Genomic DNA, 72,089 nt, shown 5'->3' with positions numbered 1-72,089 from the left:
AAGAAGAAAAATTCTGTCCACCCAGAATTCTATATCCAGTGAAAATATCCTTCAGGAATGAAAGTGAAGTAAAGGGCGCCTGGGTGGCTCAGTCGTTAAGCATCTGCCTTCGGCTCAGGTCATGATCCCAGGAATCGAGTCCTGGGATCCTGGGATCGAGTCCCACATTGGGGTCCCTGCTCCGTGGGAAGCCTGCTTCTCCCTCTCCCACTCTCCCTGCTGGTGTTCCCTCTCTCGCTGTGTCTCTCTCTGCCAAATAAACAAAATCTTTAAAAAAAAAAAAAAGGAAGTGAAATAAAAACATTGTAAGGTAAAGGAAAACCAAGAAAATTTATTACTAGTAGACCTGCCCTTAAAAAAAGAAAAATTTCTGAAGGGAAAATTTTTAGATGGGAGGGAAATGATGCTGGGGAACACCTGAAGGATCAGGAATTGAGGAAAAACACAGAAGCAGCAAATATCTGCATAAATATAAAAGACTACTTTGATCTCCTTAAATTCTTTAAAATATGCATGACCACTGAACATACAAAGTGTAACACTGTCTGATGGGAATTTTAATGTAGGCAGATGCAATACATATGACAACTACAGCATTAAGAGAGAAAGGTAGAGACCTATATGATGGTACGATTTTAAAATTCCACTCAAAGTGGTAAAATATTAATTCTATGTAGAGTTTGAAAACTTAAGAACATGCATTGTAATACATAGTGCAAACCACTTTATAAAAGTTCAGAGATAGAGTAAAAAAACTCAAAAATTAAAATGAAATATTAAATACTAAAATACATTCAAATAATCCAAATGAAAGAAGAAAAGGAGAAACACCAAAACAACAACAACAACAACGGAAACAAACAGAAAATAAATAATGAAATGGTAGGCCCAAGTACAAGTTTATCAAAAATTCCATTAAATGTAAATGGTCTAAACATACAAATTAAAAAAGATTATCAGAATGGAATAAAAAAAACAAGAACCAATTATATGCTGCCAATAAGAAACCCTCTTTAAATATGATGGTATGATAAGATAAAAGTAAATGGATGCAAAGTGATATACCATGAAAACACTAATAATAAAATTGGAGTGGATACACAAATATCAGAAAAAGTATCATAGCAATGATAAAAGGTCATTACATCAAGAAAATATGAGTCTTAACTATGTGTACATCTAACAAGAGAGCTTTGAATACATGAAGCAAAAATTGATAAAACTGAAGGAAGAAATGGACATACACAATTATAATTTGAGACTTCAACAATTACTCTCTCAGTAATCAATAGAACAGGTAGAGCAGAAAATCGGTAAGAGTTTAGAAGAATTGAACACCACTATTTACCAAAGGGATCTAAATGACATTTATAGAATACTCCATCCAACAATATCAGAACACAAATTCATTTTTTTAAGTGCACTTGGAACATTTGCCAAAATAGATCATGTCCTATGTCATAAGACAGCCTTAACCAACTTAAAAGAATTTCAATAATTCAAAGCATATTCTCTGACAATAACGGAGTTAAACTGGAAATCAATAACAAAAAGGTAACTGGGAAATCAACAAACACTTATAAGTTAACACTTATAAATAATCCATGTGGCAAGAAAATGTCTCAAGGGAAATTAGAAAAATATTTTTAAAAGAAATTGAAAATACAATATGTCCAAATTTGGAGATTAGAGGGAATTTTTTAGCACATAATGCTTTTATTAGAAAAGAAAAAAATGTTCATATCAAAAATTTAACTTTCTACCTTAGTAAACTGACAAAGTAGAGGAAAATACATGAAAAGCAAGCAGAAGGAAATAAAAAGGATAAATCAGTGAAACTGAAAACAGAAAAACAATAGAGAAAATCAATGAACAGAGAGATTATTCTTTTAAAAGGTCAATAATTCATTAATATGGCTAATAATTAATTAACCTCTAACCGAACTCTCTCTCTCTCTCTCTCTCTCTCTCTCTCTCTCACACACACACACACACACACACACACACACACACAGAACAAATAACCTATAGCAGTACTTAAAGAGGGGCTATCACTATACTCTCCACAGACATTTTAAGGAAATTCTGTGAACAGCTCTATGCACATAAATTTGATAGTTTAGACAAAATGAACCAACTCTTTCAAAGCTACAAACCATCAAAACCCACCCAAGGAGAAACAGACAACCTGAATAGTTCTAAGTCATTTGAAGAAATTGAATTTGCAGTTAAAATTTTTTTTGGAAAAGCAATCTTCAGATACAAAAGTTTTCATTGGTAAATTCTACTAAACATTTACAGAAGAAATAACAACAAATGTTACATAATCTCTTACCAAAAGAATAATATAATAGGAGGAAAAACTTTTCAATTCATAAGGCCAGTATTACCTTGATAGTAAAACCAAACAATATTAAGGAAAAGCAAACTACAGACTACAATGCCTCACAAAAATAGATACAAATAATCTCAAGAAAATATTGACAAATAGAATCCAAAAGTATATTTTTTAAATTACCTCATGCATAAGAGGGGATTATCCCAGAAGTACAATACTGGTTCAATATTTGAAAATCAATCAATATAATTTACCATACTAACATATTAAAGAAGAAAGACTATATGATCATGTCAATTGATGCAGAAAATGTTTAAAAATTTCTAACAGCCATTTATGATTTTAAAAAAATTTCCACAAACTAGCAATAGGGGGAACTTCCTTAATTTGATAAAGGGCATCTATAAAAAACCTACAGCTAACTTCATATTTAGTGATAAAAGATTGAATGCATCCTCCTAAGAACAAGAACAAGGCAAAGATACCTGCTCTTACCACTCCTATTCAACATTGTATTGGAAGTAGTAGCCAGTGCAATTAGGCAAAAAAAAAAGAAAAAAGAAAAGAAATGAAAGCATACAGATTTTATAAGAAGACCTAAAACTGTCCTTATTCACAGGCAGCATGTTTGTCTACAGACAAAATTCTAATTAATATGCAAAAAGGATTGTAGAATTAATAAATCAGTTTTTCAGGGTTTCAGGATAAAAGATTAACATGTAAAAATCAATTGTATTATTTTATATAGTGGCAATGAACAATTAATAACAAAAATTTTTTTAAAACATATATTGTAGTTCCAAAAATGAAATATGTACTATAAATATACAAAACATATTCATATCTCTATGCTGACTATAAAATATTGATGAAAGAAATAAAACATATCCACATATAGATATACAAAGATATCCCATCCTCATGAATTGCAAGACTCAATTATATAGCTTATATATCAGTTTTCCTAGAATTGACCTACAGATTCAATGCCATTACAATAAAAATCCCAGCAAGTCTTTATTTTTGTATATATAGACAAGATAAATCTAAAATTTAGATGGAAAGGAAAAGAAGTTAGAATACCCAAAAGAATTTTGAAAAAGAAGAAAGTTGAGGGATTTGCACTACTCAGTTTTGAGACTTCCTATATAGATACAGCAGTAAAGACAGTATGTTACTGGTGAAGGGATAGATACATAGATCAATGGAATAGATTCGGGAGTCCAGAAATAAACCCACATAAATTTGACCAATTGATTTGCTAAATTATTTCTCAATTTTAAAATCTGTCATTTTATTTATTTATTTATTTTTGGTTCTTTTTAAAAGATTTTATTTATTTATTAGAAAGAGAGCCAGTGAGTAGGGGGAGGAGTAGAGGGAGAGAAACAGGCAGACTCCATACTGAGTGCAGAGCCCAATGCAGGACTCAGTCTCACAATGCTGAGATCATGACCTGAGCCGAAATCAAGAGTTGGACGCTTAACCGATTGAGCGACCCAGGCACCCCCAAATCCACCATTTTAAAGTGTCATTTGTTTTTAGTGTATTAACAAGTTTGTGCAAACATCATCACTATTTTGTTCCAGAACACATTCATCATCCCTAAAAAAAACCTGTACTCATTAGCAGTGACTCCCCATTCCTTCATCCACCAGTCCCTGGAAACCACAAATTTCCTTTCTGTCTCTCTGGATTTTCCTATTCTGGACATTTCATGTAAATGGAAACATAATACGTAACACATAAACTAGACTCTTTTGAGACTGGTTTCTTTCACTTAGCTAAATTTTTTCAAGGAAGAAAGATTCAACCATGTAGTCACATATATCAGTACTTAATTCCTTTTTATAGTTGAATAATAATCCATGATATAGATATACCACATTTTGTGTATCCATTCATCAGCTGGTGGACATTTGGGTGGTTTCTACCTTGGTTATTTGAATAATGCTGCTATAAACATTAGTGTACAAGTTTTTGTGTGGACACATGTTTTCATTTTTCTTGGGACTATATTTATAAGTGTAATTGCGGGATTATATGGTAGCTCTATGTTTACCCGTTTGAGGAACTGCCAGAGAGTTTTCTAAAGAAGCTGCACAATTTAACACTCCCACTGGCAGTGTATGAATGCTCTGATAGCTCAGCATCCTTGCCAGTACTTGTTCTTATTTGTCTGGGATATTTGATTATAGCCACCCTAGTGGGCATGAAGTGACACCTCATTGTGGTTTTGATTTGCATATCCCTGATGACTAATGATGTCGAGTATTTTTTTCTTTTTTTACTGATCATTTGTGTATATTTGGGACAATGCTCAAATCCTTTGCACATAGTTTAATTAATTGGGTTTCTTTTTGTTGTTGAGTTGTAAGAGTATTTGATATACGTATTCTGAATAGTCAATGCTTATTTTTCTCCAATTCTGTGGCCTGCCTTTTCACTTTGTGATAGTATCTTATGAAACACAAAAGTTTTTAATTTTGATAAGGTCCAAATCATCTAATTTTTCTTTTGTCACTTGTGCTTTAGGTATTTTCATATCTAAGAGACCATTGTCTAATCCAAGGTGATAGAGACTTACATCTATGGTTTCTTCCAAGAGTTTTGTAATTTTAGCCCTGACATTTAGATATTTTTAGTTAATTTTTGTAAATGGTATGAGATAGGGGTACAAATTCATTCTTATGCATAAGAATATCCAGCTGTCTCAGCACATTGAAAAAATTATTATTTCCCCACTAAGTTGTCTGGAATCCTTGTTGAAAATGAGTTGCTCATAAATGTGTAGGTTTATTTCTAGACCACCAATTTTATTACGTTAATCTATGTATCTATCACTATTCCAGGCCTACATAGTGTTAGTCACTAGCTTTATATAGTAAGTTTTGAAATTGGAAACTGGAATTCCCTCAACTTTTTCTTCTTTATGAAAATTGTTTTATCTATTTTGGGTTTCTTGTATTTCCCTATGAATTTTAGGACCAGTGCATCAAATTTTGCAGCTGGGATTTTGATAAGGACTGTGATGAATCTGCAGATCAATCTGGAGAGTATTGTCATCTTAATAATGTCAAGTCTTCCAATCAATGAATATGTGGTATCTTTCCACTTATTTAGGCCTTCTTTAATTTCTTTCAATGATGTTTTATAGTTCTGAGTGAAGAAATATTGCATTATCATTAAACTTATTCCTAAGTATTTTTTTATATAATCATAAGTTGAATTGTTTTATTAACTTTCTTTTTGGTAGTGTACAGGAATACAATTGATTTGGTATATTGATCTTGTATCCTACAAATTTGCTGAGCTCATTATTAGTTGTAATAGTTTTTTAGTGAATTTCTCACGATTTTCTATATATAAGATCATATGCAAATAGAGATAGATTAACTTTTTTCTTTTCAGTCTGGATGTCTTTTGTTTTCTTTCTTTTGCTTAAGTTCCCTGGCTAGAACCCAGATTATAATATTGGAATACAAGGGGTCAGAGTATACATCCTTGTTTTGTTCCTCATCTTAGGAGGTAAGCATCCAGTCTTTCATCATTAAGTGTGATGTTAGCTGTATTTTGTTTGTTTTTAAAGACTTATTTATTTATTTTAGGGGGGGGACGGGCAGAGGGAGAGAATCTTCAAGAAGACTCCCTGCTGAGCACAGAGCAGGATGCAGGGGCTCTGTCTCACAATTCATGAGATCATGACCTGAGTTGAAACCAACAGTTGGATGCTCAACCGACTGAGCCACCCAGGTGCCCCAGCTGTGTGTTTTTAATAGATGTTCTTTATCACTGGAGGAAGTTCCTTATAGTCCTAGTTTGTTGAGTGGTTTCTTTTTTTAATCATGAAAAGGTGTTGGATTTCATCAAATGCTATTTCTCTATCTATTGAGATCATGTGGGTTTTGTCTTTTATTCTATTAATATAGTATACAATATAATATTTACATATACACTAATTGATTTTATATGTTGGACCAACCTCCCATCCCTGGGATAAATCCAATTTTGTCATGGTACAATTTTTTTTACATGTTACTACTTTTGGTTTATTAGTATTTTGCTAAGAATTTTTGCATCTATATTCATAAGGGCTACTGGTCTATACTTTTCTTGTGAGGTCTTTAGTTTTGGAATCAGAGTAATCCTGACCTCATAGGATGAGTAGGTAAGTGTTTTTACCTCTTCTGTTTTTTGGACAAGTTTGTAAAAGATTGCTATTAATTTTCTTTAAATGTGTGATAGAGTTCACCAGTGAAACCATCTAGTCTGGGCTTTTCTTTGTGGGAGGTTTTTGATTACCAGTTCAATCTCTCCACTTGTTATAGGTGAGTCTATACAGATTTCCTATTTCTTATTGCACTAATTTCAGTAGTTGGTGCCTTTCTGGTAACTTGTCTATTTCATCTAAGTTATTTAATTTATTGGCATGCAATTGTTCATAGTATTTCCTTATAATCCTTTCTATTTCCATATGATAGTAAAGTCTCTTTTCATTCCTGACTTAGTCATTTGAATCCTCTTTTTTTTTTTTGTCAGCTTATCTAAAAGTATGTTGATTTTTTTGGTCTTTTCAAAGAATCAACTTGTGACTTTCTGTATTGCTTTTCTATTATCAATTTCATTTATTTCATCTCTAGTCCTCATTATCTCTTCTTTTCCTACTTTCTTAAGATGGAAGTTTAGGTTTTCTAACTCGTGATCTTTCTTCTTCTTAAATATAGGTATTTATAGCTATAAATTTCCCTCTAAATTCTGGTTTCATTGCATCCATGAGTTTGGGTATCATTTGCTTTCATTTGATTGATCTCAAGGTATTTTCTGATTTTTTTTATGTCTTTTTTGACACTTTGGTTATTTAGGAGTGTTTTCTTTTGTTTCCATATATTTGTGATGTTATCAAATTTTCTTCCAAATATTTTTTGACAAGTGTACAAGGGCAATTCAATGAACAAAGGATAGTTGTTTCAATAAATGGTGATGTAACAACTGGACATTCATATACACAAAAATAAATCTGAACCTAATCCTTACATGTTATAAAAATTTACTCAACATTGATCATAAATCTAAATGTAAACTGTATTACTATAAGCTTTTTAGGTGTAAACAAAGGAGAACATCTCCATGACCAGTCGTTTAGGCAGAAAGTTCTCAGACTTGACACTCAAACATAATACATTAAAAAAAAATCCAGAAATTGGAGTTCACCAAAATTTAAAATTTTTACTCTACAGAAGACACTTAAAAAAATGGTCCTTTCTAAACTATCTTCAGTCCTTTCTGCATCAGGAATTTCAATCATTGAATCTATTCAATTTAGAACTTATTATAAGCTCACAAGTTGTTCTCCAACCTGTCATCTTTTTCAACTACCCTACTCAGTAGCTGAGCCAAACAGTGGCTTGCAATGACTTCCCCAAGCCACCCTAGATAAATACACAACCTAAATAAAAATAAGTTCTCATGATTCTCAATCAGCTTCAAGACAATTTCCCCAATGTCCACTTCCAACAGATTGCCACCCCCAGGCTCTGCCTGTACAGAAAGTCTTGAGTTGCCCCAGTTTCTTTGGAGGTCTTAGAGGACATGCCATGGAGTATTACAGGGCATTGTTAAGAGAATGAAAAAGGAAGCTACCTAATGATAGAAGATATTGCAACTGACATATCTGATATATATCCAGAATATATAAAGAACCCTCAGAACTCAACATTAAGAAACCAACAGCTCAGTTTTTAAAAATGGGCAATACCAAGTATTGGTGAAGATGCAGAGCAATAGGAACTCTTATTCATTGCTAGTGGGAATGTGAAGTGGGTCAACCACTGTGAAGAACAGTCCATTATATTTATATAAATTTAAGTCTTTGCATTTACCATATGATCCAGCAATCCCACTTGCAGGTATTTTCTAGAGAAGAAAAACTTATGTTTACACCTGTACACAAATGTCTATAGCATGCTTTTTCGTAGTCAGCCAAAACTGGAAAAAACCAAATGTCCTTCAGTGCATGAATGGGTAGGTATTTGTACAATAGAATACTTCTCAACAATAAAAAGGTAGAATTGCTGATACGTGCAACAGAGTACTGGGATGGAGCCCTGCATCGGGCTCCCTGCTCAGCAGAAAGCCTGCTTCTCCCTCTCCCTCTGCCTGCCGCTCTCCCCGCTTGTGCTCTCTCTCTCTCAAATAAATAAAATCTTAAAAAAAAGAAAACTAAGAAGAATCAACACAAAGACAATCACATCAAAGATCATTTTATTCAAATCACTAAAACTCTGTGATGAAGAGAAAATCTTAAAATCAGCCAGCATATATATGAAGAACAAAGATAATAATGACCACCAGAAACAAGGCAGGACAGAAGACAATCAAAGGGATGTCTTTAAAGTGCTGGAGAGAGGGAGATTTCCACTTTTTGGCCTTCAAAATATTTCTTCAGAAGAAAATTGGCTGTTTACAACAATATCAATGTATAATGGGATTTGTTACTTATGTGAAAGTCACATATCTGATGACAATAGAGTGGAAAGACAACAGGATAACAAAGAATAAAGGAGGGAATAAAAGTATACAGTTGTAAGGTTTATATTTATGTGAGTAAGTATAATATTATTTGTTAAGTTAATTTTATAAAACTAAAGCAACTAGTAAAAGGATAAAGATAACAGAGGAGATAAAGTGGAATATTTAAAAATATACAATTCCAAAAAAGGCAAGAAAAGAAAAAAAGAAAAAATGGACAAAAAAAGATAAATAGCAAGATAGCAAATTTTAAGCCAACCATATCAATAATTTTTTTTAAAGATTTTATTTATTTATTTATTTATTTGAGAGAGAGAATGAGAGAGAGAGAGAGCATGAGAAGGGGGAGGGTCAAAGGGAGAAGTAGGCTCCCCGCTGAGCAGGGAGCCCGATGTGGGACTCGATCCCGGGACTCCAGGATCATGACCTGAGCTGAAGGCAGTTGCTTAACCAACTGAGCCACCCAGGCGCCCATCAATAATTTTTTAAAAGTAAGGAACTAAATTAAAAGGCAGACAACGTTGTATTGAATTTTAAAAACACCCAAATAATATGTTATCTATAAAAAGTACTCTTTAAATATAAACCCCAGAAAGATAAACAGTAAAAGGATGGAAAATTATGTATCGGGTAAACACATATAATTATAGATAATATGAATCGATTCATTAATAACACCTAAAGTAGTCTTCAGATAGAGGAATCTTACTAGAAATAAGGAGAGCATTTCATGTTATATGTGCTGCCAAAGCAAGCACAGGAGTATTTCATATATTTTTTTAAAGATTTTATTTATTTATTTGACAGAGAGACACACAGGGAGAGAGAGAACCCCACGAGCAGGCATGGGAGAGGGAGAAGCAGGCTTCCCACCGAGCAGGGAGCCTGATGTGGGGCTCGATCCCAGGACCCTGGGACCATGACCTGAGCGGAAGGCAGACTCTTAACAACTGAGCCACCCAGGTGCCCCAGGAGCATTTCATCAAAAAGATAGTTAACTGCTGGGAACTCAATTGTGTCTCCCTAAAATTCAGATGTTGAACTCCTAGGCCCCAGTGCGACTGCAGCTGGACATAGGATCTTTAAAAGGCAATTAAGTTTAAATGAGGCCCTAATAATAAAGGTGGGACCCTAATATAATAGGACCCTATAAGAAGAGAAAGGGACACCACAGCTCTCTCTCTCCCTCTCTTCATGTGCACAGAGGCAAGACTATGGGAGAACACAGTAAGAAGTCAGCCATCAACAAGTCAAGGAGAGAGGTTCCTCCAGAAACCAAACACTGTTGGACCTTGATCTTGGACTTTCCAGGCTCCAGAATAAATTTCTATTGCTTAAGCCACCCAGTCTCTGGTATTTGTTAGGGCAGCCAGAGCGGACTGAGACACTCTCTTAAATGCATATGTACATAATAAGAAAGCTTCAAAATCCACAAGGCAAAAACAACTGAAAAGAGAAGTAGACAAATCCATTTTTAGAGTCGGACATCAATACCTACAAAATCAGTAAGGATGTGGAAAACTTGAACGACACTATCAACTGACTTGACCTAATTGACATTTAATCCCACAACCGCTAGTGGCACATTAGTTTCACTCACACGGGGGGCATTCACCAAAATGGAGCATATGCTAGATCATAAAACAAACCTCAATACATTTAAAAGGGTTGGAAATACTACAAGGACTATCCTCTGGCCACAGTGGAATTAAAGATGTCTGGATATTTCCCAAATATTTGGAAGTTAAACAGAATCCTCCTAGAAATTCCATGGGTCAAAGAAAAAACAACGAGGAGAGTTAGAAAGTCTTTGGAATGGCATGACAGTGAAAACACAACCCTATCAAAAACCTCAGGATACATTTAGTGTTTAGAGGGAAACTTGGAGCTTTAAGTTACTTGTATGGGAAGGAGAAAGGTGGGTAATAGCTGTGTTTGAGGGACACTTTGGGAGAGGCTCTTGAAGGCAGTATGTGAGGGGGTCAGTGGGGCATAACAAGGGATCAGGCAGCGGGTCCTGAGCAAACAAAGGGAGCCAGAGAAATAAGTCAGTGCCTTGTGGGAGAGCGGGGGGTGGGAGGCCTGAGCTCCTCCACCTCCAGAGAATTCCCTCGACTGCACTTTCTGCCTGCGAAAGGAATAAGGCTTTCCTGTGCTTACTGCCACCCAAAGGCGCAGAGAAGCCTGAACAGCAGTTTGGCTGGTGCTGGGAGAGGGAGGTTGCATCTGACAGGGGCCTGGCAGCTGAGGTCTGGAGGTGCAGAGGCTCTGACACCCAGCCCCAGCGTCTGTCTGAATCTCCCCCGCCTCCCTCCTGGAGCTGACTACCTCAGCTTTCCCCTTCTTGGCTCTCTGAGTGGGGGCAGGCGGGGCTGCTCTGTTCCGATCTCGCAGGGAAATCTGAATTATTGATGCCCCAGTCTAATGTTTCACCCAATTGTCATAAAGCAAGAAACACAAGCCCAGTGTGTAGCAAACGAGGCTCTGGACAAAGGGCTGTTTTCATCGCCCCCTTTTCCCCGGCCTCCAGCACATGATCTGTGACAATCGTCCTGTGTTCTCCCACCCCTCCCCAGGGGAGCTGAGGGAGGGATTATCGGGGAGGTAGCTCCCCCAGGACGTGGAGGAGGGCTGCCTCCCTGCCCCCGCCTTGGCATGTGTCGTCTGGAGCGAGTGCCCAGCTGTTGCTGGATACCCACTTGGCACCCCCTTCTCTCTGCTGAGAGCTGCTGAGAGCTCTCACCCAAACAAACAGTGCCGATGGGTCCCCAGGGGCCTTCAGGCTCCATGTGCTGCGGTGGGTGAGAATATGCAGAGAGGAGTGGGGGACATCCCAGGGACTCCCTGAGTTCCAGGCACAAGGTAGACAGCCCAACCCTGTGTAGATTTCCAGGGCTCAGGGGCTAGGACTCATTTGTCACACCCCGAGGGGGAAAAAAGCACAGCAAATGAGCTGCAAACATGTAGCTCCATGAACAGGGAACAGGTGACAATCAGATCTCTTCTGAGCTGGCACCCAAAGCCACGACAGCATGTCTAGGCCACAGCGGGGACTGCATGGGGGTGTTGGTGCCAATCCGGTCACTGTCGGGACTGCAGGAACAGAGCTGGTGTGGTGGGTGAGATGCGGCTGTGTTCCCCGGAAGGGTTCCCAAATCACTCATATGTGATATCTTGGAAAAATCACGGAGATCCTTGGTTAGCTCAAGTCAACCCGCCACCCTCCCCAAGTGAATAAGACCAGGCCCTGAAGTCATTTGTAGGTTTGGGGCATTTTTTCCTGATGAAGGTAATTTAGTGGCAGTTAATAAGGTGAGCTGAGCTGGCCAAGGTGGGGAACTTGCGGGCCACCATGCTCGGGGGTATGGTAGTGAGAAAAAGCCTGCAGACTGTGGGGGTAGATCTGAGGGCAGGCTGCATGATTTGCAGGCCCCACCCTAAAGAAAAGTGCAAGGCCCTTTGTTCAGAAAGCGCTTTCCTTTCTTCCACAGTCTCTCTCTTAACCTGACATAGTTTCTGAGATTTTCTATTTAATATTGCATTCCTTTGGGCTCAGGGATACTTCCGGAGGTGGGGGGGAGTACAGACCCTCACACAAGCTCAGGGCTCTGTTCTACAAATTGGTGCATGTGCCTGACCTTCCCTGCACCCCACCTGGGACTCCTGGGCAGAACACCGCCCCCCCCCACACACACATGCTCCACTGGCCCATTGACTTTACTTATAAATTCAAGGATAAAACTATTAAGAATTTTAGGTGGTGAATGCAGAGCTTTGAACGCCAAGCATGGTCCCCTTTCTGAGCACCAGGCCTTGTGCGTGGGTGGCTGCACATTGAGCTGTGGTTGTGTCTGCGAGGGCCTTTCTCCTGTCTTTCTATAAGTACGGGGCGCCCTGCCTGGGGGGCTATTGCAGAACTGGAGGGTCTGGGTTAAGCCTTCACCCCAGGTGGCCTGAAGCAGCCACACCAGTGCAAAGAATCAGATACAGAGGCAGAGAGAAAGCAGTGTTGAACTGGAAACCAGCATGGAGGTTGGAGAATGAGGCACTCTGCCCAGACCAGATCCCGTCTTCAGAGCCCACTCCCTCTTACGGGAACGGGACCACTAACAGTTCACAGCCAATTCTCCCCCTGGACATTGTCTTTACCTAAGAGGAGGCCCCCAGGAGCCAATGACTGCCTGATACCGCTGGTACCGTGGTCCACCGCCCTCCTCCATTTGGGACAGGCTGCAGGGCTCCTGCGGGATCTGCTGAGGTCTTGGGCACAGTGGCACCCTGGGTCCTTCCCCCCTCTGCCCCAGCCTGCTCGCCTCACTTCCTTCCACTTGCCTGGTATGTCTCCCAGGAAGAAGACCCTAAATGGGATCACTCACCAATAGCTGGGACCAAGAATCACAAGTGGTACGTGGAGTGTGCCGCAGCCTAGGGATGGTAGCCTTTCCACAGGGGTGGGGAGCTGAGGCGTTTCAAGGAATGCGACTGCCGGCTGAGTATAAGGGGTAGGAAAACAGAGGCAGTCATCTCTTTGACATCACCCATAGAAACGTTTTCCTAGGTAGGTCTTCTTTGGCAAGGGAAACAAAAGCAAAATTAAACTATTGGGACTACACCAGAATAAAAAGTTTTGCACAGTGAAGGAAACGATCAATGGAACAAAAAGACAACCTACTGAATGGGAGAAGATATTTGCAAATGTTATATCTGTTAAAGAGTTAATAATCCAAAATATATAAAGCACTTATATAATTCAACACCAAAAAAAACCCCCATCCAACTGGTGCAATTAACAAATGGGCAGAAGACACGAATAGACATTTTTCCAAGGAAAACATACATATGGCCGACAGATTCATGAAAAGATGCTCAACATCACTCATCATCAGAGAAATACAAATCAGAACCACAGTGAGAGTTCACCTCACACCTGCCAGAATGGCTAAAATCAGCAACTCAAGAAGCAACAGGTGTTGGCAGGGATGTGGAGAAAAAGGAAGCCTCTTGCAATGTTGGTGGGAATGCAGACTGGTACAGCCACTGTGGGAAACAGGATGGAAGTTCCACAAAAAATTAAAAATAGAATTACCATATGATCCAGTAATTCCACTGCTGGGTAATTACCCAAAGAAAATGAAAACACTAATTCAAAAAGATATATGCACCTTTATGTTTATAGCAGCATTATTTACGCTAGCCAAGATATGGCTATTGTGTGTGTCGATAGACGAATGGATAAAGAAGATGCGGTATATATATATATATATATATATATATATATATATATATACAACGGAATATTAGTCAGCCATAAAAAGAATGAAATCTTGCCGTTTGCAATAACATGGATAGATCTAGAGAGTATAATGCTAAGTAAAGTAAGTCAGTCAGAGAAAGACAAATATCATATGATTTCACTTATATGTATGATTTAAGAAACAAAATGAAGAAAGAAGAAAAAAGAAAAACCGAAAAACAGACTCTTAACTACAGGGAACAAACTGTTGGTCACCAGAGGGGAGGGGGGTGGGGGGGTGGGGGATGGGTGAAGTAAGCAACCGGGACTAAGGAGGGCACTTGCCATGGTGAGCACTGAGTAATGTATGGAAGTGTTGAATCACTATATTGTAGACCTTAAACTAATATAACTGTATTTGAATTATACTTGAGTTAAAAAAAAACTTAACTCCAGTAAGCTAATAACTCTACATTATGAAAAATTGCCATTTCTTACTAGTCTTGGAAGAGTGACCTACCTGTTGTCAATACATTATCATTTCATGGACAAAAGAGATCTGTAGACATAAATTATTTCCCAAGTAATAATTCTTTTTTAATTTTTTTTATTTTTTAAAGAGTTTATTTATTTGTCAGAAAGAGAGAGAGAGAGGGAGCACGCACAAGCAGGGGGAGTGGCAGGCAGAGGGAGAAGTAGGCTCCCCGCTGAGCAAGGAGCCCAAAGTGGGACTCGATCCCAGGACTCTGAGATCGTGACCTGAGCCGAAGGCAGACGCTTAGCCAACTGAGCCACCCAGGCGTCCTCTTTTTAATTTTTATTATTATTATTTTTTAAAGATTTTATTTATTTATTTAATTGACAGAGAGAGAGAGAGAGAGAGAGACAGTGAGAGAGGGAACACAAGCAGGGGGAGTGGGAGAGGGAGAAGTGGGCTTCCTGCTGAGCCGGGAGCCCAATGTGGGGCTCGATCCCAGGACCCCGGGATCATGACCTGAGCCGAAGTCAGTCGCTTAACCAACTGAGCCACCCAGGCGTCCCTAATTTTTATTATTTTTATTTTTTTTCCAAGTAATAATTATTCTAACACATAGAAAAACTATGAGGAAGTAATGAAAATGTGATCTTATAGAAAATGATAAATATTTTTCCACGGGAGGAACAAATTGTGCTATGACAGTAAGCATGAGTAAGAATGCATACACTGAAGATTACTTGCGTATTTAAGCGCTTAGTAATTGCCAACAATTTTTGCCCCTAATGTATTATGTAATGTATATAATTATATAGACATATATATCTCTCTCCAGGTCTATGTCTTCAAGAAGTTGAAAATCTAATTTAGATTTGTATTTTACACAAAAAAAATATTAAAAAAAAGAGAGAGAGAGAGGTAAGAGAGGAACATGGGGCTGGGAGGGGCAAGCTGCTCTGACCACCACTGGTTGTAGAAGAGACAATGACAGACCGATTCTACCCAAAATGTAAAAGCCAGAGGGCCTCCCTGGAGCATTCTGGGAGACCCTAATTCCTGGCAAAGGGATAGAGGAGGAGATGGACAGAATATGAGGCTCAGAAGTTTCTCGTAGGAGTGGTGGAGCTCTCAACCTTGACCTTGATGGTGTCCTTTGCAGGACCAGGGCCGTGGGACCCGGAGACCTAGGGCGGGGAGGTCTGGGTAGGTTCAGATGAGAGTCTGCAACTTCAGATACCTGTGAACACGTGGGCCTGCAGAAGTGACCACACAACGCCCCCCCCCCACCCCGTCCCCACTCCCATCCTGCTGGGAGATCACACAGTGGACCCAAGCTTGGCAGGTGTCTAACAAGACAGTGCTTGCTCCTTCAGGATCTACTTCCACACTCCCTCTGGGCAGCCTGACTGGCAGGGTCAAATCCCAGTACAGCCCGACTGGAGAGGTGTGGAGGGGAGAGATTTTTTTGAGTTTTTAAATTTTTTTTTATTGTGGTAAAATACACAAAACATAAAAGTTACCATCTTAACCATTTTTAAGTGCAGAGTTCAGTGGTATAAGTACATTCCCGTTGTGCAATCATCACCACCATCACCTCCAGATCCCTCTTCAGCTTGCAAAGCTGAAACTCTGCACCCATTAAACGCTAGCTTCCCATTATCGCCTCTTCTAAGCCCCTGGCAGCCCCCATTCTGCTTTCTGTCTCTATGAATGTGACTGCTCCAGAGGCCTCATATAAGAGGGATCGTATGCTACTTGCCCTTTTGTGTCTGGCTTATTTCACTGAGCATAATGCTCTCACGGTTCACCCACGTTGTAGCAGGTGTCAGAATGGGAGAGGAGGGGTTTTATGCCAAAGGGGCTGAAGGCCCAGGCTGGACCTGGCAGGCCAATAGAAGGTGCCTGGGACTGGTTTCTGCGGGTGCAGGAGCAAGGAGAGCAGAACATGGGAAAAGGGGGAGCCCATCAATCTCTAGATTATGGAACTTCACGCCCTGGCAAGGATCCTAGAGCCACTGCTACCATGCATTAGGATGGCTCGTGCAAGGCTGCTGGGGAGGATGGTTCAGAGTGTGTGCAGAAAAATACCAGAACTGTGTGGATGGAACCAAAGGCTCAGAGTGAGGCCAGAAAACCCAGCAGGGGTTGAAGGACACCCCCCCACACACACACACACTCAGCAACATGACAAGGAGAGTGCTGAGGAGGGGCATGAAGCACTGCTGAGAAGCTCAGTGCTGCTGACCTCTGTGCATCAGGGCTGACAGTGGGGGTGCTAGGATAGCAATGGGGACAACAGGGTCTCAAAGGAATCAGATGGCAGGGCTTAACCATCAGAAGCAAGGTGGATGCATTTTTCAATAAGTGACAAGATCCGAGCAGCAGCTGTGCAGATTGCCTAAGAGATGGTTCTAGAACACAGCATCCATAGAGGTGAACTGGATGGTCAGTCAACAAAGGTACTGCTTAATCTGTGCAGTTAATAATATCAATGATGACTGATCAGGTGGCTGACAGCAGCCAAATCATGATCCCTGGGCTGGTTTCTGGCCCTGAGCCAGTTGGCAGACCCAGAATCCAGACTGAGAGAGAGGCCAGTTCTGGGAGGAAGGACTGAACCCCATGGCAGGTGTGTGTAGCGGTGACTCCTCCTGGCCTCCCCCAACAGAATCCCAGCCTTTTACTTGGGTGATTATGCACAAGAGAAAGGGGGCCATCCGGGACTTTTCAGGATTCTTGGACACAGGGTCTGCATTGTTATCAATGAGTGAGGACTAGGGGGTCACCCCGGCAGTCGGGGAGGACCAGGTCGGACCAGGTCTCGGGTGTGGCTCAGTGTGGCCCACGGGGTCATTTCTCCACTTCTGGAGTGGATCACTGGGATGCAGCTTCTTGGCCGTGAGCAGAACCCCCCCATGGTTCCTTAACCTGTAAGAACTGCCAGAGCGAGCAGGGCCAAGTGAAATCCCCTGAAACTGCCCCCGACCACACCAGCCAGGAAAGATTAAAATAGTTCCACCCCAAGGGCATGGCAGAGATTAGTGCCACAGTCAGAAAACCCAGGAATTCAGGAGTGGTGGTCCCTGTCATACCCTCATTTAGTTGACAAGTCTGAATCCTCCAAAAACGAAATATGATGGTAGATTATAGTGGGTGTATGGACAGAATTGTGTCCGTCTCCCCCTCCCAGGTCGAAGCCCTAACCCCTCAATGGGACTGTATTTGAACGTCATTGGGTTTGGAAAGAGATAAAGAGGTCAAATGAGGTCACAAGGGTGGGGCTCTGGTCCCATAACACTGGTGTCTTTCTCAGAAGAGGAAGAGACAGCAGAGATTTCTGTCTCTCCACATGGGCACGGAGGAAAGACCCCGCAAGGACAATGAGAAGACAATGAGATCTCTCTGCAACCCAGAGAGATCTCACCAGAAACCAGTTCTGACAGCACCTCGATTTGGGGGTTCCTGTCTTCAGAATGTGAGAAAATGAATGTGTTGTGCGAGGCAACAAGCCTGCGCTCTTCTGTTATGGCGGCCTGAGCAGAACCATACAGTAAGCTCCACAAGCCTCCCCAGGTACAGCCCCAATCGCAGAGGCTGTGTCAGATACCGCCCCGGGGGTAGCGCAGATTAATAGGGTCCGGGGGCATCCGTCAGGGAACATCGGCTTTTCCATCCCTGCAGAAAGGGGGATCAGAAGCAGTTTGCTTTTGTGTTGGGGGGACAACGATACACATTTATCCAAAGCAGCCTGTGTTGTCCGGTCATTTCATAAACAGTTTGGGTATGTTCTATTCTGCCTACGAACGGCCTGGCCTCTGGGCTTGACAACACTGATTCAGTAGTGTGGGGCTGGTCTAAAAAACTGGGATAAAGTCACCGATGCCAAGTGGGGGAGGGAGGCTGCAGAGACGGGGAGACGTGCCGGGACCACAGGAGGGTCCAGGAGTCCAGGGCAGGCCAGGGAACCGGAGTCTGGCAAGAGGATCAGGTGCTCAGCCGTGGTCAGGCGTGTGTCCGAGCACCCGCGGCAGGCAGGAGCGGGGAGCCTGGCCTGGCAGAGGAGAGTGCAGGCACTGGCCCAGGCCTGGGGGCAATGGGATCGCTTCGCAGACCACCTGGACAGACCCCAGGAAGTTTCAGGGACAGGCTTGGGTGGGGCAGTGGCAAGTGTGATTCCTGTGCGGAGCCTCACCAGCCCGAGCAGCAACTTCGTGCCCATCGGAAGTGGGGCCCTGCCTCTGAGGCTCCAGAACCCGATCTCCAAGCACAGGCCCTGTGGGCAGCATTCTGGAAGGACTCACCCTGCTCTGCGGCACCCAGGGCCCATGCCAGGCACCCCGAGAAGGCACGATGGCCAGAACCCTGTTACCGACTCTGAGGCATTCACGAGGCCCTGGGGCTCATGTCCCATGCTGTCAACCTGGATTTGACTCTGCTGCCTCTGAATGTCCAGATGGGAACTGCAGCCCCTCTCCTCCACAAACCTTCACACGACAACCCCAGGGCCCTGGATGTTACAGATGGGCTGGGGCTGGCACACCCGGGTCACTAACACCGTTGTGCACTCCTGTCCCAACCCTCACCCCAGGCCTCCCAGCTCCTAGGCCTGCCCCCGTGAGACTGTTAACGTGCATCCTCAAGGCCCCAGCCCCTGCCCTCCCCCTGCTCTGCAGATGGCTCAGGGCTGTGAGCTTTCTGGCCCCACTCAGGCCCTAGGGACCCTCCTTCCACCCTGGGCTCCATCCAGCCATCACTCCTTCCAAAGGGCGACTCCAAAACTAGATATTAGGATAATAAGAATGCTTCCACCTTGCTCCTTTGGGAACAGATCAGGAGGTGGGGGCGAGCATGTGGCGTCCTCCTCGAATCAACAGGCCAGTCCCCAACCTCCAGGCCTCATGACTCTGAGAAATGGGGGCGATGAGGTCAACTATGTAGCAGCTCCTCCACCTGCCTCTTCTCCCCCAGTTCTGTGGCTTCCTGAACATGCTCCTTACTGACAGGAGGCATGGGGGGGGGGGGTTGATCCACTCATATCACTTGCCTGGGAGTGACGTATATCTTGGTCCCCTGCACCCGGCCCACATATGCTCTTGGGGACTCCCAAGGGTGCCCACTTGCTTCCTGTTAGGCTTCTGGCTGGTGCCCCACTCCGTAAGGGGCAGTGAGGAGCAGAAAGTATCCAGCCCTCATCTGCCAGGCCCCTGAGGGCCATAGATGGGCCTGGTCCCCCATCTCAGGGCTGGGTAATATCTGCCAGGGCCTCACAGGCACCAGGAGCCAGGAGAGACTGGGCAGGGGCAGATAGAGGGCAGATCTGCAAACACCTTACCAGCTGCCTTGCAAGTGGACCATGCTGAGCACCTGACACACCTTTCTGTTGTTTGTTTTACAAGGAGATCTTTCAAAATTTTGAGTAAAGATTAGGAGAGTGAATAAAGGCATGTTTCCTTAATATCAGGTTTTGCCCTTTCACACATTGGTGTAAAGTTCATTTGTTTAAAAGATTCGGGAGGCCATGAGAGCCTGTTTTCTCGGCAATGTCCTGGACACTAGAGGCTCAGAGTGGCTTTAAGGGGCAGAGAGCAGATCATTAGAGCAGATGAGCCTTTGTGGCCTGAGCATTTCTGGAAAGAATGGGCCTAGCGTGATGGAGGAAGGGTCACACACCCAAGGTTTCCAGGGGAGAGACTCCCCTGGCCTGGGCAGCCCTGGGGGCAGAATTAGGGGGTTTCTTGAGGGGCGGGGAGAGAGGTTGCTGGGCCTTGCATCTGCACAAAGGACAAAAGGGGGACAGGACTTGCCTTGGAGGAGAGGGGCCTGTACAGGCCCTGGCCCAGCAATCCGGTGACAGCTGAGAGTCTTCTTCCCTCTCTGAGAGCACGTGCTTCAGGGGGTGGGACCACCTGGCGAACTTCTCCTCTAAGGTGTTATGGGTCTGACCCGGTGTAGGACGCAGTCCCAGGCCCACGGAAGCTCAGGCTGGCAACCTGGGCAATCTCATGGGGTCTAGGGTGGGACGGGTGGGTGCCAAGCCCTGGTCCGAGGCTGCTAGCCTCATCTCCTGGGAGGGTTGTATAACTTCTGTAAATCGCAGTTTTCTGGTTTAGAAAGCGAGATTACAATCATGTGTAGTCCCCAGGGTCATGTGAGGGGGAAGCTGGGTAATGCAGGTAAGCCTCTGTTGCTGAACTAGAGGCCAGATTCGGCCGGAGCAGGGCTGCCCAGGCCCTGTAAATGGCAGGGCCTCCATGCCCAGTTGGAGGCCATGGTCAGAGTGTGCAGGGCCCGGCCAGGCCTCCACAGAAGAGCCAAGTGCACTTGGGGCTTGAAGGGACCATCTGATGAGGCTGGCCGCTTGTGGCCAAGGAGGCCAGTCAGGACTCGCAGGGCCGCCCAGGAGAAGATGGAGCCCCAGGCTAGCTAGCGGAAGCTGAAACCAGAATCAGTCCAGCCTGGTTCTGAACCCCAAACAGTCTCCTCCCCTTGGGGCGGGAGCAGCATGGCCGCTGCTCTGCGTGCTCACCTCCTAGACCAAGGTGAAATTCCTCCTGGGGCATGCAGCTCCCAGCTCCCAGCTCCCTTTCCCGTGGGGCCAGGGCCACGGCAGAGGCCTTGAGGCTTCTCTGGAAACTACCAAAGCCAAGGAGGGAGGAAGCCCGGGGGCAGGAAGCATGGGCCTCCTGAGGCCCAGCTATACCCAAGTAGGTGCCCTTTACAGCCTGGCTCCTGTCCAGCCCTCTACCAAAAGCCACCCCTTCCCTAGCATTGTGGCTGTTTTTTTTCCTTTTAAATGCCAGTAATAGGCCAGCCTTTGGCAGAGGCTTCCTGAAGCCTCCCCTTTCCCTCCCCCAAGTCCAAACTCTTTGGCCTGGCAGCAAGGTCTCTTACCATCTGGGCCTGCCTGGCTCTGCCAAACCATCACCTCCCTCTCCGTCCCCATACCCACTCCGTGCTGGCCAGTCTCTGCACTGCTCCCATACCTCCTAGCCCAGTAGTCTCAGAACTCCAGTTAGTGCTGGGCTCCTGCAAAGAGAGAGGAATCACAGATGCAGCCCAAGCCTCTCAAGCCACGCCCCCAACTCATGGGGTCCCTCCCCACCACGGCTTATCTGCCATGTCGTCCTGCAAACTGGGCTTGGCATTACTATTAGCTCCATTTTGCACTTGAGGTTTCTGAAGCCAAAACCAAAAAGCTGGTAGACTGGAGCTCGGATTGAAACCCAAGCCACCCAGGGCCTTCCTGGTAGCCCAGAGCAGGGAGAGCCCATTCTGTCCCTTGCTCTCAGGCCAGCTGGGCCACATTTGGGCCTCCTGACCAAGCTTTACAACCCGGACCAAGGTCCGTGTGCCTGGGTTTGCCTCTCCCTGACCGATGCTGGGCTGGGTTTGGGGAAGCATAGATCGGTGGGCTGCAGCCCTCCACTCCCCTACCCCCTCCACTCCCCTACCTTACCCCTATTCCCATTGTGAGCTGAAGACCTCCATACGGCAAAGGCAAAGGGGACCAGGGGAAGGGTAAGGCGAGGGGTTTCAAAGAGGGCTCCCTCACCAGTTGGCACAACAGATGCCTGAGCCAGGCACACAGTAGGTGCTTTAATATCCGTATAACAGATCATCACCAGGAGAAGCACGCCCAGCTCTCGGCTCCATGTGGCCACAGATAGTGAAGCGTCCAGCCCTGTCTAGAACCTCCTTACCTGCTCCTCTTCCACAGCCCCACGGCCTGAGTCCCTGTACTGTCTCTTCCCCGGGGAACACCTCGGACACGAGCCCACTCTGTGCTTTCTGCAGCCAGCTTTTGCTCCTGTACTAAACTGTCATCCTGAGCAGGCCCTCGGCCTTAGCCAGGTTGTAAACCAATTTTCTCAGCAGCCTGCCCATCCCAAGAATTAAGAACCTTTGAGTTAGTCTGTAAATATGGCTGTCTTTCTGAACCTCAATTCCTAAGACTGAAATGGTGTTAGTGTCTCCTGAGGATGGATAAACAAGTTTCCTGCCCCCACCAAGTTCAAGTCCCTGCCCCATGAGTCCATTAATATCCCCACCCCCCCCACCCCCGAGGAGCTTTACAGCACCATCCTGTGGGGACCCAGATGGAGGGGGCAGGCTCTGCAAGGTCCCAGCACTCAGTGGGACCAGTGAGTTCAAGAACACCCCTGCCCTATTCTGACCACGTGAAGCCCCCATGCACATGGAATACAAGCGAACGTATCATCTATTTTGCTGGGTGGAGAATTGCAAGGTAAAAACAGGGCCATCGAGTTAAACTGGCCACCGTCGTCCCTGCAGTGGTGTGTTGGCCCTCACTCCCTTCCTGCCCTTCATGCTCTCCTCAGCAGTTCAAGGGTGTAGGAGCCTGAGAACTACATTTCCCAGACTCCCTTGCAGCAGGTTTCTGATTAATTGCTGCCAGTGGGAGGCCTTGGAAGGAGGTGACAAGGTGGGAAACAGGAAGAAGCCACTTTGCAGTGCTGGCAGTGGGTGACACCCCCTGCAGGGACAAGGACTGTGGCCCCAGCAGCAAGAGCAACAGAAGGATGGGGCTGCTGTGTGGCTCCTGCTCAGGGCTGAGATGGCCCCTCCCAGAGTTCAAGTACAGGAGCAGTTCCGGATCTCTGGGTAACACCCTCTTCCCCCTATTGCTCTTCCACCCTTTCCAACACCTTGATCACCAATGCCTGGCACTAAATCCCCTCTGCCTAAAATAACTGGAATGGTTTCTGTTTTTCTGGCTGGAAATTAACTGGCAATAGACTGTTTGCCAATTAGGTGTTTCCAGGTCTGGGCGTGAAACCAGCTGGCTCCCCGCTATCCCTGCTGTCACCGTACCCCGAGCCTTTCCGCTTTCCTGTCTGCTCCTGGAGCTGGACCAAGCCTCCTCCTCGCGCTCCATTTTTCCCTGGCCCAGCCCTAGTCCCTCTTGAAGCACAGACTCACCCTGGCTCGGAAGGCCCTGGGTCAGCAGGGAGGAAGGCGCGATGCTCAGGCACATTCTGTGACAGTCTTCCTGGAGTCACTCTGGGTCTGAGGCCCCACTGTTTACACTTCTCCAGCTTCCTGGGGATCCCAGAGCTCTCCTGATTTCAAGATGGCATGCACTGCCATTGTTCTGGTCCTTTTCTCTAGACTCCTTTTCCCTCCTGTTTATTCTCCTTGTCCCCCAACTCATCCTTTCTCCTCACAGCTTATTTCTGATTAAAACATCAAGATCACAGTGTGGCCCCGAGAGCTGCCATTTCCTCTTCACTGATGACAACATTCTCTGGAAGGTGACTGATCACCTTTTCCACCTTCCCAGGGGCTCAAAGAACACTACCTGACAGACCCCAAATGCTTCTGTTGCATATTGTGGCACGGTCCAGCACCCCAAACAGTGATCTATTAGTTCTTGTGATTCTATGAGCTGCATGTGATAGACACATGGAATTGACTGAGATCACTTTTCTGACTGCGTTCAGTTGACGTTTGCAGCCAGGCTGGGCTGGAAGGTCTGAGAAGGCTTCCTTCCCCTATCTGGTGCCATGGGGTCCTCCGCGCTGCCTGGCTACATGGTTGGCTCGGGCTTCCTCACAGCATGGCAGCCTCAGAGCAGTCTGACTTTTTATGGGATATGGAAAGGTATGTGCGTGTGCCCCAGGGAGCCAAGGGAGTAGGCAGGGTAGCCCGTAAAGGGAGAAAGTGCTATTTTCTCAATTCCTGACCCAGAAGGGGGTCCACACTGTACTCTCAGGGGGCTCAGTCTGACGCAGGTGCCTGAGAAGTGCTGTCTGAGCTCTCCCCTGATCCCATGGGTTCTGGTGCATCACAACAATGGTGGGAACAACAGTGCCCAGGAGATGACCAGCAAGTAGAGACAGCGCCCCCTGGAGGGAAGGAAACCACAGGTCTGGCAAAGTATGAGGTGACAAAGACTCTACTTGACCAAACTCTAGCCAAGCTCCTCTGAGCCCACTTCTCAACTAGGCCTCCACTTTGGCCTATAAAAATTGTTTGAATGTCAGCACAAATGATTTGGTCTGCTTGCCTTCTCCCCTTCCCACACTCTAAGAGCCTTGAACAAACACTAGCATACTTTCTAACAGCCCAGGGTCGCTTCCCTAGGGTGACAGCTCCGAACCTTCAAGTTTCTGCCTGAAAGCTCAGGGCTGCCAGGAGAATTTACTGTTTGTTCCAGCCAAACCTTGGTATTGGGCATAGGCCCCTGACCCCTGTCTTAGAGCAGTTACTTCAGAAAGTTTGCAATTATAAGTCCTTTCTTCGCCCTTTGATATGTAAATCTTGTGCCATCCAGAACTGTCTCTTGGCAATGCAAGCTTTCAAGAGCTAACTCTCCCTCCCAGTCCAGGCCTGTGGGAGGGCAGGGCCCAACCCAGGTGGATGGGTGCCATGCTCAAACTTGCACCACTGTCTCCCATCACAAAGATAAGAGAAGGTCCCTTTTCCTCTGGACAAACACCAACTAACAAACCTAGGTGGCCTAGTCCCTTCCGCCAGCACTCCAGCCTTTAAAACACCTCCTGCTTTTCATTTCTGGGAAGTTGAGGCTAGTTCACCTCTTGCTTATTCCAATAGTTATTATGAAATAAAGTCTTTTCTAGGGCTGTAACTAGTATTCAGCTTTGTTTATCTTTGCCTGAGGCAAGAGGCCAGGCCTGGGGCGGGGGGGGGGGGGGTCCTCACCTTCAATGTTACCTGTGTGTGTTCCAGTAAGGCTGGGGCCATGGAGGTTGTGATTGGATGCTACCATTCCCATTTTCAAGGAGCCTCGCTAAGGATGGGCAGCACATTAGAATAATGCTGTTTTGTCTTTGGTGGTGGTCACAGAAGCAAAGATGTCAGGGTGGAGCCAGGCTCCAGATGTGTGTTTTCCTGAGCTTCCTTGAGCTTGGCCCTGCGGAGGCACAGGAAAGCACAGACTGCAGGGCCCTCATGCTATTACAAAAGGTTTCTAAGATTAATATGCAATTTTCCAATTAATATGCAATTTTGACTTTTTTTTTTTTTTCCTGAGAGTAAACCTTTTCAGGACAGGACTCTGCCCCTCCAGGACCAGTGAGTATCCTCCTGAACTGGTCTGAATTGGGTCTGTAACTCAGGGTGCCTTTAGAGTAGGGCCAAGTTCACGGGCACAGCAGCCAGACTCAAGACAAACCTATGTGTGCGAGCTTGGGGGACAGACCCTCCCCTCTCCTCCAAACTCCTCCCAGGGGGCTTCAGCCATAAGGAACACAGTAGAGAAGCCCTAAGGTGCAGGTACCAGGTGAGGGCAGAGGGCAGGGGGTTGATCAGAGCAAGCAGGGGTGGGAACCATGAGGCCACCACCCTCGTGGACATAGCACAGGTGTCTGTCTTCTGAGAAAGGGCTGGGGAGCTGGAGTGACTGTGGACAGACACAAGATGCACCTATGGGGACATGGACGTCATCAGCACCAAGGTGAGTTCATATGAAGAGCTCCGGGGGAGGGAAAGCCCCAGGGGTAGGGGGCGTGCATGAACACGTGTGTAAATGTTGGGGGTGTGTGTAAGTGTGGGGGGTGCATTTGTGGGGGAGGTGTGCACGTGCATTGTGGACATACGCATGTGAGCGTGCGTGTTGGTGTGGGTGTATCAGTGTGGACACGTGTGAGTGTCTATGCGCGTGCAAAGTGCAGCTTCTGCCTGGGGGGTAGGCACTGGGCCTCGGGGGTCTGGGAAGGGCAAGAAAGGAGCTATAGAGGCAGGCAGCAGCCTTGGGACTAGGGACAGCTGGTTTGGCTGCCCCTGAGAGGTGAGGAGGGGACAGGAGGAAGGAAGCCCTGGGGCTGGGGCCCGTGGGAGCGCCTGGCCACTCCCTGGGAAGCCTGGAAGTGACCTTCCGGCTCTGCCATGGCAGCTAAGCTTTAAACACACGTCCAGTGGCCCCAAGTTCCTGAAATGTAGTCTTCTGAGGAGAACAGGAGGCGTCCCAGTGGACCAGAGGGCCTTCTGGAAGGAGGGGAGCCAGAGCTGGGGCTTTGGCCAGTCGCACGGCCCTTTGACCCCGGAAGTGAAGACCTATAGATCCCCAGGACACCAGATGGTGGGCCCTGCCCCAAACTGCAAACGCAAACCATGCGTCTCGGCCGAAATGAAAGCCGCTCCTTTCTAGACGTCCGACTTCTGGACGTGGGCTGTGCATCTGCCCCTCCCCCAGCGGTCTGCCCGCGGGGCTCCCCAAGCTCTCCTCCGTCCCCAGTGCGCCCCCGAGAGCCTGTGGCCAACAACTGTGTCCCACACCTGGGGGGCCGCTCTGCTCCTCAGTGCCGGCTCCAGCCGGGGGGCCTCGGGGGAGGCATGGGACCAAGGCCCCCGAAGCCCGAGCCCTGTTGTCCCTATAAAAGGACGCTCTTCTCTGTCAGAAGGGAATCTCTGGGGCGACTTTGAAAACAGTCCCACTTCAGCAAACCTCTGTGTGGCCTTTCACACAAACAACCCGCCCGGGGACTGTGAGAAGGCTGAGTGCTGGGGCCCAGCTGCGGCAGGCTTGCATGTTTTTCTCTTCTTGTGGTTTCTCCTTGGGGTTAAGCAATGTTTCAATTCTCGGCCTAACGACCCAGCGGCCTCTTTCTGAGGTGTCAACACGGTCTGATCAGTGGGGGATTGGAGGGGGGTGTTGGAGGGGAGGGGGGTTCCTGTGCCAGCCTTTGGGTCCCTGGGCTCCTCCGAAGCCTGTTAACAGTGAAGGAATGAGAGGCCCAGTGTTCCCCAAAGGTGCCTGGGTGGACGGAGAGGCTGCCGAGGGGTGTTCTAGAAAGATTAGAACCTAGTGCATGTTGAATGCAGCAGGCACTCCTCCTGGGATAGACGTTTATCACCAATCGCACAGCACTGGTGTCTTGATGAGAGAAGGCTCCCAGCTCCCCTATGACTGGGCTGGGTTAGGTTGGGGGCACCCCAATGTCCCAGTTTCCTGGAAGCCAACCCCACCCCATTTCTTCCTGTTGCTCTTGTCCTCCCCCCGGCACCCCCAGCTGAGCCCATTGCCTCCTCTGAGGGGCCACAGGGAGTCCCTCCAGGTGCCAGGTGTTGGCCCACCTGTTGCCTCGCTTGTGAGAACGTGGGGGTCCCTGGAAGGCACCGGCAAGCTGTGGGGTGGGACCAGAGCCCAGCACCCCCGACTCTCCCCTCGCCTCAGCAGGGGGCTACCCTATACAGCTCCAGGCTGGCCTGGCTGGGCTCCCACACCAGGAGACTTTGCCCTTCCTGGCCAGGGCAGCAACTCCCCACCCTGAGGCCCTGGGCCTTCACACAGGCTCCCTGGAGCTCCCAGCGGCCAGGCCACCCCACGGGGAGGATCTTCAGACCCCTGGCCCTCCAGCTGCCCACCCGACCCCATCCTGCCTGGCTGAGGCTCCCCGCAGGGCCGCTCCCAGGTGCTGGGCATGGCTGTGCTCCAAGTCAATTCCAACAGCCTGGGCTCCCTGTCACAGCTTCCCCCGCAGTGTGGGCGGCCTTCTAACCCTAACCATGGTCTCTGGGGAATCCTTGACTCTTCTGATATTAGCCGAGTGTTGCAGCTGACCAGCCCCATTCCCCTTTCCAACTCTTTGATGGTGGGCCCGGGCTGGAGCCATCATGGAAGGAAGGCCCAGAGAATGCTCTAACACAGTGGAACGTGAGCCCCCAGCCCAGCTCTTGTTGTGGGAGGAATCCAGGCAGCTTCCCTAAGCCTCTGGCTACCTTTGCCTGTCCTTTGCATTCCTGAGGGCTGCCCTGGGCCCTCAGAGCCCCAGGAGTGCAGGGATGGGGGCCGGCTCCCTCTGGCTCACCACTCCCTTGCACCCAAGGCCTGGAGAGTGCAATTCTCCTCCCCAAGGGTGTGCACACAGCCCACCAGCTCCCTGAGCCTGCGTGGGCCTCCAGAAGCCAGTTTGTCAGCCTCCTCTCTGCCAAGGGGAAGAGAGAAGAGAGGGAAGGCTCTCCAGGTGAAAATCTCCAGCCTCCCAGCTCAGATGGGCTCTCCAGGATCAGTTACTCCGGAGCCAGGCAGGGCGAGGGGCCCTTCCCGAAATGGGCATTCTCTCCCTGCCCCTCTGGCCATCTCCCTTCCACAGTGGTCTAACTGGGACACAGCAGGCTTCACCTCCTCGCAGGGCTAAGGGGCCCTCACCCCAGTACTCCATCCAGGATGGGGTGCCTCGCTGGAGGCTGGTGAACCATCCTGTGGGCTTCCTGAAGCTGCCACCACCCCTTCCATAGGCAGCCCCGGGCTCCAGACCTCACAGCCACTCTCTGCCCCCTGCTCAAAGCCAAAAGGTTCTTCAACCTACTTCTCAGGGTTCTTCCTTTGGATCCTAAGCCTGTAAGTAAATTTAAACCTCAGTCGGCTAAGTACAGGTTTCCTCAAGGTGGCCATAGAAGGGGGGGCGAGGAAGGGGCCACCGGGAACCTAGGTGCTGCTCAGATAGATCCCGTGGATGCCAGGCTTGCAGGGCCTTCCTGAGAAGACCGTGTCTGGGCCACAACCGAGGGCGCTTGCCCCAGGCGTGACTGGGAGCCCGAGTGGGAACAGATGAGAGACCAGCTCAGGAAGCTGCAACCACAGTGGGGTTTCGGTTCAGCCAGCATTTGCAGAACCCCGGCTTTGTGCCAGGAACAGTGCTCAGCCCTGGGAAGGCACCAAGGGGAACGGTAGGGTCTTCGGGGGAGATGCAAGTTGGGGGACTGCTCTCCAGCATGCCCACTGGGTGGTGAAGGCAGAACAAGATTCTCAAGGCAGGTAACGCTGCTCCAGGGGAGGAAACGGTGCAGGACAGTGGTGGGCCATGGCTGCACATGGGGAGGGGGGCAGCAGGGCAGATGTTGGGCTGAGCAGGGCAGGGGTCTGAGCTGATGCATCCCGCACACAGGAACGTTGTCAGGGCCTGAAGTGAGGGATGACAAGCTAAGGCCGGAGGTTCTGGAAGATGGCACGGCAGTGATGGCAGCCTTGGCAGGCAGGTGGCCATGGCCTTCCAGCGGGATCCATCTGGGCCCTGAGCTGTGGAGTCAGTGCAGCGAGTCCCCTCAAGTGGCACAGGGAATTTCCCAGCTCAAGTCAAGAAATCCAGGATAGAGTTAAAACCTGGAAAGGACATTTGCCCTTACAGGTAGAAATGCAACCCCAGGGCTTCATGCGCATGTGGTGAGTGATGCATCATACACTATAGTACATGTTACAGGATAAAACTTTTTCACAGTCTCCAAAGTCTCCATGTTTACATCAGATTTTCTAGAGTAAGAGAAATTCTGCAGTCAAGTCATGCTTGATTTAAGTCTTTTACAAATAGCCAATTCTAGCTGGCTTTATACAAAACAGGAACTTAGGTCAAGAAAGCCACGCTGGGGTTTCCAGGAACCCCAGGGTGGGGTGTGGTGGCTCTGGAAACAGGGCCTGGAATCACAGCCTGGGGCATTGCAAGATGCAGGGGTCCCCTCTGCCACTCCTCGGGTTCTCTCTGCATTGGTATGGAGCACCTTTCTCTGGAGGTGGGCAGAGTTCACATCTCTGCAAAATGAGCTGAGATCCACACTCCTGAGGGGCGGGGGAGCTCTGGTTGTGCGGGCTTGGATCAGGCACCCATCTCTGGACAGATCCGATGCGGCTGGCGTGGTGGCAAAGCCACATTGCAGACTTGGCTCTTTTTACAGCAGAACTATTTTTTTTTTTTCCCCAAACAAAATCCTTCCTGAAACTGTAAATATGCCAGAGGCATCCCTGAGAAGGGAGACAGATGGCGCCGAAGAGCTCAGTGTTCTCCCTGCTTACCTTCCCTTTCTCTGGGTGAACCCAGAACAAGCCTCCAGAGCCAGTTCAGAAAATCAGCATGTCTTCTCACCCCCAACACAAGCTCTTCCTCCTACCAGCCTCCTTCTCCACCAGCACACACCCCCTGAGTCCCAGGGTGCACCCCCGCTTCTCCAAGGTCTGCAGGGATCTTGGGCGCTGGGAGGAGGAGCTTAGAATTCAGGAGTTGCAGCTTTGGGCCCTGCATGGAGTGCTTGGGTGATAAACTGAGTCAAGGGTGCACCCGCGGCACTAGCTTACCGTTCCTCCCCCCCTCCCTTTCCTAGAAGGTTTCCTCTGCCTGGACTCCTTCAGGACAAAGGATTCAGTGTGGGGGCTTCCTCCCTGTGCTGCACAGACCACAGCCAAGGGCCCTGTGGTTTCCCACTGTGAGTGGCCCATACAGGTCCTTCCATATCCCAGCAGATATACAGAGGAACAACTTGCTGAGAAGCCAAAGGAAAATAAGACAAGCCATATCTGCGCTTCTGCTGTGGGTCAGGTCACTTACACAATCTTATTAATCCCTACAGTAAGCCGTGTCTTTATAAATGAATAACCAGAGCCTCACTAGGCCAAGTTCTCAAGGTCACATAGTTGGTAGATATCGGAGCAGGAAGTTCAAACCAGATCCCCGAGATTCTAAAGCCCTCACTCTTTCTACAACACTATGTTAATCCAGAGCAGTATAAACTGTCAGTGGCCAGGGGAAGACCAGCACCCTCAGTCCTGACCACCCATCCATGGTCGCCATTCCCACAGGGTTTTATGGGTTAGCTGATACTGACCATATCTCTCCCTGCTTGTAATCCTACAAGAGACCCCATGCTGTGGAGACCTGTCACCTGCTTAGGCAGGGAGGTTGGGCCCCTGTCTACTTCATCTGCTACTTGCCCAGTACCTTCTTACAGCTCATTCCTTGCCGTGGTGGCTTGAAGTGTGTAGGACCACTATCTGCAGGGCCCTCTCCCCTACCCTGCTGGATGAACTTCCCCCAAGATTGCATGTCCCAGTGTCTCTGGGTACCTGCAGCTCACAACACCCGCTTCCCAGAGCACCCTTCCCCTCTGCAGCCCTGGCCGGGCCCCGCACTCCCCTGGGCTAGCATGATGTTTGGGCCTGCCATAGGCCAGATGGGCTGCTGTGGCCTGAATTGTCTCCACCCCCTTCGTACGTTGGATCCTTAACCCCCAGGGCTGCAGAAAGTGATAGTATTTGGAGATGGGGCCTTTACAGAGGTCATTAAGGTAAAATGAGGTCATTATAGTGGGCCTTATCCAATCTGACTGGTGTCCTCATAAGAAGGGGAGATTAGGAACACACCTACAGGAAGGGGAGGCCCTGTGAAGACACAGTGAGAAGTTGCCATTTCCAAGAATCCAAGGAGAGAGGTGTCAGAAGAAACTGACCCTGGCAGCACCTTGATTGGACTTCCGGGCTTCAAAATGAGAAAATACCTTTCTGTTGTCTAAGGTTCCCAGGCGGTCGTACTTTGTTATGGCAGCACCAGCAGACTACTAGACAGGAAAGTGTTTAGAAGGTTCCAGAAGGGAAGAAAGGCAACAGTTCATTCACTAAGCGTAAGCAAATGTGACTAGGAACACCTGCAAAAAGGTGCTCGCTCGCACTTCACACACAGCCTGGCTCTCCTTAGGACTGGGCCAGCTGAGATTCTGTGTGTGCATTAAGCCCTCAGGCAACACCACATCTGCTGGTCTACCGGCCCCAATTTGATGACGAAGGCTATAGATGGCTCAGTGTCCTATGAAGGGCCCTTTGTCAAAGAGCTAAGCAGGACGCTCTTACATCTGACCTGATGGTGGCTCATAGTTGGCCACAATCTCACTGAGACCTTCAGACTCATCCGCATCTTACAGATGAAGAGGGAGAGGTTCAGATGGGTGGGGTGGCTTGGTGGGGTCGCTCAGCTACAATAGGCTGGTTGGGGGGAGATGTCAGGCACTGTGTCCAGGACATGAAGGCACAAAGGGTGAGGAGGCAGCCTGGGATTGAGGCATGAAGAACAGGGTAGAGCCTGTTCCAACACCAAGGGGCTCAGGGTCCTTGGGAAAATCGTGTCATCTCTCTTGGCCTCAACCCTGCCTGCCTCATAGAATTGGGCTGACAACATGGACAAGACAACATGAGGGAAAAGCCCTAAAAAGACTGCAAATTATCTTTCAAATGTTTGTTTCTCCTGTTCCCTGTTAGAGCAGTTGTCCAAGTGAGCAAAAGACATCGACACAGAATATGACAATGAAATTGAAGCCATGATCAGTGCCCTTGTTTTGAATCCTGCAAATGACACATGTCATGGCTGCCAGTCCTCAGGGTCACAGCAGCTGGGAGGCTCTCCTGACCTTCCAGATCTAGCAGCAGGGCTGATGTGCTCCACTTGGCCTGTGCTGGGCCATGCACAGGGCACACAGAGGCACAAAGTCCTGGTCCTGACCCCTGGCAGGGACTCTGGTTTGGAAGGCATCCAAGATGACCATCCGTCTGGTTTTCCTGGGGCTGAAAGTGTTCCTAGACTCAAGACTTTAGTACCAAAACTGAGAAAGTCTTGGACAAATGCACAGAAAACCCCAGAAGCAGCTTGCCTGGAAGAATGGTGAATGGCCTGACCAAGGCTCAGTTTTGGCACCAGCAAAACACATCTGCAGGGCCAGTACTGTCCTGACGATGTGTTACAGGCTCTGAACCTATAGCCAGTGTATGCTGCTGCTTCTCCCACAGGTCCAGGAACCAAGGAGTGGATGTGGGAGGGGCTCCTCGCAGTGTAGACCCTTGCCAAGTGTCTGCTCCCCACCCCTGCAACATGGAGAGCCATTGGCTTGAAAGTCTCAGTCTTAGTTCCCAGGGAGGAAACCCTGCCCCAGAACACAGAACCAGAGCTCCGTGGCCTCAGAGGTTGAGACCAACACCTGGCTACCTTGGAATCTTCATGCTCCTGAGCCAATGGGCAAAGAAGGGGGCCTTTACTGTCCGGGGGTTCCACCCTGATTACCAAGGAGTATCGCTACATGTGGAGGGCGGGGAGGATGGGTCTAGAAGCCCAGAGAGTCTCCAGGGCATCTCCTAGTACTTCCTGTCCAGTCATAGAGTCAACGAGAAGGTCCAACAGCAACAAGCCAGAGACAGACCCTTCCCAGATAAAGCTTTGAACAACCCCACCAGGTAAAGAACCCAAGTAGATACAGACAGGGGACAAAGGAAGCCCAGAATGGCTGTTGAGCACAGGAACTTCTAGTTGCCAACAGGTCTCAAGACTAGTTACAGAAATGAAAACTAGCTTCTATGGCACATATTCTCTCTTGCTTGGTGTCTGTAGATTTTCCCTTTTATTTTCCCTATTTTTAAAACATTCTGGTAAACTTCTTGGTGTACATACAGAAAAGTACATAAATCACAGGTGTATAGCCAGGAGTACACAAGTGAACACATCTGAGCAACAGCTACCCAGATCAAGAAACAGAACAGACAGTATCCCAGACGTTCCCCCTGTGCCCCTCCAAAGCCTACCGCACCCATAGCAACCACCACCCCATCCTAACACCTTATAGTCATTTAACCTATTTTGAACTTTACATGCATGGACTCATACCATCTATTCTCTAACTTAGGGCCTGGCTTCTTTCACTCAACTCTATGTGGAGAAGGTTCATCTATGCTGTGTATTGTAGATGGTTCACGTTCATTGCTCTGAAGTTTCCTTTTGTGAAGATATAAGCATTTATTGATCCGGATATTTGGGTGGTTTCTGGTGTTTGGTTATTACCAAGTACTGCTCACACGTCTTTCAGTGAGATGTATAAGCGGTTCTCTTGGCTATGTTCCTAGCAGTGAAATGCTGGCCATAGGGGTGCATTAATACCCCTGTTTTCCAAAGTGATTACATCAGGTCATGCTCACCGCTCCCCTCCCCCCAAGCCAGCCCCCAAGCAGCATGTGTGAGAGCTTTGCTTTCTCCACACCCTTCAGCCATGCTCAGGCTTCTGCCTTTTTCATTTTAGCCTTTCTGATGGCTGAGTGGTGGTGTTGCACTGCAGCTTCCCCTTCCCTCCCTCCCTCTCTGTCTCCCTTCCTTCCCCTCTTTGACAGCTATTAATTGAGATACAATGCATCCACTTGAAGTGTACAATTCAATGGGTTTTAGCATATTCACAAAGTTGTGCAACCATCACTACAATCAATTCTAGAATGTTTTCATCATCCTCAGAAGAATCCCCTTATGTTTTAGCTATCACCCCGACACTCCATTCGGCCCAGCCCCTGGCAACTGCTATGTAGTCTTTTGTGGCTGGCTTCTTTCAGTTGGCACAATGTCTTTGAGGTTCATCCATGTTGTAGCACGCATCAGTACTTCCTTTTTATGGTCAAATAATATTCTATGGTATGGATGTCCCACATTTCATTTATCCATTCACCAGTTGAAAGATATGTGTGTTGTTTCTACTTTGTGACTATTAAGAGTAATGCCGATATGAACAGTCACATATGAGTTTTTGTGTGAACTTCTATTTTCATTTCTCTTGGGTCTATACCTAGGAGTGGAATTGCTAGGCTATATGGTAGCCATGTTTCATTTTTGAGGGATTTTCAGATTGCTTTCCTAAGCTCATCATTTAATATTCTTATGTCGAGTGTACTGTTTTCTCTGTAATCTCACCATCATTTGTTAATAATACTTGTCTTTTTCTATTATAGCCATTCTAATACATGGAAAGTGGTATTTCATTGTGGTTTTGATGTATTGTAGTTTAAATGGTGCTTCCTTGATGACTAATGAGGTTAAGCACCTCATGTATTTATCAGCAACTAGAACCTGTCTTTTGTGAAATGCCCACTTAAACTTTTAACCATTTTTTGGTGGGAGGGGGTTCTGGGCCATCTGCCATCATCTTATTGATTTCTAAGAGCTCTTTATATATTCTAGATATGAGTCTTTTGTGTGTTGCAAATATCTTCTCCCGGTTATAGCTTGCCTTTTCACTCTCTTAATGGAATATTTTGAATGTAAATTCTTAATTTTAATTTTCAATCAAATCCATTTTTCTTCTTCCTCTCTTCCTCATTCTCCTCTTCCTCCTTTCTCCTCTTTGTCTGTATCTGCCTTTTTGTAATCTCTTTAGGGAAGTCATAAGCTATCCCTACATTCTTTGTAGACATCAGTTTTACCATAATGGTCGAGTGCAATGGCAACTGCCCATCCTGAAGTCTAATCTTCAACAGCGCTCCCTCCCAAGCAACCATGGGTGCTAACTGAGTAATTGTAATGCCACCACATACCACGGATCACTAGGGGCCTGTTTTCACTGGCGATGAGCTCATTTTCGTATTCATGCTCAAACAGGTGAACAACCCCATCACAGGGACCCAACTGGGAGGGCTTGTTACTTGAATCAGTACTGAATCAGTCTGGGTCCAGTCAGGAAAATAGAAACCACTTTAGGTATTTCAAACAGAGTGAATTCACATAGAGAACTGGTTACAGAGGTGTTGGAAGGATGCCCGAGTAAAAGGGAGAAAGAGGGACGGAGAACTAAAGGAAGAAGGGGTGGTCCCTAGAGATAAGAAACACTAACACCTCTGGGCTAGAGCCCAGAGCTGGCACGAAATTTCCGCTGCCCCATGGGAGAAGCTGGTGCTGTGGGAGAACCTCGCGCTTTGGGAAAAGCTGGTGCTGTGGGAGAAGCTGAGATTGCTGACTCTAGAATGCGGCATATTCTCCTCCAGGACTGTAATTCTTTTTTTTTTTCTTTTTTTAAAGATTTTATTTATTTATTTGACAGAGAGAGACACAGTGAGAGAGAGAACACAAGCAGGGGGAGTGGGAGAGGGAGAAGCAGACTCCCCACCGAGCAGGGAGCCCGATGCGGGGCTCGATCCCAGGACCCTGGGACCATGACCTAAGCCGAAGGCAGACGCTTAATGACTGAGCCACCCAGGCGCCCCCCCCTTTAAAGATTTTTAAAAAAGTGATCTCTACACCCAACATGGGGCTCAAACCCACAATCCCAAGATCAAGAGTCATGCCAGTCAGACGGCCCTGGGACTGCAACTTCTGATAAAGGGGCTCCCTGTCACAGAGCTGCTGAGCTCTATAATCACCCACTCCCAGCTGCTACCAGAGCAGACACTTCCTCCCTCCTGCCTTCCGAGCTCCTGCTCTGCCTCTTACTTTAGATCCTATATAGGACCTAACATTGAGGCAGTGGGCACAGAGCCTAGGAAATGCAGATCACTAGGGAACCCCAGAGCAGCGCTCAAGAGGGTGGCGTGGGCTGGGACCACAGGCACCCACCAGCACAGTCCACCTGGCTCTAGCCCCACTAGCCTGCTTTCAGCTGCGCTGCTGGGACCTCTTCTGCACTTTACTCGGCTGCCTCCAGCTCACCCCTCATGGATGGTTCACAGGCTGCCTTCTGGGGGAGGCTTTGCTGAGCCCACAGGTGCTACACTGTCTTGGGCTGCTGGTTTCTGCACATCTTCCTCTCCAGCGGTGAGTTTCCAGAGAGCAGACAGTGTATCTGATTTCGTCCCAGGTCATGAAACCCAGTGTATGTTGAATGCATGAGTGAATGAAGAATGAAGGAATGACAAGCCTGCTCTTGGGTAAACTGCAAAGAGTAGGTTAAAGGGCTTTTCTCTCTGGACATACCCTTTCCATGCTTCCAAGATCCTGGAGTCCACCTGTCCCCCAGTGTCCTTCACGTCTGGCCCCCACCCCTGGTGTTTAAGGATATGTAATTGGCACCATGTTGTCAGGGGCACATTCCCGAACACTGTGGCATAACACAGCTGCCTATTTATAACTAAGGCTATTTAAAGCCAAGGGTTTATGGGAAAATTGTTATGTGTTTGAACAAATTTGGAAATTTTGGGTTGAAGCAGATTAAACATGATTCTTTACCATAGCACTTCTCAGATCCTTAATTTGCTAACGTGACAGTCCAGGAGGAGGACGTATCAGCCAAGTTCCCCAAACTTGTATGGCCACAAAGGTCTCTTTTAGGAACACCAAGCAGAGTTTGGTAATTGGTAAAATAATATTTTAAATATATTTAATTGATCTATCTTTGACTGGGCAACATACCCACACACATAGTACAAAATTCAATAGACAAACAGGTGCTCAGGAAAAATGTGTCTTGCTTTCCCACCTGCCCACCTGTTCTCCAACCACTGTCAGAGACTTCACGGGTTTCCTTCCAGAATGAGGCATGGCTAGTCCCCCAAGGGGGGGGCCAAGAGGGCTGTCCCGGCTGTCCCCCACCACTACCATCACTGACGATGAGCCTGCTGTGGTGGCTACCGCTGCTTTGCTCTGTCCAGGCTGGACACACATGGCACCTCTTCACCTGCATTTCCAGAACCTGCCGGTGTTTCCCTGTGCTCTGAGACAGGAGGGTCCTGTGCCTCTGGCAGTAAGTCAGAGAGAACAACATGGCTCCCCTAGGCATGGCTTCCTCTTGTCCACGTCTCACTGCAGCCATTTGGAATCACCTCAGGGAAGAAAAATATCAGGAACGGCCCTAGCCTATGGTTTTGAGTAGCCTTGGGATCTCTTTGTCCTTTGGAAGGAGGAAGGAAGAGTTTCTTGGTAGATAACCCAAGGACTACTTGAGATGTAGCATGCTGTTGACCAGGAGAGCCACTCCATATTCTCCCTTCTTGATGGAACAGACTTTCCTTGGAGGGGGTGGGGGTGACACCAAGCAGATAATGACAGAACATGATAAGGAAGAGGGGGGACGGAACGGGTGTATTAGTTCTGTGTTGCTGCATAACCAATCAGAGCCAAGTCTGGCTGCTTAAACCAACACACATTGATTATCCCCTACAATTTCCAGGGTCAGAAATCTGGGTGGTTCCAGTTCCACTTATTTCCAAGATGTGGTCAAGATGTCAACCAGGGTTGCAGCCATGAGAAGGCTTGACGGGGGCCAGAGGGTCTGCTGCTAAGGTTACTCATGTGATTGTTGACTGGAGGCCTCAGCTGAGTATACTTCTCCATGGGGCTGTCAAGGGTCTTCCTGACATGGCAGGCAGCTGGCTTCCTCCAGAGCGAGTGATCCAAGAGAGACTAAGCAAGGAGGGAGCCACAGTGCTTTCTATGACCTTGTCTCCAGAATCATACACAGTCCCTTCTGCTACATTCCATTTGTTAGTAGTGGGTTGCTAAGCACAGTGCATACTCAAGGAGAAGGGATTCAGGCTCTGCAGTCTAATGGGAAGAAGAGCAAAGAATTTGTGGACATATTTTAATTATGTTTCCAGTGGGGACAGAGGACCAAGCATGGGGCCAAGGAACAGCTGGTAGCTCCTGATCCATTACTAATAATCCCTGTCATCTTGGCAAGTCACTTACTTTCTGGGCTTCAGTCTCTCCCAGGCTATTTGGAGATGGTGACATCATATTCTGTTGGAAGGCCAGTGGCTCAACATGACATGGAGGCAGAGAGCAACAGAGTCAAGGGTGTGGGCTTTGGAATCAAGTCCCTGCTGCACCACTTCCTCTCTCTCTGAGCTTCAGTTTTCCCATCTGCCTCATTACCTGCCTCCCAGAGTGGTGGTGAAAGGAACAGAGGCATGCATGTGCAAAGAGCTGGGCCCAGCTGAGCCTAAACTGAGCAAGTCTAGAGGCATCTATTTGCTGGTGAAACCAAGAGGTGTGAGAAGGCTCTGCATATAATCCAACCAATGAAGAACAAGCTGCAGGAAAATGTTCCTACCCTCCATCACCTGCGAGTTCTGTGACCCATATGAAGCTGACCTCTAACTTCATTGTTTTCCCCAACTGGCCTACATTCTGGGGTCATGACCAAGATTTTGCATCTGGAGGAAGTATTCAGTTGCTCCTGTGATTAAAACTATCACCCCAGATGAAAGCCAGGAGCATCCCTCATTCATCATGTTCCCCACTGCTTGGTGTTATGTGTTATGTGGGCACAGGGTCTGGCTCAAGCCCTGGTGGCTTAGGGACCATGGAAGCCACATTTAGAGAGCACATGGAAACTGGGGTCTCACCTTTGGGGAGAATGCCCAGCTCAGGGACTGGCATGCCCCAGCCTGAGAATCAACGTTCTGTGGCATTATATGAAGTCTGAAAAACTTGCTAATAAAATACCAATTGGAGATCAATTGTTAGCCCAGCCTTACTGGGCACCCAATTTTCTAAGGCCTTAGAATTTTTTCTGGAAGAGGAGTGGATGCTAGTGGCAAGAAGTTCTGCCAGGGGCTAGAAAGGTTCTTGCTTCTCTGACAGCCAGCTCTTGGTCTGGGGGCTTTCTCTGAAGTGGTTTTGGAAACACAGGGTTTTTTTCCAGCAGGAAAAACATTACTGCTGGAGACTAGAAACGTGTACAAGAAGCTTCTCTTAAGGATGCACAATTGTGCTCACAGCTCCTTGGGAGAATTCCCACCAGACAGGCTGGACTCTCTTGGAACCTCCCAGGACCTGAGTTTACCTTCTCATGGAGAACAGTTGGCTTGAAAGTATGGCCTGTCCATTGCCCTAAGGCAGATACTCCAAGGTCTGTGTGACCCCTCCCAGACCAAGCAGCACACCTCCTGTGAGGGAGAACACAGGACAGTCTGAAAATTCCTCTTTTCTTTGGAAGCAAGCCATTTTGCTTTTACTGTTTTTAAAGCAGAATAGAGAGAAACCCACATCTCAGGGCCCCACTGAACCCAAGGCTTGAAGTTGTCTGTTACCAAGGGGCAGAATCTCTGCCCAGAGGAGCAGTGAGAGGTGGGACGCTCCTCTCTCTTAGGACCCCGAGGCAGGGTGTGGGTGTAGGTGGACCCTCTGCCAGTTGGCCCCAAGCTGCATGAGTGGCCCTGGTCCTGAGCATGGGACGGAGCTGAGGGTTAGAGAGTCCCACCTTCATGCAGAAGGTAGGACAGCGTGACCTGGATCTAGGTGGTACTGGCACACCAGTGGTTACAGGAAAATAGGGAAAGCCAGAGCCTGGCTCCTGCCTCTTGGCATTCTCTGAGCTCTGTCTCACTGGATGAGCAGAGAACCCACTTTGATATGGCAGACCCAGGAGCCCTCCGGGGTGCAGGGGCTACAGGGGGTAAAAGATTGGCCAGAATCATAGGCAAATGAGACATGCTGGGATCAGCATCCCAACCACAGAGCCCCCATGTGGGGCTGGAAAAGAGGGGAGAACACTGGGCTCTGTCAGATGTCAGAACCACAGCCATTCAGGGGGTGGGCTAGCCACGCAAGACCTTCCACCAGGGGGCAGAAGAGCAAAGCTGAAAGACTGATGCACCATTGGACCAAGTTCTGGCAAGACCAATACAGGCCCAGGAAACTTCAAACACCTTGGGTTGCAGGGCCTGATAGTACTATGGGAGAACAAATCAGAGCTGGGAAGGAGAGGAGAGCATCTGCTGGCCCTTTGGAACAAATCAAATATGGCAACACAGCTCAGAGCTGGCAATGCAGGCTTGGGGTGGGGAGAAAAGAGCCTGCAGGTTTTCCTTGGTTTCTTAATATCAAACCCCTCACGTGGGAGGACAGGAAGCATACACCCAACAGAGGCCTCCCAGCAGCCGGGGGACTGTGGTGGAGACTGCATGTCCTAATTTCCTTCTGTCCTGGCTGGTAGATCACAGAGCAGAGAGCTGTGATTGCTTTACCAGATCTAGAATTCCGTAGACTCCAACATGAGCGGGGCAAATTGAAGGATCACCCCTGACATGCCACGACTTGGGGGAGGGTGGTTTAGACAGTTTTGGTTGTTGTACCAGTTATCTCTTGCTGCATAACAAACCAACCCAAAGCAGTGGCATAAAATAAAAAATACCAGGTATTTTGCTACTGAATCTGGGAGTGGATTAGGCTCAGCCAGGCATTCTGAGGCTTCTGCTGATGACTGCCTGTGTGGACACAAAATGTCCTAGTTTTTCTAAACAGGCTAGAAAAACAATTTTTAAAAAAATTTGAAATCTAATTTTTAACTAATTAAAAACCTGCAGGGGCATCTGGGTGGCTCAGTCGGTTGAGTGTCTGCCTTTGGCTCAGGTCATGATCCCGGGGTCCTGGGATCAAGCCCCACGTTGGGGTCCCTGCTCAACACAGAGTCTGCTTCTCCCTCTCCCTCTAACCCTCCCTCCTGCTCATGCTCTCACTTGCTCTCTCTCTCTCTGTCTCAAGTGAATAAATAAAAAATCTTAAAAAAAAAAAATAAAGGGCCACCTGGGTGGCTCAGTCATTAAACATCTGCCTTCAGCTCAGGTCATGGCCCCAGGGTCCTGGGATCGAGTCCCACATCGGGCTCCCTGCTCAGCAGGAAGCCTGCTTCTCCCTCTCCCACTCCCTCTGCTTGTGTTCCCTCTCTCACTGTGTCTCTCTCTCTGTCAAATAAATAAATAAAATCTTTTAAAAATAATAAATAAATATATAATTAAAAAATAAAAATAAATTAAAAACTGCAGGGGCTCCACAAGAGCAGCCCAGGGGTAGCCAGCTTGTGCCTCAGCCTAGCCTTGCAAGGTCAATTTGGAATGGCCCAGGCAGGTAAGGCATTCCAGAAGCTTCTGCTCAGCACACTGGTGCCTTGCCTGAGGTGTTCAGGGCCAGGCAGGGGTGAAGGATGCAGTGGCAAAGGAGTGAGGTAAAAGGCCTTCCCAGAGAAGCATGGCAGAGCATGTGGGCAGCAGATGAAGGGATGGGGTGGCAGCTGAGTGGGACCCACAGTTCACAGAAGCTCTCTGCAGTCCACTCTCTTATTTTTCCTGTGAAGACCCACTCTTTGCCAACTTCCCCAGACAAGCACACCTTTATGAAAGATCCTGAGCACAGCCACACTGAGGAGTAAGTAGCTGCTGAATCTTAACATAACTCTTCCACCCAGGGACAGCTGTCCTTTACCAGGAGCAAAACCTGCAGGGTCGAAGTGCAAAGCTTTAATAGTGACATCTCAAATTGACAGGTAAGTGTCAGGTAGGGTGTTAGATGACGGTCTTAACCAAGCCTATGAATTTCTGCAGCAGCATCATCATCATCACCATCATCACCACCACCGTCACTACCATCATCATCACCATCATCATCATCACTGTCATTATCACGACCATCACCATCAGCACTACCATCACTACCATGGCATCATTGTCATCACCCTCATCATCACCATCATCATCATCACTGTCATTATCACGACCATCACCATCAGCACTACCATCACTACCATGGCATCATTGTCACCACCCTCATCATCACCATCATCACCACCACCATTACCATCACTGTCATCATCATTGCCACTACCATCATCACCCCATAATAACAATATCCCAACTTAACTTCAAGTGAAAGAAGAACATGTCCTGCTTCTGCCATATCTACTATCCTCTATGGCCCTGGAGAGCATTCATGGACCTCAGCGGCTTCTGCGAGGCCCATATCAGCCACATGATGAAAGGCTCAGAGAGAGACACCAGAGAGTGACTCAAGCCTGTCCATACTGGCCCTGAGTTACCAAGCATCTGCTATGTGGCAGGCCAGGGGTAAGCTCTGCACCGTCCTCCTCAAGCCCCCCCACTGGGTCCCCAAAACCAATCCCCTTTCCTTCCCTGTTACGTTACTATCTGGAGGACTTGGTCCTCTTTCTCTACCTTTCTCTGCCTGCTCTGCCCACCTCTCAGCTTCCTTCCCATCAACTGCCTTAGTAGATGCCCAAAACATTTGCATTAAAGAAGCAAATGTCCGTTGCACATGTGTGACTCCCACAAAGTAGGCATCAGGCAGTTGTCTGGCCACCAGTCTTCCTTCTCTCAGCCCAGTGGTGCCACCATCAGTCCCCTTCATTGTGGCAAGGGTTGAGGGCACTCATGACACATGCAAGGCAATTCCATGAAGGAGCCTATCACTGGTACTCTTCAGAGGGGACCATGGCATGAGGCCATGTCGCATGTCATGGACTGTCGAGTTTAACATGACCCAAATAGGCTCAGGGTTCTCAACTGTAGAATGGATTGTTTGGATTTTTAAATGCAGTTCTACATTTAAAATGTATATTTAATCCTCTACAAAGTGCTAGACAGAGTGGAAGTCATATTTTCTTTCTCAATGTGATGGGGAGGGAAACTGAGGGTCTGGAGGGAGAAAAAAGACACTCTTATCACCATTTTCTTGATGACTTGCCGTGAGAACTTGGAGCTGCCTTGAGCTTCTCCAGAGCACAGATTTCTCAGTTGTACAATGAGGACATTGCATTGAAAGCATCTAGTGTTCCTCTGAGATGCAAGGCAGCACCACCATCATATTGACACTTCCCCAGCAAAGCCTCCAATGCTGTGAATTGGTGGCATCTTGAGGACTCCCCAGTACAGATGTTTCTTCACTAAATTGCAGTGGACTCAGCCCCCAAACCAAGCAGGGGCCACAGAGTCCACCCCAAGATGAAGGAGCAAGTAATCATAGAAATCATTATTGCTAACTTGCAGCCAGTCTACAGTGACATGTGTGTGATGAGTACTGACATATCACATCACTTTACAACATACCGAAATTGTTATGTACCTCTTATGAGAATAAGGTAAGGTAGGTATGGCAGCAATGTTCACTTTGCAGATGAAAAGAATGACCTTCAAAACAATTAAAGGCCATCCTGAGACCATACAGGCAATTATAATGCAGCTGGACCCTGACTCCCAGTTCTGTTTTCTTGTGATATAGGCAGTCAGCAAGGGCAGGGAGGTGAGGGGTGACTCGAAGACATTTTTTGCCTCCTTAGTCTGACCTTCCTCTGGTCCTAAGGCCACATTCTCTAGAATGCTACTTCTTTCCCATCCTACACAAAAGGGAGAATTCATTAAGGGCTATCAGTCCCTCACACCCTACAGAGAATAAAATCTCCACACTGCATTTGACCATGACTAGGTAGTGAGGTTGTGTAGAAAGGAGGGAAGGATGCTACTGAAGCATAAATCATTGTCCAAGAAGGGCTAAGTGGGTAGTCTACTGCAGTAAACAGGGTAGAGTCAAGAAAGGAAGACACAAGATAAATTGCTCATCAATATTCCTTGTATAAGAACACAATTTAGTCTTACACTTTTATGGGGTGAAATTTATGCCTCCTAAAATTCATAGGTTGAAATCCTAACCTTCAGTACCCCAGAATGTGATTGTATTTGGAGATAGAGACTTTAAAGAGGTAATTAAGGTAAAACAAGGCCCATTAGGGTAGGTCCTAATCACATTTGACTGGTGTCCTTAGAAGAGGAGATTAGGACACAGATGGGCATAGAGGAAAGACCATGTGAAGATTTAAGGAGAAGGCAATAATCTACATATTAAGGACAGAAGTCTCAGAAGAAACCAACCCTGCTGGCACCTTGATCTTCCACTTCTAACCTCCAGAACTGTGAGAGAATAAATTTCTATTGTCTAAGCTGCTCAGCGTGTGGCATTTTGTTATGGCAGCCCAAGCGAACTAATACACACACCAACAAAGTCTGTCTCTTCTAATTAACTCAGCAACATAAGTCACTGAGTTTCTATCATTGCCATGGATGCCAGGGAGCTCAGAGCCAAGTGATTGATTATAGTGGCCATAGAGCCTAGACTGAGTCCACACATTTTGGGGACGTGTGCCCTGCCCAGTAAAACCAAGTGAGGAATACTCAGGAATGAGGGTGTGATGAGTCTGCTGATCTTCTCACTTCAGAATTGCTGTGCCATAGCTCAGAACTATTTATGGACATTTTGCCTAACATGTGCCTCATTTTGCTGACCCCCAGAGAGAGGTATCTATTGACCCAGTACAGAGCTCTAGTCTTCAGCCTATGTTGTTCCACATGCTGATACCTGGCTGACTTCTGTAACCAAAATTAAAGAGGGTGTATCTGGAAGCCCCACATGGAAGCATTCTTGGATCCCCTGCTGAAGAAGTCCTTGGGTATGGTATGTGTCTATTCCACATACATCCCAACCCAATAGTAGGCCTTCTGGCAGGACCAGCCTCAAGTTCAAACAGGGTAAGAAGTACCCCCCGAACACCATTCCCCACTCTGGGGTGATTCCAAGGGTGCTGAGAAGGGTTTGGCATCTTTCCCCATCCCTCTGTACCTATTGGCTAGATTCCCACATTGCAACAATGGGGCTTCACTCCTTTGGAGGAAGTCTGGGATGGTCTTACTGAATAGAAAATTTCCCCAGGAAGGGCCATACTCTAAAATATTGGCATTGCCAATATGTGTGAGCTCTGACAACAGATCTGAGGGAATAGCCCAGCACCCCTACCCATGTCCCTCTCACCCAGCAGCAGGTAAGGCACATTTATCTTTACCTGACCACGACCTGAAACTCCTCTTGTGTTGGCAGAGAATCCCCCATGGTGGGAGTTTGGTGGGAGGTGACTTCTGAAACCAAAGTACTGACACCATCCTTCCTCACTTCCCCACCTACCCAGCAGGGCACAGGCCAGTCACCTGGGTTCAGACACCAGGATGGTCTTGCATGGGGCTTGGACTCATAGTGAGATCACGAAGGAATGGCCAGAATTTATGCACAGAGAGGGCAGTGGGCTGCTCCAGAAGTTAGCCGCAGCACCCCAAACTGGCCATTCTGCTGGCGTGGCTATGAACGTGGTTCCTGCTCCAATGCCCCTTGGTTCCTGGGTATTTTCCAAGCTTGGTCTGCAGCCTTACCTCCCAGTGTCCTGCTAGTAAAGGCCTTTTCTGCTGAGTCATCCCAGTTGGTTTGTATTGCCTTCCACCAGGCTCTAGTTAATTGGTCTGGAGCCAGGAAGGGACGTGGAGCCAGTCCCCAAGGAGAGCCACCATGGTCTTAAAAGGCACCTGCTTCATGTGAGGTCAGTGCAGGCTTCAAGCAATGGATGGGGATTCTATCTTCAACAGATGGGAGTGAGCCCCTAGAGACCCCTATGTTCAGGGGAATCCGAAAGCCCTCAAGTTCAAACATCCCTATCCCAAATGTCAGGGCCCCAGCCCTTCCCTTGGACCCTGACTTTTGCTGACCTGCTCAGGGGGGAGAGGAATTATACACCAAAGGAGCTCTCGAACCTGCCTAACGTCTACTAGCAGGAATGGGAATGTGCCTGGGAGTCAATCCTGAGGGTGCTGGACCAAGGGGAACAGTAAAATAAGCTGGATAAGAGAGATTTGTTGATATGAGGGCATTCAGCCATAACACAGACATTAAGGAACATGCCCTGGGATGATTCCCTCTGGGATGGCTCTTGGAAACGTGAAAAGAAGCAATGGCCCACATTTAAAGAGAGCAGTGATGGAGAAACAATGCCAGAACTTTTGAGGCAGACTGTGGAGGAAGGGTCAAAGGGCTCAGAGAAGTAGCCTCTAAGAATTGGTCTGCTCTATGAGACAGGAAAACCCAGCATCTCCTTGGGAAGGCTGGAGGACACTGTCCACGATGATAAGGCATTCCTGGTGAGGCGAGCACTAACATTGTTGAGAAGCTCAGTGGTGGCTGTCCTCTGCAGGCCAGACTGAAGCTAGGAAACACTGTCATACCGCAGGGCTTCCAGGAGCAGCGGGGATGAGAACCCTGGAATAGCAAGGGCCGACAGCAGCACTGACATGCAGTACTTGCTTCTTCAAGGGGGCGGGTATAGTTACCATAATTACCATAATGGACTGTAAGGTCAGAATGAGAGGGAAGAGGGTGAGTGTTTTAATTTTCAGAGACACAGGGAGTGGAGATGGTCCATAGGGCAAGGTGTTCCTAGGGGCAAAATAGATGGGCACTGCTTAATAAACATAATTGAAAGGGTTGAGAACGGATTCATATCCAAATGTCCATCAGCTGATGGACAGACAAATGTGGCATATCCATACAGTGGAATATTATTCAGCCATCAAAAGGAATGGTATACTGACACCAGCTACAACGTGAATGAACCTCAAAAACATTGTGCTGAATGAAAGATGTCAGTCTTGAAAGGTCACGTATCATATGATGCCATTTGTATGAAATGTCCAGTATTCTGGCAAATACAGATTAATAGTTGCCGGGGGGTGGGGTGGGGTAGGGTGGGTGGGTGGAGGTTGTTGTCAGGGATGAATTGAGCCTGACTGCTAAGAGGTACAGGTTTCTTTTTGGGGTGATGGAAATGTTCTAGAGTTAGATAGTGCTCATGGTTACACAACCTTGTACATATACTAAAAACCACTGAATTGTATACTTTAAAAAAACACTTTATTCATTTATTTGAAAGAGAAAGAGAGTGAGCGAGAGAGAGAGCACAAGCAGGGGAGGGGCAGAGGGAGAGGGAGAAGCAGGCTACCTGCTGAGCAGGGACCTGGACTCAGGGCTTGATCCCAGGACTGCGGGGTCATGACCTGAGCTGAAGTCAGACACTGAACAAACTGAGCCACCCAGGCACCCCTGAATTGTATACTTTAAAACAGTGAATTTCATGAATTGTATCTCAAAAGAAGGATGTATTCACAGAAGACTATGGTAAGTCATATCCTCTGCCCATTTTCCACACCCAAACCAGTTTTCAGACCCAGAATCCATTGACTAAAGAGGGGACTGAGCCCCACAAGGAAGAACTTTTCAATGCCACGGTGAGTGTCATACAGCAGTGGTTCTTCCGGTCCGTCTCTGAAAGAAACTGTGGTGTTCTATTTGAATAACCACACCTTGGAAAAGGGAATTAACCAGATTTTCAAGGGCAGTTGGATATGGTCCAAGCTGATGCTGGTAGTCAAAGTGCCATCATGCCCTTCCTGTTAGGACGTCAGGTAACAAATGTATTCCTGGCCCAGATCCATCTTGTAGTGGTCCAAGGTAAGGATATGCATGTACTCATGGGCACTGGAGAATCGCTCCACTGGTCAGTCAGGAGCCTGGAAGGGGTTCAAGGACAAGAAAGCCTGGGGAAGAGGCATGCAGTTAGATTTACAAAATGGCTGTGGAGCACGAGGATCTTTAGAGGCACTAAATCACCACGTGGACAGGAGAATTTGACCAGTGGATCTGTTCATTTGTGCTCTTGCAGTGGAGGATGGAGAATAGAGGGAGCGGCCCTCTATTGGGGACCATGCATGGCTTGTTCTCAGTTTTGATAGAATCCTTTATCATTACTCTCATTTTTTTTCACGATACCATAGAGAATATGTAGTGATACCGAGGACCTTCTCATGCACCTGTTGGCCATGTGTACATCTTCTTTAGAAAAATGTGTGTTCGGTTCCTTTGCCTATTTTTAAAACTGAATTAGTTTCTGTGCTGTTATGTGTGTATATTTCACATATTAACACCTTCTAGATATATGGTTTGCCAGTGTTTTCTCCTATTTCAAGGTTGCCTTTTCCTTTGGTTGGCTTTTTTCCTTGGCTATGCAGAAGCTTTCTTACTATTTTATTTTTTAGGCTTTTTGCTTTTATTTATTTTTAAAATTCAATTTATTGAAAATCAAAGCAGAAACAGTTCACCTATTTCTTCTACCCCCCACACCCTGCCTCTGACAACCACATACCTGTTCTCTGTCTCTGTGACCTTGATTTGGTTTGTTTGTTTGTTTACTTTTAGATTCCACATATAAGAGAGATCAGTATTTGTCTTTCTCTCTCTGATTATTTCACCTAGCATAATGCCCTCAAGGTGCATCCATGTTGTCACAAATGACAAGATCTCATGCCTTCTTATGACTAAATAATATTCCATTGTGTATACATACCACATTTTCTTTATTCATCCATCATTGGACACTTAGGTTGTTTCCACATCTTGGTTATTGTAAATAATGCTGCAATGAGCATGGGGGTGCAGGAATCTTTTCAAGATAGTGTTTTCATTTTCTTTGGATGAATACCCAGAAGTGGAATTGCTGGATCATATGGTAGTTCTATTTGTAATTTTTTTGAGGAAACTCCATACTGTTTTCCATAGTGGCTGCATCAGTTTGCATTCCCACAAATAGTGTATGAAGGTTCCCTTTTCTCCACATCCTTGCCAATACTTGTTATTTCTAATATTTTTGATAGCAGTTATTCTAATAGGTGTGAGGTGATACCTTGTTGTGGTTTTGATTTGAATCTCCCTGGTGATTAATGACGTAGAGCATCTTTTCATGTACCTGTGGCCATTTATATGTCTTTAGAAAAATGTCTATTCAGATCTTCAGCCCATATTTCAGTCACATTGTTTGTTTTTTTGCTATTAAGTTGAATGAGTTCTTTATATATTTCGGATACTTGCCCCTTATCAGATATACAACTTGCAAATATTTTCTCCCATTCAATAGGTTGTCTTTTCATTCTGTTGATGGTTTCCTTTGCTGTGCAGATCTTTTGAGTTTGATGTAGTCTCACTAGTTTGTTTTTGCTTTTGTTGCTTTTGCTTTTGTTTTCAGACTCAAAAAAATATTGCTAAGACCACTATCAAAGAGCTTAGTGCTTATGTTTTCTTCTAGGAGTTTTATGGTTTCAGGTCTTACATTTAAGTCTTTAATCCATTTTAAATTAATGTTTGCATATGGTATCAGAAAGTGGTCCAGTTTCATTCTTTTACATGTGGCTGTCCAGTTTTCTTAACACTATTTGTCAAAGAGACTATTTTTCCCCATTGTATATTCTTGGTTCCTTTGTTGTAGTTTAATTGACCATATAATTGTGGGTTTATTTCAGGGCTCATTATTCTGTTCCATTGATCTATGTGTCTGTTTTTATGCCAGGACCACACTGTTTTAATTACTGTAGCTTTGTAATACAGTTTGAAACCAGGGAGCATGATGCTTTCAGCTTTGTTCTTCTTTTTCAAGATTGCTTTGGCTATTTGGAATCTTTTATGGTTCTATAGAAAGTTTAGAACTGTTTGCCTTATTTCTGTGAAAAATGCCATTGGAATTTTGATAGAAATTGCATTGAATCTGTATATTGCTTTGGGTAGTATGAACATTTTAAAGATTAATTCTTCTAATCCAAGAACATAGAATATCTTTCCATCTATTTGTGTCTTTAAAAAATTTTTTTTCATTAATGTCTTTTAGTTTTCAATATATAGGTTTTTCACTTCCTGGGTTAAATTTATTCCTAGGTATTGTATTTTTTATGTTGCAATTGTAAATTATTTTCCTAGTTTCTCTTTCTGAGAGTTCGTTATTAGTGTGTAAAAATGCAACAGACTTTTTTGTATTGATTTTGTATCCTTCAACTTTACTGAACTCATGCATTAGTTCTAGCAGTTTTCTGATGTAGCCTTTATAGTTTTCTACATGTGTCACCTGCAAATGGTGACAGTTTTCCTTCTTCCTTTTCAGACTTTGGATGCCTTTTATTTCTTCTTCATGCCTAATTGCTGTGACTGGGACTTCCAATACTATGTGTAATAGAAGTGGTGAGAGTGGGCATACTTATCCTGTTCCTGAACTTAGAGAAAACGCTTTTGGGTTTTCACCATTGAACATCATGTTAGCAGTGGGCTTGTCATATATGGCCTTTACTACACTGAGGTACATTCCCTCTATATTTGCTTTGTTGAGAGTTTTTATCATAAATGGATGCTAAATTTTGTCAAATGCCTTTTCTACCTCTATTGAGATGATTGTGATTTTATCCTTCATTTTGTTAATATGGTGTATCAGATTGACAGGTTTGAAGATGTTAAACCATCCTTGCATCCCAGGAATAAATCCCTCTTGATCATAGTGTATGATCTTTTTAATGTATTGTTGACTGCAGTTTCCTAATATTTTGATAAGGATTTTTGCATCTATGTTTATCAGAGATTTTGGCCTGTAACTTTCTCTTCTTGTGGCATCTTTTTCTGGTTTTGGTATCAGGGTAATGCTGGCCTTGTAAAATGAGTTTGGAGGAGTTCCCCCCCCCCTTTTTTTTTTGGAAGAGTTTGAGAAGATTGCTATTAATGCTTCTTTGAATGGTTGGTAGAATTCACCAGTGAAGCCATATGGTCCTGGACTTTTGTTTTTCGGAAAGTTTTGGATTACTGATTCAATCAGTCTGTTCAGATTTTCTACATCATGATTCAGTCTTGATAGGTTGCATTTTTCTAGGAATTTATCCATTTCTTTCAGGTTGTCACTATTTTCATTCCTGAAAGATATTTTCCCTGGGTAGAAATATTAGTTCAGGTAATTTTCCTGTGAAATCCTTTTCCCCCAAAAACTCTTACATAGTAGTCCAACAAGTAAGGGAGGTCCAGAATTCTTTTTGCTCAAACTGCCCCCTATCATAATCAACCTTAAGCTCCTCCTGGAAATGCTAGGGAGGACACTGTTACAAATCAACTTACAAATCAACTTAATCAACATTGGCTAGGCCCTAAGGAAATCCAAAGGGTTGTACCCAAATTGGTTGTATCCATCATGCTCTGTTCAGGGAAAAGTCTTTGAGTTGGAGGTAGGGGCTCTTCTGGCTCAAAAAGGCCAGTGGTACTGTGGGGGAATAAATGAATTCTTATACCCATGGCAACCACAGTGGGGCATGAACAGTTGTGCAGGTTGCACACTACTCCAAGGCTCCTGGTTCAGGAGGCAAGTGAGTTCTGAAGTCCAGTACATGTCCTGCTTTCCTGACTGGGTCCCTGGGTTAGATTAAGTCACCTTTTTTTCTAATTCACACAAGATTCTATACAGGCCAACAGTGGCCCTATGACCAGGATGAAATATCATGATCACTCTGCCTGCCTTTCTGAGCTCAGTCTCCACATTCACTGGGCCTCTTTGTGACCATGCAGACTGCACTGTAATTCTGACCCCAAGAAGGGACCCCCTAGATTGAAGACCTGAATGTTCAGACCTAGAAGGGAACTTCCCCATGGAAAACAAGCAAAATGGTGTCTGGATTCTATAATTTAGCCTCTTACGTGTGTGTGTGTGTGAGAGAGAGAGAGAGACAGAGAGAGACAGAGAGAGAGAGAGCACGAGTGAGCATGTGTTAGCCTCCCTGGATCCTACAGGATTCCAGGACCTGAAGACCTGACCTTGGGCTCTCAGCCCTGAAATCCCTGGGAAGCTCTTGGGAGATGCCCCAGCTTTTTCCATTCAAGACCTCTATCCCATCTTCCACTGTTCCAGTGACAAAGCTCAGGATGAAAACCAGCCAACAAAAGAAAACGCTGCCAGGAGGGCTTAATGCTCCCTGTCAGTCTCCAGGGCTATGGGGAGCAAGCAGGCCATGGTGATGGGAAAACACACATTGTTTGGGGGCGTTGCGGATATAGTACAGATTATTTTTAGCAAATTGTTCTGACTTAGTGAAAAACCTGAAAGATAGTGTTGATAATCATCCTTATTTTAGTGCCACAGATGGTACTGCTATAATTAGATACTTGTTTCTGGGTGATTCTGCTGTTCCTATAAGAAGACACCTTGCCTGGCTGCAGAAATAGATCACTGAAGGTTGTCTTTATTTTTTAATTTATGGCTCAAGTTTTTACTCTTTACCCTTAAGTATTAACAATATTTGTGAGAAGAAAATAAATTAGTCCCAGGTCTCTCATGCTAATATTAGCCTGAACATAAATGAGAGGTTTGGGCCTTTCTTTTGTTCTCTGATCCTAGTGACAACCAGGAATTATCCCCTGCTGCCTGCCTTTCTCCTCAGAGGTACTTCCTGGGCCCTCATCCAAGCCAGACTCCCTGTTGTCTCCTTTCACCCTGCACTTTCTCTCATATCAATGTTTTTCACTTGTAATTGTATTTATCTGTGAGACACTTGGACTAATGTCTACCCTCCTGCCCCACCCCCTGGAACCATAAGCTCCACAGGGAATAAATTTAGTCCCTTACCCTGTCTGCAGTACCTTCGACAAAGATATCAGTGAAATGCAAGAATGAATGGGAAAGCCACTACCAGAGACGGGCGCATGGGGAACCCTCAGCTCCAGCTGACTTCCCTGCTCACCCACCTGTGGGATCACCGTGCAGGCCAAGTCTTTGGGTGGTATTGGGTCTATCTCTGTGCACTTCGATTTCCTCATCCAACAAACAATAAAGCATGTCCAACTTATGGCAGAGATATCATGAAATTTTAATAGGAAGTGTGAATAAGATTGAAGAGGGTGAAGTAGATATAAGTTGATGGTTCTATTGTGAAAATTAGGGTTGGGGCATGGGGGAGAGAGAACTGGAATTCCATTAGGAACATAATTGTTTGGGAGCAGGTGTCTCCTTCACAGCCACAGCCAGAAGCACAGACTCTCCCACACAGTAGGTGCCCAACCAATGCATCTCCCGTTATCACCTGTGGAAGGAGTCTCCATGATGGCTCCCAAAGACCCCACCTCCTGGCATGCACACCCTTGTGTGGAGTTCTTCCACACTGCACCAGGGACCAAAAGAACACGGCAGAAGTGATGGTGTGACATTTCTGAGATTTTGTGGTAGATTAGCACTGTGGCTTCCTTCTTGGCTGGCTGTCTGTCTCTGTGCCTCTGTCCGTCTGTCTCTGTCTCTCTCTCTCTCTCTCTCTCTCTCTCTGTGATCACTTGCTCTGGGAGAAGCCCTGTCGTGAACAGACATTTGGAGATGCCTGTGTAGTGAGGAACTGAAACCTCCCACCAACAGCCATGTGTGTGAGTGAGCTGGAGAGCACATCCTCTAGTCCCCATCAAGCCTCCAGAGACCACTGCCCTGGGCAGCAGCATGACTTCAACCTTGAGAATCCTTGAACTACAAAGCCCTCTGAGCTGATCCCAGAAACCGTATTGGATGATGTATGTTTGTTGCTTTAAGCTGTTAAGTTTTGGGGTTATTTGTTATGCAGCAATAGATAACTCATACTCCAGCCAACTACATCTCTGCCTCCTGGCTGTGCTGAGTCAGGGCTGGAAGCTCGACCTCCCTCATAGCTGCTTCCAGCAGTCTGCCCTTCTTTCCTCTTCCCGTCTCTCTGCTCCTCACCAGCTCCCCATCCACCTGAAGACCATCCCTCTGGCCCTGACTCAGCAAAAGTCACCAAGAGGGACCAGGATAGATTAAGAGAAGAAAGGGCAAGGCTACAGGGAACTGGGTGCCAGATAACCCCAGGGAACATCTTAATTCTAACCCCTGGCCTGAGAAGGAAACCTGACTTTGCTCTCTCTTCTCCCCACACTGGCTTACTCTCATTTCCTATAAAGAGGGAGGTGCTCAGTCAAACTTCTCTCCCCTCCATCCTTCCAATCGTACCCCAAGGGATCTGTGCCACAACTTGCTTTGTCCACACTACCTGAGGACCATCACTTTCTTAGTCTAGTCATGAAATCATCCCTTTGTCCCAGCACCAGTGATGGTATTTTTTGGAGACCAAATATTCCATCAACAAATCCAACTGTTGTGATTTGACAAGAATTCCTGCAGAAGAGAGAAGGGCTCCCACTGGCTTCTCAGGCTCAGGATTTTTGCCTCCAGGGCACTCACCAGACAGAGATTTCTTTGATTTGTTAAATACCCCAATTCCCCAGCATCTCCTGGATCCTCCTGTTGCTGACCATGTCTCACTTCTGCCCCCACATCCTGTTCTGTAACACACCAGCTAAGACAGTGGGCAAGTGGCAGGAGCTTCTTTTTTCTTTTCCAGTTAATTTTTTTTTTTTTTGAAAAATGATCTCGGCATGTGGTATACAATCCAAATAATTTAGGCTCACCATGAAATGCAGCCAATCTCTCCTGGTCTCTCATCCAACAGTCCCACACACACCAGGGGGCACTGCTTTCAATTTTTTAAAAAATTTCCTTCTGAAAAAATATGGAAATATGCCTATTTTTAAATTATTATATTTTGACGATATTTGTTGACTTTCTATTATAATTGTGGAAGATTAGACACTCGTAGTCCACTGTGCTCCCACTTTCCTCCCTCACCCATCATCCTAATATATTTTTATATTATAATTTTTGGCTAAATTAATAGTCAGTGTTTACATTACCAGGACTATCACTAATTGCACAGCCAAACAGTCTATAATGAATATGTTCCTTTCTCATAATCCACCCCTCCACACCAGAGATAAATGCCTCCTTTTACTATTTTCATTGCCCTAATGGCTAACTACCCCAAATGCTTCTATATTTTCATCAAACGCCTATCAACAGTTGTTTCAAATGCCCTAACACATCAGATGTTAATCTGGCAGATCGCCCCCTTCCCTGGATGCTTCCCTCCCAGCCCTTTGACCTTCTGCTCAGATATGAGCAGTTGCTCTCTTGGTCTGTGGTACAAATTTTTCCCTTGGGGCTTCTCTTAGCTTCTCTGTCAGGCTGGATCCCTCACTTCCTGCACCCCAGGTCCTCCTCTTTCTGGGTCTACATGCTTGTTTCACTGGATCATATCCTCTAGCATCTTTCTGAGAAAGGATATATAGAAGGTAAAAGCTTTAAAGATGTTGCATGCCTAGAAATACTTTTATGCCACTTCATCCAAGATAATTGGGCCAGATGTAGAAATCTGAGTTGAAAATAATTTTCCACCAAAATTTCAAGGGCATAATTCCATTGTCTTCTATCTTCCAGTGCTACTGTTGTGGAGTCTGCCACCGTTCTAATTCTTAAAACTTTGTATGTTTTATTCACTCTTCCTTTCAATCCCCAGTTTCTAGGATTTTCTCTTGATCTTTGATGCTTTCATATTTCATGAGGCTATACCTTGGTGTGGAATTTTAAGTTCATAGTCCTGGTATTTGATGCGCTCTTTCTATTTGAAGGTTCCAGGCTTCAGTTGGTAATTTTCTTGTATTATTTCTTCGAAATATCTTTGTTTTCTCTATTCTCTCTTTTTGTAGGATGCTGAATCATCTGGACCTAACTTTTGGCTGTAGTTCCTCTCTTATTGTCAATCTCTTTGCCTTTTAAATTTATTTAATTAATTATTTAAATTTTTATTTTTATTTATTTTAGACAGAGAGAGAACATGTGGGGAGGGGCAGAGGGAGAGAAAGAGAGAGAGAGGATCTCAAGCAGGCTCCCCACTGAGCATGGAGCCCAACCCGGGGCTCGATCCCATGACCCTGAGATCATGACCTGAGCCAAAATCAAGAGTCAGACACTTAATCGACTAAGCCACCCAGGAACCCTTCTTTGCTTTTTTTGAAAGATATTTCCTTGACTCCACCTCTGTCTCATCTATTAGAAATCCTCTTTCTTATGCTTTGATGACCCCTTCCTTCTAGAATGTTGATGTTGTCTCTCAGATGCAGTATCTCTGTCATCTCCCTGAGAATAATAATGATAGGAGTTTCATTTTGAGCTTCTGTTCTGCTCCCTTCTCTCTCACTCCTCTGAGTGCCCTTCTTCTGTTTGTGGTTTGTTTGACTCTATTCTGGCAGCATCACTCACATGTTCAGGGATCCTTGGCAATCTGTTCATAGCTAAGAGTGAAGCACTGAGGAGCTCTTTGAAGATTTGGGGGGAGGAGAGAATTTTAGACTGGTAGGTGGGGCAGATTTCTTTGTCAGGCAACCCTGACATGTAAGGATTTTTTTTTTTAGAGTCTTTGTCAGCATCTTTATAGCTGTGGTTGTATCTTTTACATGTAAGGATTTTTAGATCATTTCCTAGGGACATACAACCTGCCAGGGCCTCAGAGATCTGCTGCTAACTTCCTGGGAATAGAGCAGGGGAATGGCTCTTGGGGGTCTTCTCTGTGTAAAGTCTTTCTTCTTATACCCCAACCCCTTTCCAGTCCAGAATTGCACCCCTGCCCCCTGCTATCCTTGGGGTCCCTGAGCCCAGAACCACTCTTCTCCAATTTCTTCAGAGAACAAACCTCCAGGCTTGTCTGCAGATTGCAGTGGAGGGTCTTGGGGATCCAACTGGCTTCCTAGACAGAATTTGGATCAAGCCCTCTTTTTGGTTTCCCTACTTCATCCCTACTTCATCCCACTGCCTGTAGTGCTGGTTGCCTCCCATTGCCCAGGCTTCTGGGTTCCACTGAGTGAATAGATCTGATTCTTGGCAGTATAGCCCCGGCCCCCACCCTTACAGGTCCCTCAGGTCCTGGGTCCCTCCTGTCCCACCCCTTTACATCTCAATCTACTCATCAGGAAAATAGAAATAACAGTGGTTCCCATCCCCCAGGTTGCTGCAAGGAAGAAATGAGTTCACGGTGGTGCCATCACTATTATGATGGGAATTGTCAGAGCCGCCCTCTGGACAAGGTCTGTCCCCTAGTTCATGTTCTGTCTTGCCCACACAGGCCCCAGAAGAGGAACCAAGCCCAGGGATGATATGAAGTGCTTATGCTGAGTGTGCAGAGCCAGGGAAAGCTGGTCCCCTCCACGTGCTGCCAGCCCCTGCCACCAGCCAAGCATGGCACCAAGGGACATATGAACTTGGCTGTTCAGTCCTCCCCGTGGCTTTGCTCAGCCCCCTCCCTCCAACCCATGAACAGAAATGTGCACAAATGCAAAATAACAATGATAATCATACGAGATGGCAGCTGAGACCCATTACAGCTGATGACAGTTTGAGAGAAGGATGAGCCGCTCTATGCCATCTGCCCACCTACTTTTCAAATTACTTTTACCTACCTTCAAAATTACGTCTGACTTTAGTGGGAATGATTACCAGAGTAATAGAGATGTGAGTGTGTACCGTGCAAGGGAAGGTAAGTCTTGCAGCGTGGCCTTTGCTGTGTTGTTGCGGGTTTAACCCTTGAAACGGGAAGGGCCTCCTTTCTGCTGCAGCAGGCTCCTGGCAGAGGGCAGGCATAGGTGACCATGACATGAAGCCAAGGGGCCAAGCCTGCTGCTGTGATCCAGGTTTGCCCACTTCCTGTCCCTGGCCAGGGCTGTCGGGACATGTAGTCTTGCCTGGAGCCTCAAATGCCCAGATTGGACACATGTCCGGACACATGGACAGAGCCTCTCTTGTTCCCACAGTTTTGCCCTTGTAGATTACATAGTCATGGTGGGCACATGGAGATCCACTGGATTTCAGGGAAGCCATTAAGTTTTGGGGCATTTCCTTTGATGACCTGGGCATTGTCAGATGTTTATTTAGAAAAATATAAATTTACTTTTTCGCAACGGGTTTGCCGCCAGAACACAGGTGTCGTGAAAACCACCGCTCAACCTAAACCAAAATGGGAAAGGAAAAGACTCACATCAACATCGTCGTCATTGGACACGTAGATTCGGGCAAGTCTACCACTACTGGTCATCTGATCTACAAATGTGGTGGGATCGACAAAGGAACTATTGAAAAATTTGAGAAGGAGGCTGCTGAGATGGGAAAGGGCTCCTTCAGGTATGCCTGGGTCTTGGGTAAACTGAAAGCTGAACGTGAACGTGGTATCACCATTGATATCTCCCTGTGGAAATTCGAGACCAGCAAGTATTACGTGACCATCATTGATGCCCCAGGACACAGAGACTTTATCAAAACCATGATTACAGGCACATCTCAGGCTGACTGTGCTGTCCTGATTGTTGCTGCTGGTGTTGGTGAATTTGAAGCCGGTATCTCCAAGAATGGGCAGACCCGTGAGCATGCCCTTCTGGCTTACACACTGGGTGTAAAAGAACTAATTGTTGGTGTTAACAAGGTGGATTCCACTGAGCCACCCTACAGCCAGAAGAGATACGAGGAAATCGTTAAGGAAGTCAGCACCTACATTAAGAAAATTGGCTACAACCCTGACACAGTAGCATTTGTGCCAATTTCTGGTTGGAACGGTGACAACATGCTGGAGCCAAGTGCTAACATGCCTTGGTTCAAGGGATGGAAAGTAACCCGTAAAGATGGGAATGCCAGTGGAACCACACTGCTTGAAGCTCTGAATTGCATCCTGCCACCAACTCGTCCAACTGACAAGCCCTTGCGTCTGCCTCTCCAGGACGTCTACAAAATTGGTGGTATTGGTACTGTCCCTGTGGGCCGAGTCGAGACTGGTGTTCTTAAACCTGGGATGGTGGTCACCTTTGCTCCAGTCAATGTTACAACTGAAGTAAAGTCTGTTGAAATGCACCATGAAGCTTTGAGTGAGGCTCTTCCTGGGGACAGTGTGGGCTTCAATGTCAAGAACGTATCTGTCAAAGATGTTCGTCGTGGCAATGTGGCTGGTGACAGCAAAAATGACCCACCAATGGAAGCAGCTGGCTTCACGGCTCAGGTGATTATCCTGAACCATCCAGGCCAAATCAGTGCTGGATATGCACCTGTGCTGGATTGTCACACGGCTCACATTGCTTGCAAGTTTGCTGAGCTGAAGGAGAAAATAGATTGTCGATCTGGAAAAAAGCTGGAAGATGGTCCCAAGTTCTTGAAATCTGGTGATGCTGCCATTGTTGATATGGTTCCTGGCAAGCCTATGTGTGTTGAGAGCTTCTCTGACTATCCTCCTCTGGGCCGTTTTGCTGTTCGTGACATGAGACAGACGGTTGCTGTGGGTGTCATCAAAGCAGTGGACAAGAAGGCAGCTGGAGCTGGCAAGGTCACCAAGTCTGCCCAGAAAGCTCAGAAGGCTAAATGAATATTATCCCCAATACCTGCCACCCCAGTCTTAATCAGTGGTGGAAGAACGGTCTCAGAACTGTTTGTGTCAATTGGCCATTTAAGTTTAATAGTAAAAGACTGGTTAATGATAACAATGCATCGTAAAACCTTCAGAAGGAAAGGAGAATGTTTTGTGGACCATGTTTTGTGTGTGTGTGTGGCAGTTTTAAGTTATTAGTTTTTAAAATCAGTACTTTTTAATGGAAACAACTTGACCAAAAATCTGTCACAGAATTTTGAGACCCATTAAAACAAAAGTTTAATGAGAAAAAAAAAGAGAAAAATATAAATTTAATGAACATGTGATAGAAGAAAAGCATTTGTTAGTTATAGTCCCCTCCCTTTCCTAAGGGGACAGTAGAAGAAGGTAGAATAGAAGGGCCTTTTCTTCCCAGGCAGGGAATGGATCAGGGAAGCAGGAGAGAGAAGTGTGTGTCAGGGGGAGGATCTAAAGGAAGAAGGGTCTGAGGCCATTGAGACTGTGCCTGGGGAAAGGGGGCATAGGAGAGCTGCAGGGAGAGGCACCTTCTGGAAGGGAATCCTGGGCTGACCCACTGCACACAGGAGATGCACAGCCATCCTGGGCACGCTTATGGATTCCTGGAGGGACAGGAAGTGAAGAAAGGCATAATCCCGTTCAGATGGGGCCTGTAAGAACCCCACATGCAGGGGCTGGAGCCTGCCCCTCCATACTCCCCCTGGGAAGTGGATAACAGCTACCTGGGACAGCATTATTAACCCACTCTGTCTCCAGTGGACCTTGGCCCCAGCCATCAGGTTTGGGGACCCCCCTGAGGGCATCAGCAATGCTCCAGGTAAGGACTTGTGGTTAGGAATGACAAGAAAATGAGTCAGTTGTGAGCATGTGTGCAATCTGGTAGGCCCTCCCACAGCGGTGCCTCCCCGATGGGGCACTGGCTGTGCTGTGTAGCTACCTTCCCAGGATGGGCAGTGGAGATCCCCGCCCTGGGGAGCAGCAGGGTAGATCCCACTTCCAGCCAGCAGCAGGCACCAGTCCAGCTAGGGGTGGGTGGCGGCCTTCCAAAGGCATGGCTTTGATGGTTTAAAAAAACTAAAAATGCACATTATGCAGGAGTGAATCTCTAACATGAATGAAGGAAGGAAGGGTGGGATATGAGTCTCCCACCACTTGCCCCAGATCCCAGGCCCCTTCTCCAGATGTCTTAGTCCACTTGGGCTATAGTAACAAAATACACAGTTCTGGAGGCTGGAAGTTAGCACGGTCTGGTTCTAATGAGGGCCCTCTTCTGGACTGGAGACAGCCAACTTCTTGTCATGTCCTCACATGGCCGAGTGGCAAGGGAACTCTCTGAGGTCTCTTCTGGAAGGGTACTAATCCCATTCATGACTAATCACCTACCAAAGGCCCCACCTCCTAATAACCTCACATTGGGTGTTAGAGCTTCAGTATATGAATTTTGAGGGGACACCAACATTGAGTCAATAACACCAGAGGAGGGGCGCCTGGATGGCTCAGTCGGTTAAGCATCTGACTCTAGGTTTCAGCTCAGGTCGTGATCTCAGTGTCCTGGGATCAAGCCCCGCATCAGGCTCCATGCTCAGAGGGGAGTCTGCTTGAGATTCTCTCTCTCCTTCTCTCCCTCTGCCCCTCCCCTACCAAATAAATAAATAAATAAATAAAGCTTTAAAATAATAACACCAGAGGAAACTCATGGTGCCAATTTCCATGTTTTATGTACCGTTCCAGGAATTAAATTTCATGCTTCTACACACACACACACACACACACACACACACACACACACAAATGAGCAGATTCTATGAACACACTCTCAAGCATCCCCTTTTTCATGAAACAATATACTGTGAAGCTTGTTGCACATCATAAACCTAAAAATACCTGTTTTTAAAAATGTATGTAATTCTATACAAGGGATGTGCTTTGATTAATTAATATCACCATTGGGGCACCTGGGTGGCTCACATGGTTAGTGACTGCCTTCGGCTCAGGTCATGATCTCAGGGTCCTGGGATGGAGCCCCACGTCGGGCTCCCTGCTCAGTGGGGAGTCTGCTTCTCCCTCTGCCTCTTCCTCTGCCCCTTCCCTCACTCACGCTCTCTCTTGTTATCTCTCTCTCTCTCTCAAAAAAAACTCTTTTAAAAAATTAGTATTAGTATTGGTAGTATTTAAGTAGTTTCTATCCTTTAAGGTCACAAAGAATGCTTCCAGGAGCCTCGGTTGTAAATCTAATGTGCCGGACAAAGTCTTCATATGGGATTTCTGGGCTGGAGAATTTCTAATCCTGACAGATGTGCCCAAACTCCCTCTCTGAGCCTATGCATCCTGCTCACTCTCACAGCTGTTACCGAAGGTTGGAATTCTGCCCGTCTGATAGGTGTCAAGCAGGGCTTCACTGAGGTTTGAGTTTACATTTCTCTTATTGTGAGAGTAAGCATATTTTCCAATGTTTAGAAGCATTTTCATTTCCTGTGAAGGATTTCTATCCATTGACCATTTTTCAATTAAGTTGTTGGATTTTTTCTTATTGATTTAAAGATTTATTCTATTTTATTTTGGGGGGAGGGGCAGAGGGAGAGAGAGAGAATCTCAAGCAGACTCCCCACTGAGCAAGGAGCAGGAAGTAGGGCTCGATCCCATGACCCTGAGATCATGACTTGAGCTGAAATCAAGAGTTGGTTGCTTAACCACTGAGCCACCCAGGTGTCCCCTTCTTACTGATTTATAGCAGCCCTTGGCCTGTGACATAGTTGCATATATTATGCACATGATGTTATTCTTATGTCATAGATGTAAATATACCTTGCTCTTTTTCATGACTGCATGATAATTCCATCTTAACGATGTGCCATCATTTTAGTCTCAGTTTATCACTTGTCTTTTTACTTTAATCAGGATGTTTTCTGCCATACAGAAATATCTGGCTCTTATCTAGTAAAATAAATCAATTTTGCTGTTTATGTCCTCAGGGTTTTGTAACAAGAGCAAAAAAGTCACCCCCTCCAAGATTACCAATGGATTTCTCATTTTCTTCTGATATTTTTATGGTTTCCATCTTCTTGCATTTAAATCTTCCCTCTACCTGGATCACTCTGGAATTTATTTTAGTGGCAGAAGGAACTGGGCACTTGATTTTATTTTTTCTGGATGGCTAGCCAGTTGTCCCAGCATGACATTAGGTAGTGAATAACCTTACAGGCTGAGATGTCACCTTCACCATATTCTCGATTCCCATGTGTGTGTGTGGCGGCCCTGCCCTGTGAATGTCCACCTGACCACTTCTGGTCTTCTGACAAGCCGGGCAGACCAGCGAGAAGCTGCGCCGGCTCCCAGGCCTTCAGCCTCCCTCGCCCTTCTTCAAGGTGGGCCTCCATTCCCGGAAAGCCCCGTTTGAAGCACAACGGTGAGCCAATGTGTCTCCGTAAAGTGACGTTCCCAAGATGGGAAAGTCACCACCTGGAAGGGTGTCTGGCCCACAGCTTTGCACCCTGTGGTCAGGCCACTGTACCCTGAAGGGAAACTGTCCCCTCAACACAGCCCCACCCCGCCCCCCATCACAAGCACAACAATCCCAGCGCCCAGGCCAGCTTCAAGCTGCCCCTGCAGGCCGAGGGAAGGCTGAGGCACCGGGAACGGAGGCGGGCAGGTGGGTCGGCACACTCCCTCCTGGCAGGCGGCCAATGCTGGAGTCAGCCCCAGCCTCCTGCCTCCCGGCCTTCCCATCCAAGCCTTCCCCAGCCTCCCCCGCAGGACCCCATCATTCACATTCAAGCAGCTACTCTGTGCCAGGACCTGCACTGGGTGCTGGCGGGTCAGCGGACAGACACAGCCCAGGGGCTTGCGGAGGCCCACATTCCACAGACGGCAGGCACCATGGCCCCGTGCAGGGGCCAACCTCGGTCAGCCGAAGCAACACGAGCACTGGCCAGCAGCAGGAGGCCCCAGAACCTGGTGAGGGAAGGCCCACCGCGGGAGGAGAAGGCCTTTGCAAGCCCGAGGCAGTTGGCGCAGATGAAGCAGGACCCAAGGACAAAAGCGCAGGCTGCTCCCTACCACAGGTGCACCATGAGCCCCAGACCCGGGAGGGCAGGGGTGCTGTCGGGGACCCGGCCAGGCTCTTGCCGGCTGGTGGGCTCAGGCTCCAATTCTGACTTCACAGCTCTGAGGCTCCGTTTTCACATCTATAAAATGGGCGTAATGCTGTGACAGCCCCTGACATTGATGAGAAGTGTCCCCCTAGACCCACGTGAATCATCAGACCAGCAAACACTGTTTCTTTAGTGGGTATAGACAGAGGGTGGTAAACTGGGCCCATCCACCAGCCGAGTCAACACACACACACACACACACACGCTCAGCTGGAATATTTTCTAGGCATTTTACTAATTTAATCTTCACAGCAACGCTTAATGAAAGGTTTCTCTCCATCACAGATTTCAACATATCCTGTCGCTCTAGAATTTACCCACAGCACAAGATCCCAACGCACCCCATCTCCTTCTGGGGGATGCTCCAGGATTTGGGGTAAAAAGTCAAATCGCACCTGGTAACCTGGAAAGGTGAGCCCCTCACTCTGCTCCCAGGGGAGGTGACGGGCGTATATCACACCCTTGACACTTGCTGGCTCCCACGCCGTCATTGTTTTTCTTACAGAAGCACCCACCTTGGGGCACCTGGGTGGCTCAGTCGTTAAGTGTCTGCCTTCGGCTCAGGTCATGATCCCGGGGTCCTGGGATCGAGCCCCGCATCGGGCTCCCTACTCAGCGGGAAGCCTGCTTCTCCCTCTCCCACTCCCCCCTGCTTGTGTTCCCTCTCTCACTGTGTCTCTATCAAATAAAAAAAAAAAAGAAGAAGAAGAAGCGCCCACCTTCTCATGATGCCGGGGTCCTTGCGCAGAGGGATCAACCTGTTTGCTCAGCCAGGGGGACCCGGTGTGTGGGGGTGCTTGTGCTGCCCCTCAGGTGCCCCGCCAATCCCTCTGTGCCCCTAGCAAAAGGTTCAAATTCAGAACGGCGGGAAGTGGTTGATTCTTACTGAGCTGTTTTAAATTATTTCAGTTGCACGGAGGTATTTGAGAGTCAGACCAAATAAACATTTGCATCTAAAAAAGGCAAAAACGGTCATTTGAAATGGAGAAGAAAGCCTTTCCCATATCCGGAGGGTATGGCCAGACTTTCCAGAGAAGCTGTGCTGGGCTTGCTTTGGTTTTGTGTGTTTGCCAAGGCACATAGCTCAGACCCTGCTTCGGAGGGAAGTATTTTCTTTTAAGTAAAATGTGAGCTGATCTAAGTCCCTGATCTGCTCTACCATCACCCCTGGCCCCCTGCAGCTGTCTGGACAACATCTTTAAGAGGCGTGCTTTTTCATGGGAAGGTGACCATGACCCACTTGATGTGAGCGACCAGTCAGGACCAAGGCAGGGAGGAAGGGCGGTGCTCTCCAACCTCCCAAGACGGCCCACAGCATCCTCCACACCCAGTCTGATGCATCTCCCTCCTGCCCAGGACGCCTCCTAGCACCCCCTCTTCACTTTGGGCCCAGTGCCCAGGAGATGCGGGTCCACTCTTCCTTAAGAGTCTGGATTGGAACAAAATGTGGGCATCACATTCTTTTCCTTCTTCCTAGCAATTATGCCCCCAGGGCTTAAATCCCATCCTGTAAATTAAACCTAAGGGGAGGGGCATCTGCTACAACACTCTGTGTGCATTTCCAGAAGCATTTCCACCAATGCCAAGCTCCTGATGACAGCAGGGACAGGTCACCTGCCCCAATGCACAGGTGCTATCACACAGGTTGGTCTCCATGTCTAAGCAGTCCACCATCTGACCCTCACAGCAATCTTGTCTTGGAGGAAGGTCTGTACAGTTGAAATAACTGTCTAGCCCCAAGATGGAGCTGCTCCTGCCTGGGGTGCCTCATCATTAAACCCAACCGTGGACAACTGAAAATGCTCTGCGTGACCAGAAAGGCCATGTATCCAGTCAGCCAGTCCCCAAATGCCCAGCCAGCTCTGGGCTCCAGAATTAAACTTCCCTGTTCTTTATTCTTTATCTTGTGAAAGCTTCCTGCCTTCTGCCCCATTTTGGGTTTCTCTGGACCCTTGGCAACAGAGATTGCTTGCTTCATGAAGTGGTTAATAAAGTTTGTATCCCCTAAATTGTCTTTAATCATTTTTAGCAATATAAACCCCGGCCCCCTCCTTCCCCTTCTGCTCAGGCACAGAGCCCTTGCTCATTCATTCATTCAAACATTGTGGACATTGGGTTCAAGATGGCTGAGGAACCACGTCCAGGTATTTCTCCTCCCTCCCCAGATCCTCTGAAATACCAGAATAACTATAAAAACAAATACTTAGGAGCCCTGAACAACTAGGAAAAGTGCCACTAGCAGATCAGAACATTGGAGAATTTCTGGAAGATAGAAAGCAGATGGGCTCAGATTAGCGGGGAAACCCAACAGAGCAGAGGAGCCCACAATGCCAAGCAGATGGGAAACCCTAACCCCATCCTAACCTTAACCACCCCCACCTTCCAATCTAGAAATGGGAGAAGTGGTGGCATGGAGAAGATGTCTTGGGACATTGATAAGGTGATTCCGTGAAGGGTTCCCAGAGCAGCTGGGAGAATGCCCCGTTTGCCCCCAGCATAAAGTCAGAGTGCAGCTTTAAAATTGATGGCAGATTGCTGCGGGGGGGGCACCCCTGGAGAGAGAAACAGGACCCTGCCCAGGTAATGGAGCCAAAGTGAGATATAGACACCCCCAGATCAGAGGCCCTGGAAGGTGCTTTCCCCTTGCGCATCCCTGCCTGCTTCCATGACCCCAAGTGCCCAAGGGGGCCAGGGTTCCCGTGACCAGAGTGGACAGTCCCTTACAGAGGGCAGGTTTGCTTGCTCCACACAACACGAGTGACCAGTCAAGACCAGCAGTTCCCATATGTGCTGCACTCAGGAACCCTTTCCCCTCTTAAAAATGCTCGAGAGCCCCCAGAGAGGCCTACTCTATGGGAAAAACCTATTGATATTTACTGTAACAGAAGTTATAAAATGCAGAAAAATTTTAAATCTTTATTTATTTTTAAATGATAATAAAGCCAATACATGTTACCATGAATAACATAACATTTATGAAAACAGTTCTCTTTGTCTCAGAATAGCTTATTTATTTTGTATTTTTGAAAATCTCACCAAGGTCTGGCTTAATAGACAACTGGATGCTCAAACTTGCTTCTGATTTCAATCTGTTATGGTATCACACGTTATCTAGACTCTGGAAAACGCTGCTAAACACTCATGAGAGAAAAAAATGTCTTTGTATTCCTATTAAATAGTTTTTACTTTGTGGACCCCCTAAAGAGTCCCAGGAACCCCCTTTAAAAGCCATCATCCTGACACTCATTGACAAATGAAGTCAGACAACCAAGAATCCCCATACATTTGAAGGAAACCAACAACTTGCCAAGGAAGAACCAGAAAGAATCCTGGAGAAAATAGGGTAACACAGGAATCAGAAGAGGACATTAAAATAAGTATAACTAATGTCCTTGGAGAGGTTTGACAGAATATAAGAACCCGTTGGCAGGTGGGCACAGAGCAAACGCACAAAAAAAACACATTTTTCCAATATGCCCTTAATAACCAGGTAGGAGATAGCATTTGCAATAGCAACAAAAATCATAAATAATCTAGGCACAGACCTAACCAAAATTTTGGAGGACCTGCATGAAGGAGATTTTTAAATTGTATAAAAGAACATAAGTTGAGACACATTGTTTTCTGTGGGAATCCTCAGGATTAAATGGTGGCAGTTATATGACCTGCTCAGCGAGCACCACTCTGCGTTATACTGGATTGAGTTGGATTTCTATAACAAGTGTCAAGAGTCATAACCAATATATTCTCTAGGAGGAAAGCCACCCCCTCAAAAAAAAGAGAAAGAGAGACAAGCGACTGACAACAAGAAAATATTGGCAATATGAGTAACAGTCCAAAGGCTAAGGTAACTAATTTACAAAATTCTTGGGGGGTAATATGAAGAAGACAAAGAACCTTAAGGTGCAGGTGTGTGTGTGGGGGGGTGCGCACGCAGAGAGAAAGATTTTAAAGAATTGACTCATGATTGTGGAGGCTAGCAAGTCCAAAATCCTCAGGGCAGGATGCCAGAGATCCCAGGGAAGAATTGATGTTGCAGTTTGAGCCTGAAGGCAGTCCCTGGGCAGAACTTCTTGCTCAGAAGATGTCTTGCCTTTTTTTCTCTGAAGGCCTTCAACTGAATGGATGCGGCCCACCCACATTATCTTGAGTAATCTGCTTTCCTCAAAGACAACTGACTTAAATATTAATCTCCCCTAATAAAATATGACAACATCTAGAATAATGCTTACCCAAATATCTGGGCTTTGTGGCCAAGCTAAATTGATCTATAAAATTAATCATCTCAGTTTCTTTCTCAGATTGAGGTTCTGGGATGAGTACCTGCTCTGCTCCTCAGGGTCACTCGGGGCCCCAGGCTCCTCTCCTCAAGTTGTCACCCTCCCACAAGGCCACTGCTCTGCCACAGCTGGACTGCTGCCACAGCCAGATTCCAGGTAGCTCGGAGAGGACACAGCCACTCTTTGCAGGCCAAAATACAGAAGTGACTTCTTACTCTGTTGGTGGGAACATCATGAGGACACACCTACCTGCAAGACACGCTGGGAAATGTAGTCCAGCTCAGCACCTCCACCCAGCTACAGCTCCGTTACCCTAGGAGAGAATGGATTTTAAGAAGTGAGCGGTTTCCACTCCCACCTCCCCATCATAAGGAAATAGCATTAAACCCATGAAACACTTCCTTTCCTTATTTTCTTTTTCCTATCAGATTGACAAAAATTTTAAAGTTTATAAATCGCCAGTTGTTTGTATCAATCAAGTTTCTTACTCTACAGCAATAGCCCCTTTATTTGTATTTATTTATTTTTAAAGATATTATCTGTTTATTTGACACAGAGAGAGAGAGAGAGCACAAGCAGGGGAAGTGGCAGGCAGAGGGAGAGGGAGAAGCAGGCTCCCCACTGAGCAGGGAGCCTGACACGGGGCTCCGTCCCAGAACCCCAGGATCATGACCTGAGCTGAAGGCAGATGCTTAACCGACTCAGCCCCCCAGGCGTCCCAGCAACAGCCCCTTTAAATGAAAATGGATTTAAGTTTGAAGAGCGCTCCTAGAATCTTAAGGATGCTAGAGGAACAGACTGGGAAAATAAGCAGGGGTCAAGAGGTCTCTGCAGACCAATGGTAGTAGAAGCAGTCTTGTTCAGACACTGGGGCCACCATGTGACACTGATGCTGGACCAGGCCACAGCTAGACAATGCCACTAGCACCATCGCTGCACACCCTCTTCTAGACCTGGCTCTGCATACCCAGCTCCCTGGAATTCTCTGCCCAAATGGCACCACTCCCATTTCCAGGGCCTGTGTGAGCCTCTTCCCCTGATCTGGGGGCCTACGCCCTGGCCTGAGGGGGACCAAGTGTTGGGGTTGGGGAGGTTAAGTGCAAAGCCTGGCCGCCTCTGTTTCCGAGCATTTCACTAGTTATTTGTCAAAATCTCAAATGCATGGGGCCAGAGGTTCCTCTTCTCAGAATCTTCCATTTGTTGCAGAAAAGAACATAGTCTTAGTGGAAAACCAACTCGTGGAACTGTAGGCATAGAGACATAGGAAAGCCTAGTTGTTAACTTGCAGGCTCTGGAGCCAGGCTCAAATCCTGACTCTGTCACTTAGTAGCTGTGTGATCCTGGGCAAGCTACTTAACTTCTGTGCCTCAGACTTCTCATCTCCAAAAAGCAGAGATGACAGCGATAAACCTCAGAGGCTCACTGGGATGAAACAAAATAATATATGTAAAGTGCTGAGCCCAGTGGTTGGCATTTGGTGAACATGCATCATCCATTAGCACTTCTGATGATATCCTGACCTCGTATCTGTACAAAGCAAATTCCTATGCATCCATGCATGTTGGTGTGTGCCCAGAACTGCACACACTTACCATCACCAGTGGTTACGGGGGGGGGGGGGGGGGGGGGGGGGGGGGGGGAGCAGGGGCACGTAGGGAGGAAAGGAGTCAACACGGATGTCCTCTTGTAATGGGTCCAGTTATGAATTCTTTTAGTTTTCTCTAGCAAGTAGTAAACACACGTGGGCAAGTAAGTAACACGTAGTGGGAATACAGACTAGTCAACAAGAACTAAGCGGGCAGAGCCGAGGTCTTGGGACTGGAGGACTGTCCCAGGTGCGAGGCACCCAAGGGTAGGAGAGGGGCCAGCTAGGGGTACCTCCCAGCGCAGGCCAGGCAGCTAGCATTCACCGCTCTCCTTCCCTCCCCCTGCTTTTGTTGTATGAGGCTGGGGCCCAGAAGTCACCCAAGTAGACACAATCATTTGGTGAACAGGGGTCTCATCTAAACTTGCGCAGCCTTGGGTGAGATCCAGGGTCCACTAGCCTAGCTTAGTGTGAACAGCAGCCTAGGAGCCGTGGAGGCACAAGGGCTGTGCTGAAAGAAGACGGGGGACCGGGCGTCAGGCACGACGACACAAAGAAAGGGGGAGGGGGTGTTGGTGGAGCCTAAGTCCCAGACCTCTTAGGCCTGGCAGGCAGATGCACGCTTCACCCATTTCAGCATTTCCTCCGGGGTTGGGCTGGGCCCAGGAAATAAGCAGAGATGAGATCCTCCCTCTTTCCCCTCCCCCCTCTCCAAGTCCTTTGTCCCCCCACCCCCGCCGCCTCCCCCTTCTCCTCCCCCCCCCTTCCCAGCTCCTCGTCACTCCTCCCCTCCCCACTCCCTATCCCCACTTCTTCCTTTCCTCCCCCTCACTTCTCCCCCGCACCCCGCCCCGCACTTCCCCTCTCTCCCCTCTCCCTCCGCCTTGCTGCCCGCCGCCCCTCCACCGGCACCCCGCTCCCCTGCCCCGGAAGCCCGGTCCGCGGCCGGGGCGGAGCTGGGTGGGGCTGCGGCTCCGGGCGGCGCGCACCTGCCGGGTGGCGGCCGCGGGGGTCCCGGGCGGGGCGGGCAGGCGGGAAGGAGAGCGTCCGCGAGCGGGCGGCGTCCTGCCCGGGCCCCGCCGGCCCCCCCCCCCGGGGGGGGGGGGGGGGGGGGGGGGGGGAGCTCGGGCACCACCCCCGGGGCAGCCATGCCCCGCTTCCTGCCCCGAGTCCTCCAGGAGGGGGCTCCGGAGCCCGCCCGTGCGCGGGGTCCGTCCGCGCTGGGGCCGGCGGAGCGGGGCCCGCCTTGCCCCAGAGGCCTGGTCCGCGTCGCCCACCAAGCCCGCACTTCAGACCCGGGTCCTGGGCGGCTCCCCGCTCCGGGACGCCGTCCCCGCCACCACTCCCTGCCCCCTAGTGTCAGCCACCTGCCTCCGCATCCTAGAGGCCCCGCCCTAGAGTCCACCTTCTAACATTTCTCCGACACCGACCCAGGTCCCCTGATCCCGGGCCACTGCCCATCTGCCTAGGTGTGGGAGCCCTGGCTCTGCTCCAGGGGAGCCTCCGTGGGACTGATGCCAGGACGCCCCCTTTGCCTCTGTGCTCCTGTGGCAGTCCTCCTGCCAGTGGCCCTGCCCGGGGCTACCCTGCTGCCCACCCAACACCCTGGCAGTCCCGGTATGGCTGCTCCTGTGGGCTGCGCACAGCTCACTGTCCTGGTGCAAGGCCTGGCCAGGGAGCATGGAAATGACAGGGCCTTCCAGGCATCCTCCTTGTGGTCTCCCCCTCCAGCAGTCTTCTCCACGGGGCAGACAGTGTCAGGGGGCCCCGGGTTGCATCCTTGCACTGCCACGCCTCGTCCTGTACTCCCCATGAGCTACACAGGTGGATGTCACACTCTTCTGTCCCCTAACGCTGTGAACTCTCCTACTTTGGAGCTCCTGCTGGAGCGGCACCGGCTTCCTAAAAAGCCCTACCCTTTGGTCACCTGACCAGTGCTTCACCTTCTCCCAGCAGCTTTCTGAGTCCCTCACTGAAATGCTTATCCATCCCCTGGGTCCCATTGCAGGGTCTGACTCCTTCAGTGCCCATGCTGGGCCCTGGTCTGTCCGCTGCCTCTGGTAGGCCTGGCTCCCTGAATGCTGGGGCTGAGGGGAGCTTCTCGTCTAGAACACGGGGCGTGCAGGGGCTCAGGGACGGCCACACGGCATGCCATGGACTCTAGGTTTGAGATTTCACTGTGGGAAGCAGCGTTAACTGCATCATGGCTCATGCATACCTGTGTGTATTCAGCAGTAGGCCACTCCCTGCCTGAGGCTGAATCCAGATCCATG

The 72,089-nt window shown here is 47.4% G+C and overlaps 1 long non-coding RNA gene across 2 annotated transcripts; it reads left to right on the top strand.

The window, feature by feature from the left end:
- The first annotated feature begins 36,189 nt into the window (after positions 1–36,189).
- LOC141370838 (uncharacterized) lies at positions 36,190–44,772 on the top strand. 2 transcript variants are annotated; one of them, XR_012375268.1, is made up of 2 exons: positions 36,190–36,863; positions 42,368–44,772. It is a non-coding gene; the product is annotated as an uncharacterized lncRNA (long non-coding RNA). The 2 variants fall into 2 exon arrangements; XR_012375269.1 differs by lacking the exon at positions 42,368–44,772 and adding an exon at positions 38,747–39,505.
- The last annotated feature ends 27,317 nt before the right edge of the window (positions 44,773–72,089 follow it).

This window comes from Callorhinus ursinus, unplaced genomic scaffold (assembly GCF_003265705.2).
Source record: "Callorhinus ursinus isolate GAN/ISIS: 27379988/994484 unplaced genomic scaffold, GSC_fseal_2.0 scaffold47, whole genome shotgun sequence".
Taxonomy (NCBI): domain Eukaryota; kingdom Metazoa; phylum Chordata; class Mammalia; order Carnivora; family Otariidae; genus Callorhinus; species Callorhinus ursinus.
Note: the sequence above shows the minus strand (reverse complement) of the source record. Positions and strands in the feature narration are given on the sequence as shown.